Genomic DNA, 72089 nt, shown 5'->3' on the forward strand with positions numbered 1-72089 from the left:
GTGTGACTGCCTCAATTTACTCTAAAATAAGGATTGGAATAGGACCTACTACTACTGTAAGGTACTTTTGTTATGAAGATTAAATGAATTGATATGTATAAAACCTTCAGAATAACAACTGGACATAAAGAAAGTGTTCAAGAAATGTTAGCTAATTGCTTTCTTCTCTGACAACCGGTTTTGACAGTTGGTTCCCACGAAGTTGTGGACTTTTTCAGACCAGGACCAGATATCTTGTCTTTTGATTTTCATCCACTCCCACACCGTGCTAGGGCTTTGTCCAGCATCTGGCATGAATGGTAGCACAAAATGAAAGTTAAAAATATGCTGTTGAATTAAATGATTTCTTCCCTTATGGATAAAGATAAGAATCTCAAGATCTTAGCCCGAAGACTACTGTCCATCTCTCTGCCCTCACTTGTCCCCGCCTTAAAAAAAAGCAGGCCATAGTCTCCAGTTTACACCCTCACTCACAGTTCCATTCACTTTCCCACTTTCCCCTTTCCTAATCAGAGGGATTGGGGTGGGGCTTCAAGGAACCTCTAGGAGTTTGAAGGGGAGGGAGCTTGGAACCATAGACTAGCTGTGACAAGTCATGGGTGGGATTTGGTAGTTCAGAAAAGGTGGTACCAGACCAGGAATGGGGGATGGGAGTGATGGTGAAGTGGAGTAGGCTAGTTCAGGATGGACCACAAATGAGAAGTTGATGAAAGCCAGAAAAGACCAGTTGGCGGAGTGGCGGGGGATGGTGGGTGGCGAATGGAATCATGCGGAGGGTCGCTTGTGAGGGCACGGAAGCAAAGGCAGGTGATTGGACGAGAAAGAGAGTCCTAGTTGCCACGGCAGCAACTAGAGGAGAAGGTCTTCAGTTGAGGAGCAGGTCTCCACTAGAGAAGGACGGGGAGCTCCAGCTCCCTGCATTCCCCAGTAGAGCCAGTGCATCGACCCCCATATATCCCTGCTGACGTGTCAACCGGGAAAGGCTGAGGCCTTCCCGGGTGCCGCCCCTCCGCGCCTTGCTACCCACCCTGCCCCCTGAGCCCCGATGCCCGCCGAAGCCTACTCCACCGCGTCACCGGCTCCCCGAGGTGACCACAACATGGCTGCGGCGCCGGGGCTGCTCTTCTGGCTGTTCGTGCTCTGTCCGACCTGGCGAGTACTGGGCCAACCGGACCCGAGCACTGGCCAGCGCTTCTGGAAGCACAAACTCTGTGCAGAGGACGATTGCAGCAGTGAGTGCGCAGGCGGGTGGGCGGCCCGGGGTCTCCAAGGTGGCTCTTCAGGGCTGCATGGGGCTCTGATCTCCCAGTCCCCAGCCCCGCGGGCTGGGCTAGGGGGTCAAAGGACGACGGGTGGGGTGCAGGAGTGACAAGAGCCTCGGGACCCTGCGTGTGCCCACTCCGGCTCTGCCTGCGCCCCCGCCAGCCCGCTCGGGTTGCGGGGGTTTGGACTCCCACTTGTTGCCAGCGTTTTATTTTTCTCTACTGACTGAGGCGGGGGTTGGGAAACACGATTCCCCAGGGACAGCTCTCAGTTTATTCCCTTCCAGGATTTGCCTAGGATCTCAATGGGTGATGGGGTTGCGCGCCACGCGCCCGGGGCTCCCCACACTGTAGCAGAGCGCTTTTCTGCCCCCGCCACAGGGACCTGGGCCGGTGCGGTATCAGGGCAGATGCTCTCCAGGGCTAGGTGGCCTTAATCCCAGTGGCAGGTTGATGGTGGGGCTCCTTGGGAAAGGCTCACTGGCCCCTTCGTTTTTTTTGCTGCACTGGGGATTGGGCTGGTTTTGCCTTTTAACAGGGACTAGAGTTTAGGCTTGGGAAGAGCACCAAGTCCAGGCACGCAATGTGTTCCGAGGTCTCGGCCCCGTCTCTGCTTCAACCTGTCATTTCTGTGCATAGAAGCCTCCCTTCATATTTGAGGTAGGGTAGCAGGTGGGCCAGTAATCTTTTGCTTTTGAAAGAGGCCAAGGATCTGCACTGGCCACCTGGGAACTGCAGCCTCTTCTGTGTGCAGGAAGCGGACAGAATTGCTTCCCAGTCCTGGATTGGAGGTGGGCGGTGGGGAGGATGTAGCCATTCAGATTCAGATGAAGAGGTTTGTTGCAATAACAATAATAAATACTCCAAGATTTTTATAAGCCAATTCAGTTTTAGACTCAGTTGCTAGTGTTGTTGGAACCTCTTTCCTCTATATATTTACTGGCCCAGAATTCTTCTTTTGGCCTCCTGCTTGGTTTCTAGTAACCTTGTAACTTGATGACCATGTTGTCCATAAATTGTAAGCAGTACATATTTTAAAATATTCATGCTAAAAGGCCAAGAAGTTTACCATTGAGCTCTTTATGCCTAAATTGGTGTTACCAAAAACAAATTTTATAATTTGAATTGTTTGTTCCACTCCCATAAAGAAAAAAGATGTTTCCAATATATGTTAAGCTGTTCCTAGAGGTAACCCTAAGGCTGGAGTAAATAAACACTCAGAAAAGCAAAGCAGCTGCCATGATATTTCCTTTCAGTTTTGGGTGAACAAAATCAGGCTTCCAGCATGGTAGAATGTTTGCTATTCTTTGCTGTCAAGCGCTATCCTATGTGGGCTACCTGGACAATCTCATCACTGATGCTTCCTCAGTACTAAGACATGGTGTTGGTAAGGTTCAGTGGGGTAACATAGCTTGAGAAATGGCCTGTGTCCAAACAGATGTGACCAAACACAACAGGTGGGTCTGTGTTGTGTTGTAGGAAGTAGTGAGGTGTGTATGTCAGGTGTCCTTGTGTGCCTTCCAAATAAGTGCTCCAAAAAAAAAATAACTAAATAGGTGCTCCATAGTATGCATTATGTTGTCACCTAATATATTACTGATTTGTAAATCCTCTATGACCTAAGGGGGAACAAGAGAAACATTGCCATTTCCACTTGTGATGAGAATTCCCCACCTTAAAGTGTCTCTCACCTTCAACTTGGCCTCTTAATTATCTATGAATTAGGATGCTGACAGTTTTGAAAATAGTCCTATTTTAGCTTCAAAATAACAAGTTACCCTCTCCAAATCTGTGTTTGTTCCTCAGACATATATTTTTATAAAACACACATTCTTGTGTATTTTACTGCTAATTGGCCTTTAGAAAAAGTGTTATTTCCATTTCTTCTTTGTGCTTTTTACATACATCTATTGTCCATTTCATCTTAAATCAGAAACTGTGTATTTGGTCAACCAAAAGAAAAATGTTGCTTCTACCAGTTTCTAGATCAATTGTGATTCTAGTCCTGCATTTTAAGCATGAAGGTATTGCCTGACCTTTTCTCATGGTTAAACTTGTTCCTTGTCAGATAGGATACCCACTTTTGATTTTTGATATTAATGAGGATGTTTTGAAACAATCTTAATGTTGGATATAGTCAACAATATTTGCTCAGAGAAAATACATTTCCTGGTAATTTACCCAGATCCTGAACACAGAGACAGCAACTCTTCTGCAAATGAAATTGACAGTGTTTATGGCTGCATGGTAGCACTTGCAGCCACTTAAAGGTAATGTCTTTTAGCGGTTAGTTCAAGTTAATTAACCCCTTGGAGGTTCCTGGATATTCTTCCCTCTTCCCTCCCTATTACCTCTGCATGAAGCCATACTTAAGCCTGTCCGTGTCTACACTTGGATTTACATATTTGCAAAATGAAGCTTTTTATGATTATGAAACAGAAAAAAATTGAGGCCTGCAAGAACCAAGAGTTTCACTGAAACCAGCCATGATTGGTGGTAGCCACATTGCTTTTTATTTCTCAGCACAGAGAAAAATAGAGAAGCTTCCTTTTCCCTTGTCTAATTGCAGGGAATATTGTATTTTATAGCAATAAAATCTCGAAGAATTTTAGATACTTTGAGCAGGTGAATTAAAAGTGATTCCAGAGAGTACTGGAAAAACTTGATTTTTGTTCATAGTGGGATTCATATTTCCTGATGGGTCAATGTGGATCGTGAAAAATCAAATTCTAATGTTTGTTTTTCTTTTTTCAATGTTCATATACAGTGTTAATGTACCGAGGTGAAGCTCTTGAAGATTTCAGAGGCCCAGATTGTCATTTTGTGAATTTTAAAAAAGGTGACCCTGTATATGTCTACTATAAACTGGCAGAGGTATCACCAGAACTTTGGGCCAGAAGTGTAAGTAAAAGTTTGACAGGTGTTATATTCTTACTTTTGATGGATTTTTCAGCAGTGTAGATTTAAATGACTGATTTCTTGGGGTCTTTGTAGAGTTAACCTAACCTCTCTGCCAGGCCCTGTGCTCCTAACATGCCTTAGGCCTGGCACAGCATAGAAAGTCAGTAGACTTTCTGAAACAGAACTGAACTGGTTGTGGTTGCTACCCCTCACATCAAGTTCCAGAAGGCTCTACACATCATAAAGGTTGTCATGGTGAAAACCTGACAATTCTTAGCTTTGCTGCTTCAAAAGGGAAGGATTCAAGGACATTAGAGTTAATCCTGTAAATTAAGTCTGAGATAGTAACTCAGGCATGCATATTTAAAGTTGATTTTTTGTGTATTTTACCTAATCATTTGTGCTGTTTTTACTCTAAAAAAGCAGAATATTATGTTCATTATGTGTTTTTTTTTTCTTTTTTGCAACTTCTGGGTCATCCATTTCCTGCTTTTCCTATAATCTATGCCTGAAGGTTCCCCCAGGGGTTCTACTTCTAGCCAGTTGTATGGATCTTCTGATGAAAGACATGACATTGTTTATATCATGCTTTGATATTTTAAATGGGGAGATTCACAAGGAGTGACCTCATTGAGAGACTTATGAGTATTGTCCTTTTCATTTAAATGTGATATGTGGATTATTTACTTAAAATAGTAGCAAGGGTCTTTGATGACTGTAGGAATGTTCCAGTTTAGAGACATTCCGGGTTGCATCCCTGAAAGTTCTCACCCTAAATAAAATACCACACAGCAGAAAATAAGAGTAATCCCTATGGGAAAACTAGTTTCATTTTGTTGCCATTTCTGATTCTTAGGGAATGATCTTGAAACTTGGTGCCTTTAGGTACAAACTTTATATTTAGACAGAGTCCCAGTTGCAGTACTCCATATAAAGAACCATCTATTGTTTCTTTCAAGTATACCAAATAGGATTCGTAATCTTTAAACTTGGAACTGTTTTTCCATGTACCCAAGTGGCATTTTTCATACAGTAGTCGTCTTTCTCCCCTTCTTTGAACTTTTGGATAAATGGGCTTGATTTACATTTTCTCCTGTCACATTGTAGCCTGTTAACTATGTTCATCCCTAGGACTCTTGCCATTCTGGGTGGCAGCACTCATCCTGTCTTCCTGAGGAGCCCTGCTTTCAGCACCTGACCAGAAAGGATCTTTGCCGACTGATGAGTGTTTGGGTGGCACTTTGTTTGCATTGCTCCTGTGGCATTCATTTGTCTTCTTTGCCTTCAGTCAGGTTGTGTTTTATCTTAGCTCCCTATAAAGTGAAAAACTCAGTTAGGAAAGGACCCCTGTCTAATCCATCTTCCTTTTGAATATTTCCATTCAGGGCAGTGGCACTTAAGTACATTTGTTCTGATAGTAGCTTATGCAGAATTTGTTCTCTTCTGGCAGTTCTTTGCTCCCCACCCACAAATCAAATCAGCAGCACCTCAGCAGGGATGATGTATGGAAGCAAAATTAGGTATAAAAATTATTTCCAGTCATGAGCCTCCGTGATTCTGCATCATTTTTTTTCATATCACAAGAAATGGGATACCACCCAGTGTGTAATTATGGAGCTTTATATAATCTATGGTCTCAATTGACACAGATTAATAAGAGATAAATGTGTTTCCTTTCTCCATACATCTCTGGTTTTTTTTCCTTTTCCAAATTTAACCTTAATAGAATTTTCATCAGAAGGGAAAAGTGTATTTCCCCTCAGACTCGCCTCTCATGTCATGAATGTTATACTTAGGAAATTAAAAACTCTTTAGTTTTCAAAATGATTCTCCTTTTGAGTTTTTAGTTTTCATTCTGCAATGTTGTTGATTTTCTAGAGTCTCAGACTTTATCTGCCAGTGATGAAGCTTTTAATTGCTCCGTCTTATCTAATCTTCATGGCAGTATTCTACCACTAATACTGGCTCTCAGATGGTTTCTAGATATAACAAGAACATTCATGAATGGGGATATTTTAGAGTTAGTGATAAGATGCCTTTTTAAATTTTCTTTTTTGGGCGTTTGATTTGCCTATCAGTTTCCTTTAATTATTGGCAAGAATCTTCTGTTCCTTTTAGTCAGTAGTTAGTAATAAGAGTGTCTTTCTCAAGGGGAACTTTATATACCTTTTGTACACTTTATGTAACTTCATATAATTTAGCTGTTGGTGCTGAAAATAAATGGGGTTCTTTTCTGCAGAGGATTTATTTTGGGTGAAACTGAAGCTTGATATGTGGTTTAGTATGCATTATATTGTAATTTTATTTTTTCCCCAAGTACTTGTAAAAGTAGATTTGGAAAAAGCTAGGAAAGCATATACTATCAATACATTTGCTATAGTGGTAATACATTTTAGAGATTTTGTATTGTTTTTACTTATTAATTTTCATGACTGTTATGTATTGGTTAAGAAAGACATAAATATTGGTTTATGAGCAATGCTACAAAATGTACAGGTAAATTCTTGCTAGAGGTTATTTGGAATTGCATTTATAACCAGCTTTGATTTATATAGTTTTAACCATATAATATACAATAATCTCCTATGCAAATCTTTTATTTACTTCAGAAGTCTTAACTTTATATGCTCTGTGTTGAGAATTAAGCTAAATGTAAAAAAGAAAACTTCAGTGGTTGGAAATGTTGTTTTAACAGTTCTGTATTTGGAATAATAATCTCAGTGTAATTGTTATAGCAACTTTCTTTCTTGGTTATACCATATACCTATCTATTATGTGTATATTTCCTGCCACTTCTGAGAATCTCTTATTTATATTTCTTGTACAGAATTTATTTTATATTTGTCTCCTTTGCACTATAGGTTGGCCATATTTTTGGTTATTTTCCGAAAGATTTCATCAAAGTAGTTCGTGAATATACTAAAGAAGAGCTACAAATTTCAACAGATGTAAGTTATGGATTTCTTTTTTGTTCTCAATTGTAAACTGGCTTATAAATCCACCCATTATATTCAGTTAACTGCTTCTGAAAGTTTTATAATGTGTTTATAACATTTGTGTATCAGATTTTCATTTGAAATCAGACTACCTATAAAAAAAAGTTTGAAAGGCATTCAAGGCTGATTATATTATAATCTGAGAGTTTTCTAATATATTGAAACAGATATTCTTATAGAAGGCTGTTTACTCAACTATAGGGCTTTTCTCTTCTGTTTTATATGTGAAAAATAAATAATGTAATATATTTGTACTTGGCTATTAAATTTAAGAGGTAAATAATTTCATTTTACAGGCAAAAGGAGGTATTCCAACTTGAAAACTACTCATTGGATAGTTATTAGACATTTTAAGTATATTTAGGCTAAATTAATAAACTCTAACTTTTATACTAGGCTAGAAATACGTACTTACAAAGGTTTTCTTATTCTTAGTCATATATGGGATCGTAGTCATGTTATAGATTTGGAAAAGGGGACCTGAGCGTTTCAGGTGATGTTCAGTCTCAGATCTTTTAAGGCCCCAACTGCTTCCTTTATACAGCATTCCTGTATTGTGCTCTGACTTAAATTGATTTTGTGACTGAAAGGATTTCGTGTTCTAGAATTCTCACTTCAGCTGATTATTTTCTAGAGTTTTAAATTGTGTAGTAATTGATGCCCACCAACATTGAAACATCTTTGGGCAGCTCTTTGTAGTGGCTGTAGAATATGCAAGCTGCTAGGCTAGGATAGTTCTTAGATTAGATGGGGTGAATGGATAAAGTCATCCTGTTTGTTGTTGCTGTTCCTAAAATTTCTTCATAATCTCAGGGGCCATAAAATCACTTCTGTTGCTTGTTGGACTTCATTGTTGGTAAAGAGAGTTAGTTCTTGGGATTTAAGCTGTGACAGCAGTTCACTGATTACAGAGAACTCATTTGTTTTGAACTCTGCCTTCTCATTATGTTTCCCATTACATGCATCCCTCATGGCTTAGAAATGCATGTGATGGGGAGAGGAAATCACTCATCCCTACTACATTGAACTGCCTCCCCCACCCCCAGAACCCCCACAGAATATTATGAAGATTTAATTAGGAGATGGAAATTTTTAAAAAAATTTCCATTCATACTATGGCTCCTTTTATATGTCAATTTGCTTACTAGTGGCAAGAAGGAAGACTAAATAAATATATAGATAGTCCTGAGAGAGGTCTTAGTGACTGTGAAACCCTGATGAAGAGGAAGGTGTATAACTTGTTGAATCTTGTTTTCAGTTTGTTCTTGTGGTAATAATAATGTGAGGAGCCTCCTTAATATCATTCTTTATTCCATCAAATGTACTTGTATCTCAGTAAGATACTTTAAAACTGATTCATCTTTCTCAATGCTGCAGGATCTTCCAGCTTCTCCTGAGCAAATGATTAAGAATTAAATTCCTGAAACATAGGTGTAGATTTTAGAGCTTGAGGATCCTACAAGTGATACCTTGCCTTTCCCTACTTATGCTCAGAGCAAATTGAGAGAGACCCAAGAGTCAGGCTGTTGGAGACCAAATTGTCACCATTTTTACTCATTATGCTTTTTAAAGAATATGACCCATGTTAAAAAAAAAAAGAAAGAAAGAATAGACTTTCTAACACTGTAGTCTAGAAAAAGACAGATTTACTCAGCCATAGAAGGAGTTAGCCAATGGGGGTTGGAGGAGGGTAATCTGGTTGACCCCAAAGATTCTTTAGAACCAATCCTGAATTTGGGAGCATGGATGAGTTTGCTTTTGTGACACTTTGTTATTGACACACTAATGTTTTCCTTTTCCTTATAGGAGACAGATTTTGTCTGTTTTGATGGTGGAAGAGATGATTTTGATAATTATAGTGTAGAAGAACTTCTAGGATTTTTGGAATTGTATGATTCTGCAAATGAAGATTCTGAGAAAGCTATAGAAAAAGTGGAACAATTTCCTGAAGTCTCCCAGGATGTTGAACCTGAACCTAAACCAGTAGTAGCAAACTCAGAGCAAATTGAAAGTGCATTCTCAGAAAACATTATGGATCTTGAGGAACAATTTCTGGCTCAGAAGAACCATCCTCATGCAGATAGTCAAACAGATAATGCTCAAGGTGAACAAACTTCATTTGAACTCTTTGAAGAAATACTACAAGATGAATTGAAAGTGCCAGAAAGTGAAAACAACAAAACCAGCAACAGTTCTCAGGTCTCAAATGAACAGAAGACTAATGCTTATACACTTTTGAAAAAAGAAATGACATTAGACTTGAAAACCAAATTTGGTTATACTGCTGATGCACTTGTGTCTGATTATGAGACGACCAGACTGGTGACTTCATTAGACGAAGATTTTGATGATGAGGAATTGGATGCTGATTATTATGCATTTGATAAGGAAGAAGAGGAGAATGAGGAAAGCTTTGGGGAGCTCCCATTACTAACCTTTATAAGTGAAGAAGGCATGAAATTCCCAGTAGAGTTTGGAGTGGAGAAATATTCAATAGGTGAAGAGCAGAATTCAAATGAAGAAGATAAGGTTGAGGTAACTCTGCCCCCAGGCATCAAGGATGATGACAAAAATATACTGACAACCTTGGAGGATACTTTATTTATTGGCACAGGTGGTGACGAGAAAACAGATATGATGGATTTGGGGAATTCTTATTCAGAAGAAGAAAAAGAAGATGAGGAAGCTTTAGTTCCAGATAGAAAACAGAAGAAACCACAAGCAGCAACAGATTATATTTATCCTGAAAGTGCAGAATATGGTCTTTTTGTGGAAACCTCTAAGACAGATAATGATGAAGAGCCAAAAGTGGACATCGAACTTCATATTAAAGGAAAAGAGACAGATGTTCAGGAGCCTAAGAAGCACCTGATGCAAGATGTTTCAGAATTAGAGGATGAGAAGATAGAAGGGATGATTGCATATACTTCTCCCCAAAGCAATAAGCTCAGCTCATTGCCAGCTGTTGAAAAGGGCAAGGACACATTAAAATCAGCCTTTGAAAACAAAGAGAATGCCCTAAAAGAAGCAGTTATCCATATCTCAAAAGACTCAAAAGAAGTGAATGAAGAACTCTCTTCACCTGGAGAGAAGATTTTGGAAGATAGCTTAGAGAATAAATCTCTACATAAAGCTGTAGGGAGTCTGATGACCCAAGAACAGAGTAAACCACCAGAATCCTTGGGCATTGCAACATTCCTGGGAGATAATCAAAATGATACATCCAAAGATGGAATGGAGGAGCCAGGTTCAGTAAATACACCAACCCTGCACATAGACTCAGTGGAGCATCAACCTCAGGAAATTAAAGAGGGACTAGTTCTGAAAACTGAAAATCAATCTGGATTCTCCTCTCCAGATGGAATTGGTTTGTTAAGAGAACCAGAAGAAGAGGTCCACAGTCCCAGAAAAAATTTTTCTTGGCAACAAGAAAGAGATGTGATTGTTACAGTTAGTCATGTAAATGAGAAGATAGGGCTTTCCAAGCACAAGGGTAAAGAGCAGTCCTTGGCTGAAGAATTGATTCAGCATAAGGCAACACAGGGGACACAGGAAATTAAAAAAACAGAGCAAACTGACGAGGTAGAAGTACCGGGTCTCCATACCGAAAGGCCAGCATCAGTAGAGGAGGATTATTATCCCCCTGAAGAGCTACTGGAGGATGAAAATGCTGTAAGTGCAAAACAGTCAAAAGAAAAACATTCTGGGATTCAGAATGTTAACCAGCACGTTCTTGAGAAAGCAATTTTAGAGACTATCAATCCTGATCTAGAAACCAAAGAAAACAAACAAGAAATGAGTATAATTTGGGAGATTTTTAAGAAAAGTGAAACCACAGCCAAAAGGGTAGACATGATGGACAAGGAACGAGGTGATATGGAAATGGGAAAGGAGGAAAGTCCTCTGGCAGATGAGGAAGCCCAGGGACTCTTTGACGGAAGTGATGAGGAAAACACTCAGACTTCAGGGATAAGTGAAGTATTTCAGGATAAAAATTCTGATGATCTTGAAAAAGACAACCCTAAGGAACATCTGAACACTTCAGGGTCTACAGAAAAGGCTACTGGAAAAGAAATCTCAAAAGAGGACCTTGAGGACATAGGGCATATCACGGATGCAGAAAGCCAGGGTCCTGCTTATGCAGATCTTGAAGATGATATACTCCCACAGAGTCCACATATAGCCCTAAAGCCAGAGCTTAGCGATCAGGAGGAAGACTTGCCCATAATCCGCAGCTTCTTTACAGAACAAAAGTCCTTGCAACGCTTCCTGAAGTACTTTGATGTCCAAGAACTGGAAGCCATGTTGCAGGAAATGTCATTAAAGCTGAAGTCGGCACAGCAGGAGAGCCTGCCCTATAACGTGGAAAAAGTTCTAGATAAGGTCTTCCGTGCCTCTGAGTCACACATTTTGAGCGTAGCAGAGCAAATGCTTGATAATCGTGTGAATGATATTAGAGACATAGGAATAAAGGAAAGTAACATATTTGAAGAGGCTGCAGTGCTTGATGATATCCAATACTTGATCTATTTTGTGAGGTACAAGCACTCCACAGTGGAGGAGACTGCTCCATTGATAACAGTGCCTCCTCTACAGGAAATCTGGACTAAAGCTGAAGGTAAATACCTGCTTGCGGCTTGAGCTGGAGAAAAGGAGTTGTTCCATCCAGGTGTTTTTGTGTATTATTGTAAAGTTCTGTTCAGTTTCCATGTGCCTAAAGGAGAAAGAAGGCTGACTCAGGAGCCCCATATATTCCTTTATTCATTCTTTTGGGCTAGAGCATGAAAGGACATTGCTTATTCTTTTTTCCTTTAGGACAGTTGGGATTGGTTAGCATGTTCAAAGAGAAATTTTATAAAAAGTTAAAGAGAAAGATATAAATGAGAAACTAATGCACAAAAGTAGACCTGTTAACAGTACAGATTTTATGTTAAAATTATAAAAGGGCTTTATTAAACATAATTTCTTAATCATAAAATATCTGTACTAGATCATGTGGGTGTGGAGTTACTAGCATAACTTTTTTTATTTTAGAATTTAATCTCTTTTTATGTGGTGCTGAGGATCGAACCCAGTGCCTCACCTGCACTAGGCAAGTGCTCTGTCACTCAAGCCTAGCCCTGGAATAACTTTTAATGGATAGCTTGCCTGAATTCCCCTCCCCAGCATTTATATTTGTGGATACCATGCTATTTCCAGTCTCTTGGGGGAGAGGTCACTTATTCTGGTTTTACTCCTCTGGGTTCTAAGGTCCTTGCATTCATATTAATCAAGGATGGAACCAGGATGACAAGCCTTATAATGTAGTGCTTGACACATAGAAGCCTTTCAATTAAATATTCCTCAAACTGACAATGAGCCCCAATATCCTGATAAAAGCTTTCTGTTTCCTGGTTTCATATTTGATCATCTCTATCCATTGTTTTTCAAAATGAAATATTTCAACTGAGAGTATATGATAAGAATTCCAGAAGGACATAAAGCCATTGGAAAATTTACATCCCAAGAATGCTAATTTTACCTGATAATTTGGGGAAGAAAACAGTTGTACATTTAATCAAAGCAGATATATTTTGGATAAGAATGCAAAGTACAAGTGAATGTTCAGGGTAGAATATGAAGCTGTGAAGAGATAATCTTTGCTCTGGATCCTATTGATCTATTTCCTGAGCTCAGGAAGGAGATAGGTTCACCATTTGGCTCCTAGGTTACTTGGAACATATTTGAAAGTCACATTAGCAAGCTAGACTTACGGAATTCCCTTCTCTATACTGGCTTGGTGAGACCAGCACACTTGTAGATGAAAGAGTTCCTGTTATTTCTGAGCAGAATAGACATTTCACATTTTGGTTCTGGACCAGAATTCTCTTCTGCACATTTATTCATGTGGGTGTATGTTGGTTTGCCAAGGGAAGTTAAGTTATTGAAGCCTCTATCATAAATGTATTTGTTTATGAAATACTTTGGATTAAAGGCTTCTTTATAAATTTGACTGTATAGTTCAGTCATCCTTTAAATGGGATGAAAACAATGAACCCTCCCGTATCCTTGCCCAGTTGTTCTCATGGGCGCATGCCAGGACAAGGAGGGCAGTGTTGAGGTATCTGGAGCTGTGTGCTGAGGGGGAGTGCTGATCATTGGGCTTAAGTGGGGGTAGATAGTGTCATCCAGCTGGCTCAATGCATTCTTCTCCCCTGTAGAGATGCAGCCACCCCATGAAGATGATTTTCCTAAAGAGAACACAAATCATCTTAATAGAAATCTTCATGAAGAGCCTCGCCTCCTGAGTCATCATTTAAATATGAACCATCCTGAAGAGCCCAGCCTCTTGAGTCAACCTGTGACTGAGGACATGGGTGTCTTAGAAGTGTCTCAGATCCCAAATACTGAGAAAGTAGACCCAGGTAAAGCTTGCCAATTTTTCTCTACAAAGTAGAGGCATTATCATAATGAAGGCTTTCAAGGATATTTGTTGCCAAAGGTACAAAATAGAGCAGAGAGTAATATAAGTACATGTGAGTTCAAAAAACAAAATCTCTTAAGTGAGAGAAAATCAAGAATAAAGATGACTAGAAATCAAAAATAGGCCAGAGACTGTAACTCACCTAAAAGCAAATGTTTAGCTATGACTAGCTTGTGTAAACCATTTACAACTAAAATATTATTCTTCAAAGGCCTTATGCTCTAAAACTGTAATTTTCAACCAGAACAACAGCATCAGAAACTCTGGGGGTGGGACCCACAATCTGTGTTTAGCAGGCCTTCCAGGAAAGTCTGGCCTGGTACAAGTTAGCTTGAGAATCACTGTTCATAGTCTCTTAAATTCTGTGTTTTTTCCCTTTTCTTCTAAATGGAATGTAATATACCTCAAGTCCTGTTTTGACTTGCTTCCTGGACATGGTAATTAAAACTTTTTCAAATGCAGTCAATCGTCCAGATCTTTATACTTACAGGAAGCAGTACAGAACTGCAATCCATTTTAGACTGACACTTATGAATACTTCATCATAGTGCACAGTATCCAGTGGGAGATGAGAAACAATTTTTCAAAAAAAATCCCCAATAATGGCATCAATAGCATTCTACTTTTGTGTTGCTCACTCTCATTTTATCAGTAAATTACATTATGACTAATTGTTTTATTTTATCCATCCAGTATGGTGCTATGAAGCCATAATTACTGTATTTTGTGTTTTTAAAGGTTCTGGTCTGTAAGCATAGCTATAGCATTATCCTGCACCAGTGCAGGGCTTAGCAGCACTGATCCTGACCCCGCCCCCATCTGCACACACAGAGTGTAGGAGAACTCATGGCAGGGGGGATTCAGTTAATTTGAGAAGGAATAACATATCAGTTCTTCCATTTTCCAGAAGACATTTCATTCATATATGAACACTACTGACTTCTGAACTGTCTTTAACTCCATAAGGTTCTGAAAATGAATCATGCACCATTAAGATTTGTTATTTTCATGCTCCAAAACTTTCAAGATTAGGGAAAACTTGGCTTACAAAATTAAGCATGAATTATTTCCCTGGCCTTTTAGGTTCCACCACAAAATGATGTCAATCACCTTTATATGTAAAATCTTCCCAAATGTCATTTAATGTGTCTCAAGTGCTGAGATGCTGAGCCAATGGGCAGACTTCACCAGCAGTCAAATTCATAGACCAATAGTGATTGGAGGGCCTGGGGTTGTAGCTCAGTGGTAGAGTGCTTGTCTAACATGTGAGGCACTGGGTTTGATTCTCAGCACTGCATACAAATAAATAAAATAAAGGTCCATCAAAAACTAAAAAAAAAAATTTAAAAATTAGGCAAAAGCTTAAAAAAATAGTAGTGAATGGAATCTCAGGGTTGAGAAAGACCTTAGAGTCAACTGGTCCAACTTCCTTTTTTTTAGAGAGAGGGAGAGAGAGAGAGAGAGAGAGAGAGAGAGAGAGAGATAGTTTTAATATTTATTTTTTAGTTATCTGCGGACACAACATCTTTTTTTTTTTTTTTATGTGGTGCTGAAGATCGAACCCTGGCCGCACGGCCAGACGAGCGCACTACCGCTTGAGCCACATCCCCAGCCCAACTGGTCCAACTTCTTAATAACTGCACGTTGGACTCCTAGCTGTTTAATCAAACGTACCCCAGGCTCATGTAACTCATACTGAAATTCCACCCCTACAAGCTCTCAGGTCTAATTGGAATTCTACCTCATTCACAGAGCCTCAATGCAGGTCTGTACCCAATATCCTTTAGTCTCCCTTGATATTACTGTGTTCTTTTTAAATAGCTGTCATCTGTCCACTCAATAAATAGTTGTTGAGTATCTCTGCCAGGTGCCAGATGCTGTGTTAAGCCTTGGCTCATTCCACCTGTAAATCTGCAAACCAAGACTCCCTCTCTTTCAGCTTTCCTAAAATTTTTAACACAAAGTTTCACCAGCACTAAATCCATGTTTGTTGAATGTCACCCTGTCTATATATCTCTGGTTTTAAAAATTTTCCTTTAGTAAATATTGTTCTGATAGCAGTTGTATGGCCATGGAAGTAGTGGAGAGTAGACTGGAGATTGTTCATTTTATAATTGAAGGGTCTGACAGCTCTAATTAGGATTTTGAAGTTTTCTTCTCTGTGTTAATTGTCTTTAGGAGAGCCACATATTCCAGGCACTGTGATTCATATATTTAGTGAAACACTGATGAATATTGAAACTGAAGAGAGACAATTCTTATTCTATAGCATAAAATAAAATAGCCATTTCCCCTTTCAATTTTAGAGCTACTTATAACAGAAGGTACTCCTGTTGATGATGCTGATACAGAAAAACAACTAAAGGACATAAAGGTGGAAGAGCCAGCAGATGCCACCCTTTTGGACAACGTGCTTTCCTTGTTATATTCATACTTGCTTTATTTCACTAAGATGGTAAGTTTGACATAGTTTCTTCAATTAGAATGTTGATTATTTATTAGTTTTTAAGTGGCTTCTGGTCATGAAGTGAAGAACTTAAAATGTCTTTATGAAAATGACTCCTGACCCTTTGAGTAGATAGCTCCTAAAACAAAAGCCATAGGGGTGTGGCTTAATGGCTACTTAGTTTAGCATATGAGGAAGATTTGCTGTCTACCAAGGCTGGACATTTGTACACCTGTAAAAACTTGGTTCTTCCCCTCAGAACCTTTCATTCTGGCAGGGAGATAATAGCATTCACTTGAAACACAGTAAGATAATGGCAGAAAGAGAGGTATTTATTTGATGGTAGAACATTATTGTCCATAAATGCATTTATTATGGTTGGAAGGGTGATCAATAAGGTCAGAAAGTAGTTGAGATGTGTTTGAAGCACAGGCAAAGGTCAAACAGGAGTGTGACATGTGGTTTGTTGTTGATTAGACAGGCTGGGGTGGAGGATGGTGGGGGAAGCTGGCAGTCAGAAGAAATGTGTTCAGAGAAATGGAAACATGAAGAAAAGGATATTTGGGGAGGCCAGGAGAATGTAAATAGTTGGTGTTGTATAACGTGTGAAGTTGGAGGGGGATGGTCTGTTGGAGAGGCCAGCAAATCTTAAAGGAAGTTTTGGGCCAAAGTAGCATTAGACCATTAATAGTGGGGATCCTTAGAAAGTTTTAAGAATGAAAGGAATTAGGTTAGATCTGTTTCTTAGAAAGAGTCACTTAAGGCTGACCTTTCTAAAGAAAATCATGATCCAAACAAGACATTTAATCTGTCTAGAAGCTTATCTAAGCATTTTAGGACTTACCTCCCCGTCATGGTATTTGTTGATGTTGGACTTTTAGAGTTTAATTATAGGAATGAGAAAGCTTTTAGAGGTTGGAGGATAAGATGGTCCTAGGGCCATTGTGACAGTAATCCTTCTCAACTGAAGTTGTTTCCTGTAAGTTGTGTTATTTCAAGACTTGTTTAAGAAAAGTGATGTTGTTGTTTTCCTTGTAAAATGTATAGATTTTGAAGCCAGGTAGATCTGGTTTCAAATCCCAAGGTTATCATTTAGAAGTTTGGGCAAATAACTAAACTTTTGAATATCAGATTCCCCATCTGAAAAATGTAGATAATGCTTACTCCAATCATAAGAATTAAATGATTTGACAAGGTAAAGTGTCTGGTGAGATGTCTGGCATTTTGTAGGGTTTTACCCCCACGCACCCCCTAATTCTCATGTAGGCAGTCAGAGGTGGTATAAAGACAATGAATACCTGGGGAGGAGAGACAACCAGGGTGGAAAAGATGTGATGGGGAGAAATGAATCAGTTTTCAGTTGGCTCCATGTTTGTTCATGGTGGTGGCAGCCACCTGGGTAAGTAGTATGTACAAGCCAGGCAGTTAGAATAATGATATTTCCAGTGATTAAAGCCCAGTCTTCCACAGTCATAATTTGATTATCAGAATGAATCAACATCACTTGGAAAGTTTACAGCCTCATGATATGGGAAGGATTTCTTTATTCGTATTTTTAGGTATGCACAGAGCCCTCCTCTAGGTCTAGGTCGGGGTACACGAATGTGGTGCAGGTATGGTCAGTGATTTTGCGGTGATAGGTAAGACATTGACGTGAGTGGCAAAGAAGAGGCACAATGTTACGAGACTGATTTGAAAGGAGCCTTCAAAAAGGCATTTTGATGGCCCAGTATGTACAGGACATTGTGCGAGGACTAAAAGAGTCTAACAGGTGTAAGGCATGATTGTGATTTTTGAAAGCCTTAAGAAAAGGACTTAACAAATATATGCAAAAATTATGAACAAGTCAATGTAAAATCTTAAACAAGTAGTATGATATCTGATAGGACTGGAGAGTAATAGGCTCTGATGTGTTTGGGAGATGTGCACCAATCAGATTCATTGATCAATGGAATCTTAGTAGAATCTTAGTGTTAGAAGAAACCTTGGAATGCTGTTAGTCTAGTTTCTCACTCATTGCTGTAATTTTCTTTACTGTGGCCCTGACGAGTAGTTATGAGGCCTGTACAACCGGTAATTCCTAGCAGGAGTCACTCTCTTACAAGGCTATATGTTCTTCTGTTGTCTAGTTCATCCTTGTATTGACTCCAAATTTTCCTCCACATGATTTCCTCTATAAAATTGAATTCTTTTCTACATAGGAATCCTTTAAATATTTGAAGTTATATCTTAATTTAAAAATTATTTTTAGTATTTTTATCATGGAAACTTTCAAATAAGAGCAGAGAGAATAGTAGGGGACTATAGGTAATCATAACATACTGTACATTTCAGAATACTAGAAGAAAAGATTGTGAAAGTTTTACCATAAATGATGTTTGAGGAGGTAGATATATTTACCCTGATTTAAACGTTACATAGTGTATACATGCATCAAAATGTCATGTTACCTACTTCAATAATTATAATGTTTATTTCTATGTACTAATTAAAAAATAAATTTAATTAGAAAAGCTTTAAAGAAAAGCATAGAGAATAGTATAATGAACCCATGGGCCATCACCCAACTTAACAGTAATTCCTTGATAGCCAATATCAGTGAGTTTTTTTTTTTAATTTGTTCTAATTGGTTATACATGATAGCAGAATGCATTTTGATTCATTGTACATAAATGGAACAAAACTTTTCCTAGTTGTACACAACACATGTAGTAGTCCTACATGTACCTCGGGTAATGAGGTTCATCTCATTCCACCATCTTTCCTATCCCTATGCCCTCTCGCCTGTCCTACCTCCCCTTTGCCCAATCACAGTTCCTCCATTCTTTCCATGCCCCTTGCCACCCACCTCACCCCCATTATGGGTCAGCATCCACTTTCAGAGAGAACATACAGCTTTTGGTTTTTGGGATTGGCTTACTTCCCTTAGCCTGATATTCCCATTCACCCGCAGATGCCATAATTTTTTTCTCTTTTAATGCTATAAGTAACATTTCATTTTGTATATGTACCACAGTTTCTTTATCCATTCATCTGTTGAAGGGTTGTTTCCACAAAACTAAGGAATGCTTCACAAATGTGGGTGTCATCCTTGCTCAGGGACCATGCTAATTTTTTCTGTATTGTCCCAATTTTAGTATATGTGCTGCCAAAGCAATCACACTCTGAGTTTTAACAAATGTAGATACCCATGTAAAAACTACCAGAATCAAGATATAGAACAGTTTTTTTCACTAGAAAAGGGGTTTCCTTGGGATCCTTCCCAGTGAGTTCCTTCACCACCTGTTCCAGGCAACCACTGATAACTTTTTTTTTAAAACTATAGATTCATTTTTCCTACAGTACTATTTCATATATATGCCCCTATAAGTGGACTCATATCTAGGAGTGCAATTGCCTCCTATGTTTAATGTATGTTTTTATCTTATGTGATACTGTCAAGCCATGCTAATAAATGACCACAATCATTTTATACTTCCACCAGCAATTTAGGAGACTTCCACTTGACTTCATCTTCACTAGCACTTGGGCCATTCTAGTGGGTATGTCTTTGTGAGTTTATTTCCTGATAACTAATGATATTGAGTGAACTTTTTTTTTTGAGATAGGGTCTTACTAACTTGCTTAGGCTCAAACTAACTTGCCAGCCTCAAACTTGGTATCCTCCTACCTCAACCTTCTGAGCTGCTGGGATTACAGACATGTGCTATCATGCCTGGATCAAATACTTCTTCATGAGCTTGTTGACCATACTGGTTTTGTATGTCAACTCTCTCTGGTTAGCTGGAATCCAGACTTCTCCCAGCTCAGTGCCAACTGTGGGATTGGTTAGCTTATAGTTGTTCTTGGCCCTCGCAGGTACTGCTTAGAATGTAGCCCCAAACTGAAGACCACCTCCATGCAGATTTCTGGAACTCTTTTTCTTTGTGGCTCCCATCTTTCTGGTAGTTTTCTCTACATGTTTTTGGCTGCTTAATCTCCTGGAACTCTGGTCTCTTTCTCCTCAGTGAGACTGTTAGGCCCCATTTGGGTTCCCCTTCCCAAACTGAGGTCTAGAGGGTGCCTCAAGGTAGAATGCTCACCTATTTGTTCTCCTTCTCTTAGGGGTGACAGTTGCATGTCCCTTGTGGCTTTCTATCTGAAAAATAGCTCTTTAAAAATATATTTTGACTGTGCATGGTGGCACATGCCTTAATATCCTAGTGGCTCGGGAAGCTGAGAGAGAATCATGAGTTCAAAGCCAGCCTTAGCAAAAGTGAGGTTCTAAGTAACTCAGTGAGACCCTGTCTCTAAATAAAATACAAAATGGGGCTGAGACTGGGGATGGGGCTCAGTGATCAAGTGCTCCTGAGTTCAATCCCTGGTACCAAAAATATATATATTCCAACTTTCTGGTTGCTTTCAGTGGGAGAACAAGTCTCATATAAGTTAATTGATTTCTCCTTTTGTTGTAACTTTTTGCAATAATTGAAAAAAATACGTTTGTGGGACTTCTAGGATATATTGTAGTTTTGGTGAATAAATGACATCCCCCTGGTACAACAATTTAACCTGTTTTCTCTATTGCCTTTTTTTTTTTTTTTTTTTTTTGGTGGTGCTGGAATTGAACCTCGGGCTCCATGCATTCTAGGCAAGTGCTGAGCTAACAACCTCAGCTTCTCTCTGTTGCTTTATATTTCTTGGAAATTCATAGTCAGGTTTAGGTTCAATTCTTTTTCTTATGAAAACTTAATAGGAAATATTGCATTGACATATGCATATCCTCTCCTTTGATGTTGACTACTAGTCAACAGTGACGTTGGTGAGATTTGCTAATATATTATAGGTTGCAAAATAGCAATGGTCTGAGTTGCTGGATTTTTCTTTCTTCATTTAAAGGATGGGATGCCTACACAAATAAAAATTTGATTATTCTTTTTTTTGGGGGGGGGTATTGGGAATTAAACTCAGGGGCATTTGGCTAGTGAGCCATATCCCCAGCCCTATTTTGTATTTTATTTATATACAGTGTTTCACTGAGTTGCTTAGCAATTCCCTTTTGCTGAGGCTGACTTTGAACTTGCTATCCTCCCTCCTCAGCCTCCCTAGCTACTGGGATTACAAGTGTGTGCCACGGCGCCTGGCTATGATTGATTATTCTTTACACAGATATTTGGTTTGTATAGTTAAGGCAGGAGATAAATATTTGATTCCTTTTCTTTATTTAAACACTTTTCAGAATAGTAAGGTATTCTTCTAGCTTATCAAATGATACCCAAAGGGGCTTGAAATCTTTTTATTGTTTCATTGTTTTTATTTGTTGCCATAAAATTAATTAGTTCTTTCATATATTTAAGTTTTTGTCTTAAATGAATTTTTTAAATTATAAAAACCAGGTTATCTAAGAGAAAAGAATGATCCAGAGGGATTCTAGCCAGGTGTTAGACAATGTGATGATATAGGGCCTGTTACAAACTGGAAAATTTAAAGTATGCTCAATTTAAAGTATTTAGATTCAGGCTGGAGTTGTGGTTCAGTGGTAGAGCGCTTGCCTAGCATGCATGAGGCACAGGGTTAGGGTTAGGGTTAGGGTTAGGGTTAGATGGTTAGATGGTTAGGGGTTCGATCCTTAGCACCATATAAAAACAAAATAATGTGTCCACCTGAAACTAAAGATACATAAATAAATTTTTTAAAAAAGTATTTAGATTCATTATACTTGAAAACACTGCAAGTGAACAAAAAATATGAGACTGTCAGTATCCTTTCTCTTGAAGAAACTATTGGAAAATATTGAGGAGGTGGATTTCTGACGAGGAGGTTGGTTTAGAATTGCCATGATTCTTTGTGACTGTTTTGTTATAAATTTAAGGTTTCCCATTTCTTCTAATTTGTCTGTTTCAGCTGTTTACTACATTGCCTGATGAGTATCAACCTGGGCCTGATTTTTATGGACTACCATGGGAGCCTGTAGTTTTCACTGTTTTCTTTGGATTGGTATCCTTTGTCATTTTCTTTTGGAGAACTGTTCTTGTTGTGAGTAAATTAACTTACTTATACCTTAGCACATAAGCACAAGGATTATTTTATATAGTCACTGCCCCCCCACTTTTTTTCCTTTTCAGTTGCTAAAACACAAATTAGTGGTTTAAGTCAAACTAACCTTATAAAATAATTTAGTGTGGGTGCAGTTGGTAGAACTGGTAATTCTTACAGCCATTCTGACCAGTAGTTTCATACGTATCAGAAGTCTTAAAAGTGGGATAAAAGATGGGATAGGTTAGATAAATATCCTTTTATGTAGCATATATGTCTAGTAATCTATATTAAAGAAATAACTATGCTTTGAAGATTTTGGTAATGTTTTTCAGTGGAACAGTGTATTAGATTGAAGACTTAGCACAACATAATTCATTTAGGGGATATTGTATGTTCGCTTAATGGAATAGTAGGCAGATTTATCTATTTCAAAGCTTTGAGGTACAGAAAATGCTCACAATTAAATGTGAAGTGGAAAAAAAAGCAGAAACTAAGATTTAAATGTTGATGAACTGTATGTTAATATAAACACATATAAACAAGGGGAAATGCTACAAAGAAATACAGTAATATGAGAAAAAGGAGATAAGATAATTTTTCCAGTCTTTTATATATATTATTCCCAGATTTTATGATTTGATCATATGTTCAGAAAATACCTTTTTATTTGGAAGTATAGATTATGTGTTGTCCAAAAATCCATTAAATGTTTTGTTCATTAAGTCTTTTTTTTTCTGAGCAGAATTAGTCTATCTCTGTGTATGTGTGTACATATATGTATAAGCGTATATATATATATAAGCTTATACATACATATGTTTGTACTGTAGGTCATTCTGTTTCATAGTTATTTAACATAATTGGAAGAAAATTATTTTAGGTAAATGGACTTTGCATATGAAAAGCCTAACAGTTAAAGAGGCCAAAAGCATTGGATACAAATCTTTTCAAATCTGAGTGTACTTTTTCTGATTTCTTAATTATATCAGACATATCATTGTTAAGGTAAGTTTCCTCTCCTTGTACAATTGAGTGTAAAATCTCTTAAAAAGCATTCCCTTCTTAAATAGAAGAATCATTTGCCTGGATTCCTGTGAGGAATTTTCACAGTTCAATCTCATTGAACTTTTTCTCAGCTAAAAGGAAAAAGGAAATAGAAGGATAAAGAGAAGGGAAAAACATGAAAACACTTTATATTTCTCTCTTGTTTCTTTCATTTCAAGAAAGAAACAATACCTGTTTCTCTTTTCACTAGGTTATGTGGGATCTGGTTCCTAGCTGTTGCTCCTCAGTTTCAGCATTTGACTTTGGAGCTTTAGTCTCTTCCTTAGATGACTGCTTTTATGCTACTTCCCATTTTCTTCTGTTGTCATTTTGAGTAAAAGGTTAGCAAGGCTATGTCATTAAAGAAATGCCATTTCTTTCTGTGTTGGAGTTTTCTGAATGCAATTTCCTATTACGAATATCCCATGGATGATCCATGGACACATCTGAGTATTCCATCACCATTTATAACATTTGAAAGGACAAGTATATGCTAAGTTACAAAGAAATTTAGTGATGTTTTTAAAAAAATTCTGCTTAGGTTTTATTATCAGGCAGTTTATTGCTGTCTTTAGGAAATGATTGTTTTTGTCCTTTCCAGAATATGTTAATTGTCATTTCTCTTGTTGCTTGTGCATTTTCTTCTAGCAGTCTTCCCTTTCAGATTTCTTGCTATATATTTAGTGGTTTGTAGAAATAAGATGATGTAGCCTATTAGTTTCTAAATTCAGCCAATAGGCAAATTTAAATTGGAGTTCTAAGATGTTTTCTGGTGAGTGAAAGTGGCATATCTTAGTACAAAGATTATGCTATGCCTTAATATCATTTCCTCAGATTCCTTTTGATTGTTTCTAGACTTTATCCTGGTTATTTAGAATTCTCAAGTAAATGATTTTGAGTACACACACACACACACACATACACACACACATCTTTACTGTGAAATAAGGTACATATCTTAGTGTGTTTATGTCAGAGCCTATTTATGAAATATAACTACCAATTAAATTTAAAATTCTTGTTAACCTTTACTTATTTTTAATCCTATAAATTTATTATTCTGAACCAGAATGTTATTAAATTCTCACTTGGTTATGATTCTGACTGTTGTTTTAGGAATGCTGTTTCTATTGAGCAGATGTTTGACATCAAATTTAATCTTTTTTCTCTCTTCTAGGTAAAAGATAGAGTATATCAAGGTAAATTTTTAGGTTTCTTAAACTTGTATTGTATTGGTGTTTGATGTGTGTTTTATGTATGTTAGAAGTAGATACAGTGACTTTTAATGTCTATTACTTTTTTTTACCTCCTGAAAATTTTACTATTCCTAGGTTGCTAGCATGGATAACTGAGTAGATGATGCTGGTTCCAACTCTGAGATAGGAGATAAAGAGGAGGAACAAATTGTGGATAGGGAGATGATAAGTTTTAATTTGGGGCAGATTAACTTTGAATATTGATGTAATGCAGATGTATTACATTTGAAGAGTATTTCTATGCTAATGATTTAATCATGCATTAAGTAATTGAGTAGATAATTTAAAGAATGGTAATGTGAATCAGTATGCTTTCATTTCTGTTTTTCTTTGCAAAGAATTAAATGATTCCATTTTCTGAAAAGAAAGTGTTTTGAGAAGGGAGGAATATCAAGCTACAACACTTTACTGTATTTCCCATCTGTGAAATAAGCTTAAATTGAAATATCATTTTGGATGGGAAGGGTACCTGGAATTGAACTCTGGGGCACTCTACTGAGCCACATCCCAAACCCCCTATATTTAGAGACCAAGTCTCACTTAGTTGCTTAGTGTCTCGCTCTTGCTGAGGCTGGCTTTGAACTTGGGATCCTTCTAGCTCAGCCTCCTGAGCCACTGGGATTACAGGTGTGCACCACCACACCCAGCAAAATATCATTGTTCTTATATTTTTCTTAAATTTTAATAATTTTATACTCTTATTGCTAATAAGCATAGATTGCTTTTTAAAAGCATACTAGTTATGCTAAGAAGTATTTCCTCATAGTACCATATAACATGTCTTTACTTTTAGTAGATTGAGTAATTGGATTTCATTTAGTGATTGTAATAATCTTGTGTATTTCCCCCTTTTAGTCACTGAACAGCAAATTGCCCAAAAGATAATCAATTTCATGAAAGTAGATGAAGAACTGATACAGAAATTTTCAAAGTATGAACAGAAGGTATAATTATTTTTTTGTTTCTTTCTCCCTTGGTTCTAGCTTGAATCATTTCTACCTGTTTTAATTTAAAAATCATATTTTAAAGTTTTTATTTCATTATTTCCTACAAATCATCCAAATTCTAAGCAGTCATATGTATTAAGTACTGCTTTCTTCTGGAAAGGGTCACTTGTCTGGAAGTAACTTGTATAGTAGCACTATAATTTGTGTATCTTAATTCTGAATGCTTTATTTACATAGATAAAGGAATCAGAGAAACAGATCCAAGAAACCATGAAACAAAATATGATTCTTTCTGATGAAGCAACTAAATATAAGGTAAAAATCCCTTCTTTGGGGGGAATTACATTCTAAATCAAAAGTAAATGTAATGAGTGAGTAATCTTGACACCTTTTTTCCCAGGATAAAATAAAGCTTCTTGAAAAAGCTAAAGAATTTCTGGATGAGAGAGCTAAAAGTCTTCATGTTATGTTAGAATCTGAAAGAGAACAGAATGCTAAGAATCACGACTTGGTAAGAGTTTTGCTGCTAAGTGTTGCTTTAATTTGGCTTTTGAAATATTTTGTAAAATTGGTTAAGTTGAACTTAGTCCAGCTGTTAACTAAAGTAAGATTAGGAGTCAAGGAAGTTGAACCCACATCTGTGCCCATTTTGTGGAACTTTTAAGTACTGATACAACAAATTATTTTTATGGGCCTAGGAAATATTTTTATTCTCAACCTTGGATAATTTTCATATTGCTTTGCTCTGCCCTTGGAAACATGCAGATCAACTAAAAAACTATTGTCCAATTGAACAGTATTTGTTTACTTTTTACTTGAAAGAGTAATGAATTAATCAATTTTCTGTACTTAAAAAAATTTTACTTACATATTTCATTTTCAATTTCTATAAGTTTCTGTAATTACATAAAAGTTGCAAAAGATAGTAGAGAGTGTGTTCTGAAATATCCTACCCCCAAGTAAGCTTGATCACCTAGCTGAGGTAGTATTTATCAGATTTCTTCACTGTAAAAATTCTTTCCAATCCTTTTCATATTATATTCTTTGGAAGTTACCATGCACAGCCCACAGTTAAAGTATGAAGAGTTACGAGCTCAGGATGCAGCTCATGGTAGAGCACTTGCCTAGCATGCATGAGGCCCAGGATTCAATCCCAGGCATTGCAAACAAAGATTGGGGAGTTATGTCCACTTCATTAAGGAGCGAATATCTTTATAAATTTTTGGGAATTCTTCTGTATGTGAGATTAGTCTATTCTCCCTTAAATTTTATTATTTTTTACTTCAGATAAGAAAATTTTAAAAATGATCTTGGGAAATTTTTTTTCTCTATCACTAGAAAAAAAAATTACTAATTTGAACTGATTTATTTAAAACAGTAATTAATTAATTTTCTATGCTTTAAAACATTTTATTATTGCATTATGATTTTCTATACTTTGACCTCTTTTTCTGATTATCTCATAAACAGTAAGGTTGTGGATGCCATGAAATATTTATGACTTCATTTTCCCTCATCTCTTTCAGTTCTTGATTTTTTGCTTAGTCCAAAGCTGGATCCCCTGCATTACTGAAATGTAATGGAATGGCTTGACAAATATTTTGTTGTGTTTATCTTTTTTAGTATATATATGTGTGTACACACACGCACACACGCACACACACACACACACACACATATCACTATTTCTACTGAAATCCTAATGCATATTTTGTGTTCTGTTTTCACCTGGCAGATAATTGAAAATAAGAAATCTATAGAGAAGCTTGAAGATGTCATTTCAGTGAATGCTTCTGAATTTTCAGAGGTAAAGCTGCCAACTCTTGCTAATGGGATAGTTGGCATAATGGGATATTAATACTATATCTTAGTTTTGTTGCGGACCAAAAATTTGAAGTGTGCTAAAATGTGCAAAAAATGAGAACTATATGATGTCTGGTTTGGGAAAGTATAACTTTGTTTTTTCTTTGAAATTAATTCACTAACTCTAGTGTTTTGCATTAGCTTCAAATTGTCTTTAATGAAGCTAAGCTTCGTGAAGAGAAGGTGAAGTTGGAATGCTGTCAGCTTCAGAAAGAAAATACCATACTTAAGACGACGAAAGAGCAGGTAAAGAAAATTTGATGTCATACATAATGTAAACTAGAGAAGTGAATATCATTATCTTGTATCTTTCTTGGATCTGTTTCTGAGGTAAGGAATATTTATGTAGGACCTTTTCTAGATATGCAAAGTTTAAACATGCTCCCTAAATTGAGTGCATGTATATGTTCTCCATCTGTTTTGGATTTTTGGATTATTGCTTTTCTTATCAAATGTCAATCAGTTATTAACTTGCATAGCCTCAAAGAAACTTTTTAAACCAGAAAATTAAGTATTTTATGATCCTCTTTTGAGTAGTTACTGATTCACTGGCCAAGGGAAGATTACATGATAAGGAGTCTAAATTTAGGAGACAGTCATATGTGCCCAGCCATTCCTGCTGGAGGTAAATTATTTGAATTGGCAGCAATTTTCTGGGGAATGCAATAAACAGGGTCAACTTCCTGAGAACTCTGATGTTCTTACTGCAGCTGTGAGAGTTGGGGCCACTCTGCCCTCTTCCTTAACCAAGGTCTCAACCCCCTCCATTGAGGCAGGCCACCGAGGAGTATGGTTCTCTATTTCTTTGTCTAAGTCTTGTAGTCCTGATGTATCCAGTGCAGAAACCCCTCCCTAACCCACAGGAATTCATGTGTTTTGACTTTTCAGTTGCAGCAGGAAGTCAAAGACTGGTGTACATCACACGCTGAGCTCAGTGAACACATCAAATCATTTGAGAAGTCCCAGAAAGATTTACTTGTATTTCTTAATCACAAAGATGATACTATTAATGTAAGTTTATACTCCAAATACATGTTTCATCTCATGATTTCTCCTGAAATCTTCTGAATTAAAATCGAGAGTCTTCCAACCTTTTGCTTCTTTTCTAGACTTTGACTAATTATATCACACAGTTGAATCGGTTACAATGTGAATCTGAATCTGAGGATCAAAATAGAGAAGATGAGTCAGATGAATTAACCAACGGAGAGGTAGCAGGTAAGATCAGTCTCAGGGAGGTTGAATCCTTTTTTTGCTTTCCTGTCTTTAATTAAGTATTTATACAGATGCCACTTTTCAGCTAGCTGATTTTCTTCTTAAGCTTCAGGGTTGTAGACACATATCACTGGATCTATAGATATGTCTGTTGCATTGGCAGAGGTGGGTTGCTGGGGTATAATGTAGCAATAGGCATGTGAAGAACACTGACCTTTCTATCCCATTGAAAACTAGTAAGTACACTGCAGCTACAATAGTCACATCCTGTACAATACTTAGAGTATTGAACATTGTACAGTAAGAGAAATTTATTTCTTATGCAGATGATAGTTGATTTTGATACTCATCATCTCTATGGCTCTGTGGTTTTAAGGTCCACAGTCAGTCTTAAGAGTCCAGAGGTAGTTGGAACCATAAACTAAGGCTGTGAGAACAGAGTCTAGAGACTATCAGAAAGCTAGAGTGAGGGAGTGTAACAGTGTTTACTGATGAGGAAAATATTTCCAGATGTTTTCTCCCAAGTTGGATATTGCTTACATAGCAAGTATTTCAAACCACACCTGGTAGTAGATTCAGGGAGAAAATAGAGGATTGAATCTTTCTAAATAAGACACTTACTTGCCCAGGTGAAGATAGATCTGAGAGAGAAGAAAAGCTTTTATCTTACAAGAATAGCATAGATAACATTTTAGTTGTGCAAACTAGAAATTCACCTTTTTTTGTTTTGTTTTTAAGACAGACAGTACTTTTATTTATTTTTATGCTGAGGATCAAACTCAGTGCCTCACACATGCTAGGTGAGCACTCTACCACTGAGCCACAACCCCAGCCTGAAATTCACCTCTCTCTCTCTTTTTTTTAAATCTAAGCTTGCAATTCTCTTAAAAGTCATTAGTCTAATCAGTTTAGTTATTTAATTGATTTTTTTTTCTTCTGGTGTTTGAACACAATCATTATTTAGTTTGGGGAAGTTAGGAGAATATAGAGTTAAAAGTAAGGAAAGAAAAAGCAAAAGTCTTTTGTTTTTTAGGTGATCGGAACGAGAAGATCAAAGATCAAATTAAGCAGATGATGGATGTCTCTCGGGTATAGTTCTTTGTAAGAGTCCCATAGTGCCTGTGAATTCTTCCTGTGCCTCACTTTTAAGAATACCTCTCTTTTCTGCAATTTTTAGACACAAACTACAATATCAGTAGTTGAAGAGGATCTAAAACTTTTACAACTTATGCTAAGAGCCTCGATGCCCACAAAATGTAATCTAAAAGGTGGGTTCTTTTTGAGAAGAAATTGCCATGTTGGAAAGACTTAAAATTTTATTGGAAAGATAAAGAATGGCTTCTTGCTTTCATGCTTCTTACTTTTCTTGGCACTACTCCCTCAAACAAGTTCTTAAGTCCTTGTACACATATAGAGATAAGCTGTTTTATCCTTTACAGACCAAATAAAGAAATTAGAAGGTGACTGCAATTCACTACAGTCTTCTAAAGTTGGACTAGAAGAGGAATGCAAAACTCTAAGGCAGAAAATGGAGATTTTAAATGAACTCTACCAGAAAAATGAGATGGCACTACAAAAGTAAGATTTTCATTGTTTGTTATTGTTATCACTGTGTGAACTAATAGATAATTTTATGTTTTCTTAAGATTATTTACAATTTCTTCTAGTTGTAATAAGTAGAGATTTGTCTTTTTTCCTTTGTGTTTTGTTTCCTATAAGTTGCATTTTTCTTTCCATTGTCAGTCTTAAGAGTCCTGAGGTAGTTGGAACCATAAACTAAGGCTGTGAGGACATCGTAATCAATTGTCAAATTCATATGAAGGCAGGAAGTGGTAAAATGGTATTAACAGTCACTGATGTGGAAATACCTCTCAAAGTTCTAGACCCTTTCTATGATCTCCCTATTTATTTTAATTACCTTTCATTGTGATCAGTTATGTAATTCTAATGTTTTGAACTTGTATCTCTAACTCTGGACCTTTAAAAATACTGAGTGATTTGGAATGACATGTTTTAGTAGAATAAAAACTTCAAAAAGGGATAATATTTACTTATTGATGGTACAAGTTTTGGACTTGAATATCTCAGATGTTCACACAAAATTGAACTGTGGCAAGGACCTTAGGAGTTATGATTACAGAAGTACTTGTTTGTAGAATATATTTATATATTAATCTTCTTAGTGTGGAGCTAGTTATTTTTTGAAAGTTCATTTGAAGTTTTTAATCCACAAAAATACTTGGATTTTCTAAAAATAGGTTGTGTCAGATTTTATTTGTTTGCACCTGATTTTACTCTTCGATATATATATATATATATATATATATATATATATATATATATATATATATATATATATATATATCTTGTAAAGCAAAGACAGACCTTCTTACAGATCTAACTATTTTTAGGTATTTTGACTTCTGTTGCCTAATTAATGCATTAAATATTGAAACCTTTCCATTAACTTTTCTAAAATTCTGTGATCTCCAATCGACCTTTTTAGAATCTCAAATTTTTGTTCAGGCCAGTTCTAAATTCCTGGCCTGTTTCAAAGAAACATTTCTCATTTTATCACTTTTTTTTTTTAAAAGAACACTTGTTTTCTCTGTCCCTACTAGTAATCTGAATGACCTAAATGGCAATTAATTTTTTTGTAATGCAGTTAAATTGTAGCACTATTTTTCTCAACTCCTCCAAAATTCATTCAGTCATCATCTGTGGTTTTTACTCTTTTTACTGATCCCCAGGTACTATGTTAGTTCATGCCTGTGTCATCTTTTCTGTTTCTAACCTAGATCATCTGTCTTCATTCTACATTTTTTATATTTGTATATAACTTATTTCAAATTCTTAGTAGTTTTCTCTATAGCCGCTTGAGTGGACTTTCTAAAATATAAGTCTGTCCATGTCAATATATGCGTGTAGTTTATGAAGAATTTGCTTTCTATTTGATGACCTGTTCTTTTTTTCTTCCTTGTATCTTTTTAATAGTTTAAATATTTTTAATTATTTTCCTCATCCCCTGTATAAGCTTGATGTAATCATAAATTATAATGGAATTATAATTATATAATTATAATTTTATTCATCTTCTCATAATTTAAAGGCCATGGTATATATTCTGGATTTAATAAAAACCTGACATAGATTAATAGGTTTATTATTTTTTTTTATGGGTTTTAAGTAGCTCCTGAATCAGATAACTGTTGTGGCATTGTATGTTAGTACTTCATATACTGTGAACTCCACAAGACATTCATTCAATTTATACACATATTTAAAGTTTCTGTAGTTCTGCATTCTACACTGTTGGTTTCTTATTTGAAATTATTTTCATTCTATTTGAACATTGTCCTTTAATGATAGATTTGATTAGTGTATCAAAGGTAATACAAGGATAAACAGAGAATAGTATTTTATTCACTAAATATTGCTACCTTTATAATCTGTATTAGGTTGACATGAACTTCATGATTAGTGTTAAAACCAGTTTCCATTTTTAAAGGATCTTTCTTTTGGCTACTGAATTTTGACTGTTACTTAGTTTTAGCAATTTAAAAATATCCAATTAATTACCATCTGTTTTAAATTTTTTCTTTAAGGAGTCCATTATCATTGTTGTTTGGTCTTATCCCTCTTCTAGTTTCTGTAGTCCTTTCTCTTTTTTTAACAGTTGTATTGGGAAGTGCCTAGGTGTAGTTTTTCCCACCCCACCCACTGTTCCTCTTGCAGTTATGTTGCTTGGGATCATTAAACACTTCTTGAATTTTCGAGTCTTTTTCTAAATGTTGATTTTACCTCATTCTCTCTTCTGATTATAATAATGCATATTAGAATTTGATTTCCCCTGCCTCCTACATTCTGGATTTACTTCTTCTGGATATTTTCTTCTGACCTATGTTAAAAGCTCTAGGATTTATTTCACTTCCCAAATCTGCTGTTAAAATCATTCATTGAGTTTAGGATTTTAAAAAATTCAGGGTTTAAAATATTATTTTAGTTGTAGATGGACACAATATTTTATTGTTTATAGGATTTTTTTAAGAGAGAGAGAAAGAATTTTAATATTTATTTTTTAGTTTTTGGCAGACACAACATCTTTGTTTGCATGGGGTGCTGAGGATTGAACCCGGGGCCGCACGCATGCCAGGCAAGCACGCTACCGCTTGAGCCACATCCCCAGCCCGACACAATATTTTATTTATTTTATGTGGTGTTAAGGACTGATCCCAGTGCCCCACACATGTGGGGCCTGTGCTTCACCACTGAGCCACAACCCCAGTCCTATTTCAGTACTACAGCTCAAACCCAGGACCTTGAGCCATGTGCTCTACTATTGAGCTACCTCCCCAGACTCCTTGCTCTTTCTCATAAGGGACTAGGGTCTTACTGCTTTCCAAGCTATCTTTAATCTCATAATTCTGCCTCTGCCTCCTGAGTATCTTCGACTGTAGGTAGGTCACCACACCCAACTATTTCTTTGTTTTATAGTTTCTAATCCTTTGACAAAATTCATAATCTTTTTTTTCCTCTTTTGTGGTGCTGGGGTTTGAACCCCAGAGCCTTGTGCATGCAAGGCAGCACTCTACCAACTAAACTATATTCCCAGCCCTGAAATTCATAATCTTGACTTTACTTTTTTGACTATATAAAGCACAGTGATTTTAAAACATGCGCGGATAACCCCATTAGCTGGTTTCCTTTTCTGTGGGATTTTTTCTCACAGAATTTTGTCTTATGGAGTGCCTGGTCAGTTTTGATTGGCCAACATTGTTGTGATAATTATAGATGAAATTTGAGGACTAAGACGAAGTTATCTTCTTATAGAAAAGTGTTGAGGTTACTTGAGTAAGATTGTCACTTTAAACTTAGTCAGCAATTAAGATAATTAAAAAATGACTTGTCTTTTCAATGTTTTTCAGTATTGTTCCTTTTGGATTTTTTTGCCTGTTCATCACTTAAGTGTGCAGTACTTTCTAATCTAAACTCAAAGGCTAGGGCTTTTATTAAGGGTCCCTTTATTGGTAGCCTCATTTTTCCTCTAAGCCCAGGAATTTAATGAAGGCTTGGTTCAGACTCATATCTTTGTGTTATCTTCAATAGGAGAAAAGTATCTTAAAGTGCCAGCCTTACTTGTAATTCTGAGATTCCTTTTTCTAATGGATCTTGGCCACATACATATATCTTCACTGACTTTTTAGCTTGGATCCCTTCAAACACAATTTTATATTCTTATAAAGATGTTTTGATTGTTCTTAGTGCTCTCAGACTAACTCTTTGATAATTGGAAACAAAATTCTCTCTGTCCTTCAAGATTCAGTTTTCTCCATATTCTTTCTTAAGCCAGTGGGGAAAATTATTATATTCCTTTAGGCATCATTTATACCTGAAACAGTGAGCTCTTTTATTCTTTAGCATCTTACAAGGTAACTAGTATATTATAGCCACTCATAAAATACTTGCTGAAGAATTAAATGAGAAGCTATATAAGAATATATTATCCCCTTTTTCTATTTGGTACCAGTAATCCTTTTTTACTGTAGTTCTTCTGATTTATGGAAAATTAAGTTTCAAGTTAATTATCTTTTGAATTGGAAATATGGCTAAAGTAGTACAAAGATAGCAGAAAATAGTATTTTTTAAATCATTAAATGTGGCTACCTTTGTGTCAGTAGATGAACATCTTGAGTTTCATGATCAGAGTTAAAACTTGTCAGTAGATAATACTCTGATAGTGGGTCACTTTGGCTTCTTTTTCTGGTTGATAGACATTATCAAAACTCAGATTTGTCTTTTTGCTTAATTTACAATTCTTTTGAAATAAATATCTAAAGTGTGAAAAATGTTCTGTGGTTAATTGCATAGCTAAAAGATATATTCTAGAAGATTTTTTCTTTGACTGACTATATGGTACCAGTCTTGGATTGAGAAAAGAGTTCCTCCATGACAAAGATATACTTAGTGTCCTACCCATGGCAGAAACAAGAAAAGAATTATCCCCTGCTTTATCCTAATATGTTTAATTATGTTAGGTTGATCAGTCCTGATCTTCCACATTGAAGTAAAGTGAGTTTTTATTATCTTACACACAGGAGACTTGCCCTTGGGGCACATGTTGTTTTCACATTTATTTTATTTACTGGTAAGTAGAGAATTAAGAGGATAAGTTAGAAAATGTAAGTGATTTGCCAGAGTTTGATTTATGAAATTGCAGGTTTGAATTCCTATTTTATGTGCCTAAGCATTTTATAGAATTGTGGGAAGTGATATTCACAAAGAGAAACTTTTGATTTGATAACTGGTTTTCTTTTAGGAAACAGAGTCAAGAAGAATGTGAGAGACTAGAAAAAGAGCAGCAGCTGTCAGCTGCAGATGAAAAGGTGGTTTCCGCTGTACAGGAAGTTAAAAATTACAAGTGAGTTCAGTTTCTAAAGGAGGGTGTCAATGTCTCATGAATTAGTGTTAGCTTTCTTTTTAATTTTTTTTTTTTACATTATGTAGATAGAAGAAAATAGCATGGAAGTATAAATAACGAGAGGATATGAACACATTCAATTCACACAGGAGAAAAAATAAATTTCAACTTAACAAATGAAAAATGTTAACAAAAATTTACTTGTACCCAATGGGCAAGAACATAGGGAACTTGGTCAATGCAAACAGTTCTGGGGGTTTTGTATGTTGTAGTAATTCTTTAAGAAATCAGTTTGCTGTGTGTTATATCAAGACCCACAAAAGTGTGGCATTTGATAGACCTTGGAAATCTTCTATGGATATAATTTGAAAAAAAGAAAAAGTTTTAAGGAGGAAGATATTTCTAGCAGAATTACTTGAGAACACACTGATGAACAGTTAAGGAAATTATAATTTATCAATTCAGAATCTCTAGCAATTAAATGATAAAGAAGTTATTAGTATTAGGTTTTTATTTTATTTATTTATTTATTTATTTATTTATTTATTTTTGGTGCTTTACTACTAAGCTACATCCTTAGACCTTTTTTTCACTTTGAGACAGCGTCTCAGTTGCATAGGTTCCCACTTAATTGCTGAGACTGACCTCGAACTTGTGATCCTCCAGCCTCAGCTTCCCAATCATTGGGATTACTGGCATGTGGCATTGCACCTGGTCTGTAGTATTAGTTTTGAACACACTGGATTCATATAACTTTAGAAATGTTTTTCTTATGTATGATAAAAGTCTTTAAAAGTATAGCTGATGGAATAAAGAGAAAATGGTCAGAATGTTTCAAATTTTATTCAATTGTTGTAATTCTTAGGCGGAGAATTGAAGAGATGGAAGAAGAATTACAGAAAACCGAGCGCTCATTTAAAAACCAGGTAGTAATTAATACTGTCCTGTAGTTGCAGAATTCTTTGATATCTAATACAGACAATTATAGGCTATAATAATGAATCCCTAAAAACATTTTTTTAATGTGTTGCCTTTTTCAGATTGCTATGCTTGAGAAGAAAGCTCATGATAATTGGGTAAGATTTTTTTCCCCTTTTCTTTATTTTTTGCATAGCCTACCGCAACTGAATTTGAATATTTTCTCTTTAATAGCTCAAAGCTCGTTCTGCAGAAAGAGCTATAGCTGAAGAGAAAAGGGAAGCTGCTAATTTGAGACAGAAGTATGTGATTTTTGGTATCTTACTGTATGTTTTATAGTGTTTTAAGGTTATGCTAGATATTATCTATGATTGCTGTTTCATAATTCAGCCCATTCTTTCTCAATATTCAAGACTACTGGAAATGACCCAAAAGATGGCAATGCGGCAAGATGAACCTGTGATTGTAAAACCAATGCCGGAGAGACCAAATTTACAAAATCCTCCTCGGAGAGGTAGGGGGCACTTTGTAAAAGGAGCTATTTTATTTCTTGGTGCAGAATGTATGTAAATTACTTTTTATTTCTGTGTGTAATGGTTATGAAATAATCTGAATGATTTGCTAAAGCGGGAGGTGTGGGGGTTGGTGTCAGGGAGAAGGCTGCCTTAAAGTAGTAACACGGCATTGTTGTCTTTAGGTCCACTGAGCCATAATGGCTCTTTTGGTCCATCCCCCGTGAGTGGTGGAGACTGTTCCCCTTCACTGACAGCAGAGCCAGCTGGGAGACCTCCTTCTGCTACTCTTAATCAAAGAGATATGCCTAGAAATGGATTTGGTGAGCATTCACATGTTGCTTTATAGTAAACTGCTTCAAGGTTTTGGTTTTTTTCCCTTTTGAATATTCTAATGAAAACATAGAATTTGGGCCTGTACAATATATAGAAGATAATTTCTTACTTTATCTTAGTGAATGTTTTCTGTAAAATCTGTTCTAGAATAGAAAACATTTTTTTTTCCCCTGGAGGTCCCTGTATTGTTTTTTCTTTTAAATTTTACACTGTGAAGTGTAAACCTTTATCTTTAAATTAAATCTCTATGGTGTTCCTTTTCCACATATTATAAAAGTAGCCTTAAACTTTATGTAGCATACATATTTCCAATATGAAATACTTAGTCTTATTTCCAATTCTAAATAGGACTGTAGTCTTGGTAAGATTGGAAGTCAGGTTATACAGACTAAAGAAAAGCCAACTTACACATACTTCAAGTCTGTAGCTTAAAGTTTAGGACCAGTACGTATTAATTTGCTGTTCTATCAACCCAAGGCAGTTCTTTATTTTACTTAAGTCTCTTCATAAATTGTGATTTATGTATTGGGCAACCCATTTTTTTTTAATATTTTTAATTGTAGATGGTGTGGTGCTGAGAATCAAACCCAGTGCCTCACACATGCTAGGCAAACACTCTGCAACTGAGCTACAACCCCAGCCCCTGAGCAACCCATTTTAATGTTGCTTTCTAGTTATTGTTGAACCCTGACCTGTCCACCAGTGGTTTATTTCTTCTGAAAAATACATACAAGGGCTCTGATCTTTTTTCCCAAGGGTCAATGGATGGACCTTTACCTCATACTCAATGGTCTTCTGAGGCATCTGGGAAACCCGTTGCCTCTGGTAAAGAGACCAAGTAATTTCAAAGAATCTGTAATTGTGGATGCGGGATTTTTATTCTCTTCATGTTAGAATAAGTCTGAATCCATTCTTTGATCTCTAACAGACCCAGGATGTGGTCCAGCTCACATGAACAGCAGCTCCAAAAGTTCTTCTCCAGCTAAGGTGACGGATGAGGGCAAGGTAAGTTCTGTAGTTACTGTGAATCACGTGGTGGTGCAGGAACATGTTGCTTTCCTACAGTACTTGCTCTTTGCTTTATCCTTCTTTGTGTTCTATTTGTACCATCCCATTTGTTTTTTAAAAAGCAAACTGTTCCCCAAGAACCTGAGACCCCCTCAGTTTCTACCATTACTTCTTTAACTGAGCATCCAGTTGGAGTAAGTACTTAGAGGTTGAGAACTGAATTGGGTTTTATTCTGTGCATTTCTGGGAAGGATATTCAGAGCATGACACTGATCTTGTTTGCTTTAAACTGCATGCAATATTGAGCTTACTTTTCTCCTTGGAAATGTGGCTTAAGTGTGTACAACTATAATGAACTACAGAATGTGAAAAGTTATCACTCTAACTTTATATGGTGTTTTGTGTTGAATGTTCTAAGGCAAAGTAAATTCATTATAAATTATATAATTCATCATTTTTATTTTTGTTTGGAAGAATGCTATTTAAGAATTCCTCCATTTGTGCAAACCCTATTTTGAGTGATTTGAATTAGATTGGTATCAGATTTTCTGAAAGTGAAATACTGTTTCAGTGCAACAATGATAATCTGAAATGACCTCTTGAGCCAGTCCCAAGCAATGGTCTCATTTGTTCACATAAGTGCATTTTCTTGTAACTGTGTTGCTATTATATCTGGTAGGTCTTCTGCAGCTCTATAATAAAATAAATTTTTAATTGTTTAGTTTCAAACCTAGTACTCATAGGAAATGATAAATCAATATCTCAAATGGTGTACAGTAAATGAAAGTAAATATTAAAGACTTGTCTTCCTAATTTGTGTATATAGCATTGTGATGGAAAATACTTCTCAAGTTCCAGTGTATACATATTCCAGGAATATACATCTCTGGAGCAGTCTAAGGGCAGCTTAGATAAGACCCCCAAACCCCTTTGTAGTAGAAGATTTAAAAGAGAGCAAAGACCCGTTGTTATAGAGGAGTAGAGGTGGGAAAAGCATGGCTTGCAGGCAAACCTAGGATTGAGACCCTTTAATATGCAGTGTGGCCTTCAACAAATTATCATAATCCATTTGCTTTTGTTCCCTCTTATTTAAAACAAGACAGTCTACTTAAAGATCTCAGAGGTTGAATAATTATGAAAGACTTACTGAAGATACTCTGAATAGTAGCTATTATTACATGGGTAAAGAATGTATTTTTCATTTTATTCTGTTCATTCTTAATATGGAAGTAATGAGCTATTGTGATGAAAGGGAAGTGATGGGGAGGAGGGGGACTCCCTTTGAAATAGGTTGTAGTGAATACAGCATGACATACTGGTCAGAAATCACCTCTGTTAATAACCTCTGCCAGTCCTCTTGCCTTTCCCTTTCCTGAGCAGATATAATCACTAACAAACTGCTCCCTCTTGTGGAATTCTTCTAACTTCTGTAAGCTGTCAGTGGGAATACACAGGAGGGGTGGGTAGAGTTTTGTTGCACTGATGGTGTTCTCTGGACAGGTGCCTGTTTTGGTTTTAGCTTTTATCGGTGTTGGTACTTTGTCTTAATACATAGGAATTTTAAAACTTTTAAATGCTTTCAAATCTTAAATTGCAGGTTAATATGGCTATGAAAGGGCCCCCTCCTTTCTCAGGGGTACCCTTCATGGGCCCCCCTATGGAACCCCCGATGCGACGGCCTCCACCACCTCCCTTTTGGTATGGACCGCCATTTCAGCTCGGTGGGCCTTTTGGGCCTCGGCCAATTCCTCCACCATTTGGTATGATGATCTGAACAGTAGTGATTGACTTATAAATCACATTCATCTTTCATTTCTATTGCTTGCTAAAACAGTTGGTTGCTATCTCAGGTCTTAACAATGAAAGGATACAGCTGAGTACATTTTAACTTTTCCTCCAGTTTTTTGGGACATATGGGACACTACATAATCTTATACTGAGATAGGCAATAGCTATCTCATAGACAAGGATAAGGGGCTATATAGAGAAAAGCCAGAAATATTACTTCTGCAGATGTTTGTTGAAAATATGTTGATATGCACTGCAATAGATGAAAAGGTGGATGAGACACATGCCATAACTTAAAATTTTGTCACAGATATGAAAATCCTATAACATAAAGTTTGTAATCACCCATAATGGAATCATAGGCAGTAGGTTATAGAATATAGAAAAGGAAAAGTCAAACCCTCCTTACCTTGAGAAAAGTCAGAGGGAAGTGTTAAAGAGGAGGATTTAACAGTGACCTAATAAATGTTGCTGATTTAATTAGGTGGCTGTGGAAGGCCTTTTCCAGGAGGGCATGCACCTTGATTCTGATGGCATGTGTAAAGTCCATGCTGAAATACTTCATGAATTTTTAATGGATACAGTAATAAATAGTGGGATTTCCTTTTATCAAAATTTCTTTGATGTAGTAAAGTTCTTATTTCATAATCTATCATCTTGTCATGGTAATATAGTACTTCCAAATATAAATGGAGCTCTTGTGAGATAGAAATAATTCTGCAATTATATAGTAGGGAAAGATAAAAGATAAGCCTGGAGCTAGGTAGAGCCATGTTTAAATCCTTAATATGTTGCTTCATGGCTGGTTGGCCAGGTTATAACCTAAACTTGTTCCATTTCAGTTTGCCTCATCTGGCAAGTCAGGATGTTCACCAGTTGATGTTCTAGGCTTGGGAGAAATTAAAGACTATATTAACATACTTGAAATCACCCAAGTTCAGAAATTTCTGGGTATTTACATAACTTCCTTTTTATTTTCCAGGTCCTAGTATCCGTCCACCAATAGGCTTCAGAGAATATGCACCAGGTGTTCCACCTGGACAATGGGATTTGCCTTTTGACCCTCGTGATTTTTTTCCAGGACCTGCACCATTTAGACCTTTAGGCTCATTTGGCCCAAGAGAGTACTTCATTCCTGGTGCCCCATTACCACCTCCAACTCATGGTCCCCAAGACTATGGGCCACCACCTGCTGCAAAAGACTTAATGTCTTCAGGCTTTAAAGATGAACCTCCACCTACACCCGATTCTCAGAGTAGTGAGGGCTGTTCACAGGCCTTAAAACAGGGCCCATAAAATTAACCTCTGACACTTAGTCAGAAAGTGGACTATGAACTATTCATTGTGTTGAAGGATTATTGGCTTCAAAATATAAAAGTTTATTTTAAATGGTTTATGTTTTTAGAATGAAGCTGCCTTGGTGCAGTATACATTTGGAGCCAAAATATTTTCCCCCTAAATATCCCCCACTTAAACTAGAGTATCCTTCCAACTTTAAAATATGCAATAAGGAATACCTTTGTTTTAGTTAATGTAGCATATACAATTGCTAAATGGTTTAGAATGTCATAATTATGGACATTTCCTGTGGAAATGCTTTAAGAACATGTATTTCCAGTATCCTATTTTTAGTGTATTCCAGTTGATAACAGAGAAATGGTGTTTTATAAGCTTGATTTTTCTCTTTAAATATCTGGTCGCAGAGACTGTTACGCTAAAAATGTTTACTCAAAGATCATAAACTTCATTTTCCTTCTTGCTGAAGTTCTTTGTTGTAATAGTTCATAAAAAATTGTTTATTAATATTTCCCAAGTGTCTGTTGATTCATTGGATCGTCATGAGACTTTGTGCCATTGGGGAAGCATGTAAACTCACTCTCAGAACTGAAGATGGTGACTTGGCAGCATATTTCCTGTTGCTCACTGTTAAGGAGGCTGGACCTTGGTCAACTGTGGACTTATACAGAGGAATTTCTTTTACTTGTGAGAAGTCTTGTGGCTCTATTTTTGTAGCACATTCATGTACTTTTTTCTAACCACTGTCCATGTGAGAATGGTTTTCTGAGAATGAGTTTACATTAGTAGCAAGAGTTGTTTGACCTGAAGTTCTACTGCTTTTGCCAGTATTGCATTAAAACAGTAAAATATAGGGTGGTATGTTGTGTCTATAAAAAATAAGGAAATTTCTTTTAAAAAAAAATGTGCACACACACTCTTCTCTTTCCCATACCTTGCCACTGATTTTCAAGGAATATGATAAAAAAATTAGAAAAGTATAATCCTCTAAGAATGAATGAAACCCTAAGGCTTATAATGTCCTTAATCAGCAACTATGGGCTGAATTAAATTCTTTTTCTTTTTAGATACTCAAATATATTTTATTTAAAAATCAATTAAAGCAAGTCCTGAATCTGTAACTACTGTCTTTAAAACAATGTTCCTAAGAACTAGCTCTCCAGAGCTGTAATTTTAATTACAGCAATTTTAACAGTACATTTTAAGAGGTTTAAGATTTAAATAAAATTATAAAAGCCTGGTACTTTTGTTTACTGCTAGACCATATTCTTCCATTCTTTAAAGTTCTAGAAAGTAATAGGATTGTTGGAACCTAGAACATATCATTGTTCTTTTTATGTCCCCTAAGTATTCTCAAAATAGGGGCAAAAGCTTCAGTGTGAAACAAAATCTCTGTGAAACAAAATCTCTAAACTACTGAAGATGACTCAGAATCAAAAAGAATTTGAGTCCGTTAGGAAGAATTCAATCTACATAGCTTCCATTTAATATCAGAAGCAGCAGCTGTGTGTAAGAGAAAAACCATATAATACCTTATGCCATTTTTAGCCATGTAAAATAAAATTTAAGTCACAAACACCAATTTTGAATGTATCTTTCAACCTCTACAGGACACAAGGCAATGCTGAAGTTACTATAACTTCTAATTTTAAAATAGCATTTAAATAAAGGTGATGTCAGCTAGGAAGATAGATTTTCAAGGAAAGGCAGATTTATTTTTTTATTCAAAGCAACAGTAGTTTTCCCTCTAAAGCCTTTTTTGTATTTATTCTATTAGTAAGCTATAATGCGTTCTACGTAGTTTATCTGAGCAGTTCTGAGCCCACCCATAATTTCCTCTCCTTATATCCATCTGATTGTACCACTTCTGTAGCAAAGCCCAAGGTAGCTGCCCATATACCGGTTGTGAGAGAATACTGTCCCTTGATTCAATTATACTTTTGTATCTCAAAAGTTTTAGAAGTCCTCTCCAGCAAATTGTGTTTGAGTTTAGTTACTAAAATCATTTCATTTGTGAAGCAGTAGTGTTTCAACCTGAAAGTATTACTGCTATAGTTGTAATTATTGTCCAGTGACTCATCCCCTCCCACACTAGAAAGTAAATTTAAACAACTAATTTGTGAGATACAGATTGTTTTGTGTTAATTGCTTCAAGATAAAACCACCTTTTTTGGCAGGGGAGGTTTGGTCATTCAGGTCTGAATTAAAGCTAAGCTAATGACAATGTTCAATTTAAGTTTGTTTAATGCTGATGAAAGACATTCATACAAAGCATCCTCTTTTTTTTCATATAACCCCATTCTTTGGTGGCAGCTGGGGTTGTGGCTCAGTGGTAGAGTACTTGCCTAGCACAGGCAAGGCCCTGGGTTTAATCCTCAGCATCACATAAATAAATAGAGGTTAAAAAAAAAGCATTCTTATGTGAAGGATGCTAAATGTTTCTTTATATAAATTATCACTTTGAGGGGCTGGGGTTGCGTGTGAGGCACTGGGTTTGATCCTCAGCACCACATATAAATATAAAGGTACTGTGTCCATCTACAACCCCCAAAAAAAGGTTTGTTTTTTTTTAAATTATCACTTTGATATACATGTTTTATAGTCTATGAAAAAGCAGAAAGAACAATGTATCAGTTTTGCTACATTTTAATAGTAGATTTTAAGGGAGCAACTTCAACATCAGTAACATCAAACAAAAAGGTACTGAGTACTCCACAGGGTACAGAGTGCTGCCAAGCACCTTGGAAAGTTTACATGACATGGAGAAGATGAGGCCCTTCTCTTGAGAAGTTTACAGTCTGGAAATTTTGACTACTCAGAGTTTCAGTTGAGTGAACATTTTATTAAGGCAAATTCTTCATTTCCTAGAACTACTGTAGACTGAACTATTTTTGCACTTGTGAAATTAACCCAATCCAGATGAAAGAAAAGACTAAATTTGGTTGAGAATTCTTTCAGGCTCATATCGTTTTATTAACATTCATCTAGTAAACAAAATTGACCTAACAGACAACTGAAAAATTAAAGACTAAATCTCTTGAAGTGCAAGGGCTAAAATTACTGTTATTCATTTTAAAAAGCAAACAGATGGTATGATTAGGGTTTACACTAGTTTAAAAATAGGCCAAGTATTGCATTCCCTTCATGCATTGTTCATTTAAAATAGTGAATATTAAAATACATGGGTTCTACATGTAACCCACAAAAAAGCTCCTCACAAATCTTTATGTTCTGTGTATCAAATATCCACCTTGTGTACTATGAAAGTTTTATTTATGTCTCATCATTAAGTTAAAAGTAATGTAAATGGTGAAATTATAATAGGCTAATGACCTGCATATTTTCATATGAATGTCAATATATCTAAATAGGAAATAAATGGCAGTTGTATCTACCTATATTAAAAAATAGAATATCTTTCCAGATTTTGCATACTCATCACTTTATAAAGACAAGGTATGCAGGTTTTAAGGTTTCACAGTCAGTTGTCAGAAAAACAGCAGTTGTTCCTGCAGTATCTCATTAGCATCTGACTCAATTATTTTTAGATGACATGATTTAAACCCACCCAAAAATTTGTAATTATTCTGAGAGAGATGGTTTTAATGTTAACCCTAGAATCATTAATGTTAACCCTAGAATCAATAGCAATGTGATGTAGAACAACTAATCAACATGACTAAAAATATGCTCACTTTCAGAAAAACAATCTGGTCATCTGGAAAAAAATCACAGCTACAATCTGGGGGGCACTCCCATATAAGATATTGATCTGGTCAAGGCACACTATTTCTAAGTAGAACTATCAGATGAGGGTGAATTTAGGCCAGCTCTAAGGAACAGCCTATAAGACAGACCATAAGTGATCCAATTTCCTTTCAAAGCAATCTGGTACTATCCTACCCACTTCAATTCAAAAGTTTGAAGTTAATTCAAATCAAAAGACCATATTGGAGCAAAAGTGAGCAAATGTGTAAACTCTAGCACATTCTTATTGCTGTATTTTAAAGTTTGAAGATGAGCATACGTACCACAGCAGTATTATTCCAGGAAGCAGGGTAGGAACAGTGGTAAATTAGGAAAAAGACTATTAATTGCACAATTAATAGAAAAGTAAAAACATGTTTCAAAATCTACAATAAACCTTGTATCCAAAGGAGTCATAACAATGAGGTGCTGGACTTTAGTTCTGTGGTACAGCTTTGCAAAGGACTCACTGGCCTATAGGTACGGCTCACTTCCTGCCTCCTGAAGGATGAATATGCTACCCAGAGCTATGATGGTTTGTACTGAGTGGTAAAATTCACAGAAATTCCACATTACTCATGTCAGAATCATTCCTTGTGCAAAGTTTGATGTAGATGAAGATAAAGTGGTTTCTTGGTCAATAACTGCAATTTCTTTCTTTTAAAGTCAGTGGGTTTCTTGTATCTGTAACCACAATAGAAAGATGATTGTTTAAAATACTTTGATGATTGATTTACTCCAATGTTACATTCTAGATAAGAGGGACTAAGAAGAAACATGAACTAGTAACCATTAGTACAGTATGAATCCTATATGTATATCACTTACAGTTCTATTACAATTGGCCCAGGTTTAATCTCATCCATCTCCATGAAAGCAAAACACTTGGTGCTGGTAAAACTTTTTTTAGGCTTGTAGTGTTTGAATTCAAAGAAGATAGCTGCACCTAAGGAATTAAAACAAACCACATAAGCCAGAGACCACACATTTCTTATGTGTCACCAGAAGCCTATGATTTTACAAAGTAACATGTGTCAAACAGTCTGATGACACAACTGTTGATAACTCACTGTGGCTGTCACTCCAAGCTCATCTACCATGTCTGAGTGACATTTCTCCATATCATTTAATTCTACAAAGTACAACAAAATTGTATAGCAAGAATGTAAGTTATGTACACAGGTAGAATCATAAACTACCAAAGAATATAAAATATTAAATACCACAAGAAAAACAGAAGTTACTTAAGTATCAGCAGTACCTATAAAAATGGTTTCAATAAGCACCTATATTAGAATAGAAATTTAAAAGAGTTCCTTTGATATTTTATTTCTCTCCCTCCTGAAACCACCACGCCCAGATTGTCCTTTCCATATTCTTACAAACTAACTGCCAGTTATAGTATCTTTTTACCCAAAGCATCTTATTGAAAGAAAAAAAATAATTCCTTAACTGTTAGAAAGTAATCATTAGGTTCCTAAAAGGACTTAAGGTAATTATTAGAGAACCTGCTTCCTTAACTCTGTATTATGAGAAATACTTCCCTGTCAAATAATATTTAACCACATTATTACACAACTAGATAATGCAACTGCTAATTCTCATAATTAAAAAAATGTTGATTTGACTTTCTTTAAGTCAATATTCATAACTATGTGACATAAGATCTTGTTTTAAGTACACTATCAACACAAACCCAGATAAGTACTGTCCTTAAGAAGTCCTTAAGAAGTCAGTAACTGATAATTACAAACCTTTGGTTAATTTTTCAATATGCTTCTGGAGCTCAATGTCCACATTAAAATGAACATATGTATCTTCTTTTCTTGAAGCCACAGGAGTATCTTGCACAGGAGTTAAATCTATGCCATTCAGATCTGGAGAAACAAATAAGTTTCTGCTTATGAGCATTCACATATACAGACGGAAAATCTAGAAACTGCAAAGGTTACAGTTCCTAAAGAGGCATGGAAAGAGCTGAGAGGAGATTCTCAGGCTAAGAGATTCCTATTTGGTGTGAGCAAGTATGTGAGAGTTGTTGAAGTTCATGGGGTATGTGGAGAGAAATGAATATAGACTGGATAGGAGACCTCATGAAGGGGACAAGGAAGCCTTTACATGGCCAAGTGGACAAAACTTGATCTTCATAGTGAAGTGGTAAAAAGAACAAACATGTTTTCTTTAGGGAATAGTCCACTATATTTTTCTATGCAAAAAAAAAAAAAAATCTGGAGTATATAATTTGCCACAATGGAGCTCTGCCACCAATTTCTAACTTTGATCAAGTATATGGCTTATTTAGAAAAGCCTTTAAACCTAACCTTATCATAATTTCCCTGTTAAGAACCAAAAATGGATGAGAACAGCCAACAAAAACCCTTTGGTTAATGAATAATTTTTCATATATATTATCTAAATTCTGGTTATACTGTTTACAACATACCCTGAATTTACAACAACCAGATGGTACATTATATATAGTTTTAATTTTCTGGGTTTTAAAATCTCAGTTTAATCAAATTCAACATGGACTCATTTAATAACTCCTCAGTGTTTATGTGTTATTCATTTATGTGTCTCAAAAAGCTCAAAAACAATTTAGTACATTTAATAATTAAAAAATATTTACATAAAAATATTTCAGTTTAACATATGCAAAGGTAACTTAACATTTACAACATCATTAAATATTTTTGTGTTTTAAGTATACTTTCTGAATGAGTATGCAGTTTTACAAATGGTCTATCAAACAATGTAAATATTTTCCAGTATACTATATATTTGATAACTAGTAACATCGGAATTTAAAAGTGTACCAGTATTAGTGCTGTGGATTAGGTTCTTTAAATAAATCTTTTTCTTTGTGGTCATATTTTTCTTTTAATTAGCACTAATGAACCCATGGATCTGACTTTATTTCTGCAATTGATAAAAGTTCCTCCATTTAATTTCAGCACCGATCTGTTCCTTTGGTGCAAAACTACAGATTAAAATAAGCCATTTGTACTAACTATAGTTATTTCTGTAAAATGGTATCATTTATTCCTTAATCACATCTTCATCCCACGGGATTGCTCTCAGGGCATGGATGTTATGGACGCACCCTACTTCCCTGTCCCCTGATTTTCATCTGCCTCTGTAGGACTCACCTATGTAGATACCTCAGTAGCACAGGAAGAAGAGGGGCTGAAGCAGGAGAGATGGGAAAACAGGACATGGGGCTTTGTGTAGAAAACTACACACCCATGGAAGGTGAGGAGTGCTATTGTTAATCTACATCCTGAAGGCTGTAGCTGCTGTTAAGGACAATGTGTATGTTTAGTCCGCACGTTAGCTGGAATCTGAAGAGCAAAAATCTATACAAACTCAAAAGCAAGTAGGAAATATATTTTGTAAGTCTTTCAGAACTATGTTCTGTTATGATCTCTTCTAGGATTTTGCCTCATTATAGAATGCATTAAAGTAAGTTGTCACATATACAAGACCATCCCCTGTCAAAAACTTTGTCCCATATGAGAAAAAACATAATGCAATTTGCCAGTTATTTACCCTTTACACTAACTGTAATATAGGGATCAATGCACTGTCCAGGGTCTTTCAGACCAATTTTCTCAATCCTGATAGTGAGTAATGTCATTCCTGGTCCTGATGGCAACCTTGGTAATAAAGTACCTGGCAACAGAGAAACCTCAATAAAAGATAGCTCCACCAATATTTCAGAGTAAATACTTTGACAAACAGAAGATATAGCCTACCTCTTAAGAACTAGCTAGGCATTATGTATTTTTATGTCCAAAATTCATGAACATCTGATTTATACTTTTTTAGAAAAATATTTAATTTTACACATAATATATCTGCATTTCCCAACCATACAATCACCTTTAAGCAGAAATAATAATTTCTATAATAATAGTGTATAGTATGTACAATAAAAGTTTGTTAAAAACATCACTTGAGGAAGCCCAATTATACATAATAGTATAATATGCTCACATAATATTTATATTCCATATGTACTTCTATATTATACTCAGCATCTTAATATGAAGTGGTAGAACAAAGACAAGAAAAGCTTTTAAAATACTTGTTATTCTGTTCTAAAGTCTGAGACATTTAATATCAGAGTTGATCAATACATTCTTTCCTTTAGTTACTCCTAATAAAGAATAATTTACAATTATTCACCCACCAAGAACATATGAAGGAAGAAATCAACTGTTCAGTATGTTCCCTTTTTTGAAACTACCAGTAGAGAACAGATGCAAATAAGCTGATTTTAATCAAGTATGTATACAGAACCTCAAAATACATTTAACAAAAGATTTTGGTTGATGTTTTTCAAGTTTCTATTCATCAATGTGTTATGCTATTTTTAATGATGAGTTATTTGAAATACATGAAGCAATCAACACACTATATTTGAAAATACACATTTGATTGATGGCAAATGTGGCTTGAGGAAATTTTGGGAGGTGATGGGAATGTTCTGAACTTGTATAGTGGTGACAGATGCAAAACTCTATAGAGGTGTCAAAAATCAATGAATTTTATTCTTACAGAAGGGAAATGTTATGATATACAAATTATACCTCAACAATGCTGTTAAAAATGTATTACTTTCTAATTTAAACAAATATGAAAACAATACAGACAAATGCAAGAATGGGAAGGCCTGGAGGCTGCATTCCACTGTTGCATTAACAAACCTAAATGGGCTCAGGCTGATATCATTAAATATATACATAATACCTTTTTATGCATCTTCTTTGATTGACAAATGAGGGTACTTTTAGAAGAGGGGGCTTGTACCTGGACATCTGGGATGAACTTCAGAGAGCTAAGAAACACCTCTGAAATTTTATGAAAAATGTGAATATGTATACATTGATATTTATATACATACATATTCACATGTATGTATATCATATATGAATTTTTCTGCAGAAAAGTTCATTCTATTATGTAGTACATGGCTGTATAAATATGCTACAGTTTATGTACAAATTCTTGTGTTGATAGATATTTGAATTACTCCAAGTGTTTGGATATAGTTAACAAGGCTATTATAAATACTCTTCTGAACATCTTCTGGTGCCCATAAGCACCCATTTCTGAAACAGCGGAATCACTAAGTCACCTGGCATGTTACCTCTGCTGGGAGCCATCAGCCAAGTAGGTATGACAATTTCCTTGCCAGCTACTCCCATGCTGTCTAGTGGAAGGACTCCTGAAAGGTGACCTTGCTCAAGGACCAGGGTGGATCCGTGTTTAGGGTGTCCCCGGTTTAGCATAATAGGAGATTAGAGTGTTCCCCCTTTAGAATAGGGCATATCCTGCTGCCTGAGTTCCTCTTGAGTTCTTAGGGTCAGACAGTATATTTGGGAGACAGAAGCCCAGTAGAGTGGTGGATTTGGGCAGAGAACCTGGATTCCCCCAGAACGTGTTTGTAGACGGCCGGTGTGAGTTCGGGAATAAAGAATTGCTGTTTGAATCTACAAGCTGTGTGGTGGCTCGTGATTTTGTGCCCAGCCAGAGACTGCAGCAACCTCCATACCTACTATGTAATGACAATCCATTTCCCAAGGTGGTTGTGCCAATTTTTATTCCTAGCCCAAGTGCAGTAGTGTTCTCATTGCTCCACTTCCTCATTAGGTACTGTTTTCTCAGATTCTTCATGTTAGCCAATTTTGGTATAAAGAGATCAATCATTTTAATTTGCATTCCTCTGAAGATTAATAAGGTTGAGCACCTTTTCAAATAAATCAAATAAATGATTTCCTCTTTCTGAAGTGTGTTCAAATATTTTGCTCGATTTTTTATTGAGATGTCTATCTTATTGAGCTGTAGGAGGTCTCTATTATTTTGCTGGACAAATGTTTTACAAATAGCTTCTTAGTTTTCTTTTATAAAGACTTTTTGTTGAAGTAGAGCATATACATTTTAAAATGTACAAATTGTTAGCACAGTTTGCTGAACTTTCACAAAGTGAATACACCTGTATAACTAGCATCAGATCTAGGAAAGATATGATCAGCCTCCTGGGAGTGTCCTTCCCCACACCCTATCCAATGCACTCTTCCAAAAGATAGCAACCATTGCTAACTTCTAACACCAAGTATTAGTTTTGAATATTAAGAATGACTTTTGTCTGCCATGGTGTCTTCTGATTATGATAAATACTTACTGCTAGTAATATCAAATTTCTTAATATCTTCCTTTACAATCAGTGCTTTTTATGTTATATTTAAGAAAACTTACCCCACTCCAAAATCATAAAGGTATTATCTTGAAAGCATTTTATTGTTTTGCCATTCACACTTAATTCTTTTTTTTTTTAAGAAAGAGTGAGAGAGAGTGAGAGATTGGGAGAGAGAGAGAGAGTTTTAATATTTATTTTTTAGTATTTGGCGGACACAACATCTTTGTCTGTATGTGGCGCTGAGGATCGAACCCGGGCCACACGCATGCCAGGCGAGCATGCTAATGCTTGAGCCACATTCCCAGCCCCACACACTTAATTCTATATGTCACACAGAATTATTGTCTATGGTGTATAGTAGGAGCTTTAATTTCATTCAATTTCACATAAATACTCAATTGTCTCAGCACTACTTATTAAAAAGACTGACATTTTCCACCACTGATCTGCAGTCCCACCTCAATCATAAATCATGTGGCAATGACTTTCTGAGTTTTCTGTCTTACCAAACTGTTTATCCTCTTATCACTAATACAGTATCTTAATTCTATAGCTGTATAAAAGGTCCAGGAACTGCAATAAAAATTCAGATGAGTTTCAGAAAGAGTCTATCTATATAAATTGCTTCTTCTAATTTATGAACTAGTATATATCTTTACATTTTAAAAATCATAACATTTATTTAATAGAACTTTATTTGACCTAAAAGCCTTCAGAAATAAAGACCTACAGATCCAGGGAAAACTCCTGTTTTTATGTTTATGTTCCATGAAGAATGGACGGCCATGTAGAAATGACTGGAAAGGGGGTGTGAGCTAATGGTAAAAGGCTGCCAGGATCCTAGCAAGCCCTGTCTGGTCAGATTCTTCTTGGCCTCTCTGTATAGCCTTCTTTCCTTCTGGACCTAAGGCAGGTCCTGTCTGAAATGAGGGTTTTTAAGGGAGGGGGTAAGGGAGGGTAAGGGGACAGGAAGGGAATAGCAGAGAGGGTAGAGGAGAGTGAGAGAGAGAGAGGGAGAGAGAGAGAGAGAGAGAGAGAGAGAGAGAGAGAGAGAGCTTTCTAGGTTTTATGAGAGAAGGCTTTGGGAGAGAAGGGTGAAGGACAGGAGGGCAAGAGAAGGGCAGAGGCTTTGCTGCCTAGGTTGCTTTCGGGATTCCAATCTCCTTCAGTTAGAAGTTCTCAGCAGGCCAAAACCCCACCCTTTGGGCTATCATATTCTGATCTGACCCTGCCCACCTTTCCCCTCTCCCTCCCTCTTCCTCCCTTTCTCCTTTTAAGAGAGGAATGTGTAGATCTTTCCATATTCTAAGATCTTCTTTGATTTCTCTGTTTAGGGTTCTGTAGTTTTCATTGTATAGATCTTTGACTTCTTTCGTTGATTCTCAAGTATCTTATTTTTTTTTTTTGAGGTTACTGTAAATGGGGCAGTTTTCCTCATTTCCTTCTCAGAGGCTTTGTCACTGATATACAGAAATGCCTTTGATTTATGGGTGTTGATTTATATCCTGCTTCTTTGCTGAATTCATTTACTATTTCTGGAAAGATCTACCTCGCTCTTGGGATAGGCAGAATTAATATTATCAAAATGATCATACTACCAAAAGCACTATATAGATTTAATGCAATTCCAAACAAAATCTCAATGGCATTCCTCATAAAAATAGAAAAAGCAATCATGAAATTCATCTGGAAAAATAAGAGATCAAGAATAGCTAAAGAAATCCTTAGCAAGAAGAGTGAAGCAGGGAGTATCGCTATATGAGACCTTAAACTATACTACAGAGCAATAGTAACAAAAACAGCATGGTATTGGCACTAAAACAGACTGGTAGACCAATGGTACAGAATAGAGGACACAGAGACTAACCCACAAAATTACAATCAGCTTATTTTAGAAAAAGGTGCCAAAAACATGCACTGGAGAAAAGGTAGCATTTTCAACAAATGGTGCTGGGAAAACTGGAAATCCATATGCAACAAAATGAAATTAAACTCATAACTCTCACCATGCACAAAACTTAACTTAAAATGGATCAAGGACCTAGGAATTAAGCCAGAGACTCTGTGTCTAACAGAAGAAAAAGGTAGGCCCTAATCTTCATCATATGGGTTAGGCCCCAACTTCCTTAATAAGACTCCTATGGCACAAGAATTAAAACCAGGAATCAATAAATGGGATGGATTCAAACTAAAAAGATTTTTCCCAGCAAAAGAAACAATCTGTGAGGTGAACAGAGAGCCTACATCCTGGGACAAAATCTTTACCCCTCACACATCAGATAGAGCACTAATCTCTAGGGTATATAAAGAACTCAAAAAGCTAAGCACTGAAAAAACAAGTAACCCAATCAAAAAATGGGCCAAGGACTTGAACAAACACTTCTCAGAAGAGGATATACAATCAATCAACAAATATATGAAAAAATTTTCAACATCTCTAGCAATCAGAGAAATGCAAATCAAAACTAAGATACAACTCTAATCGGAATGGCAGCTATTATGAAGACAAACAACAATAAGTGTTGGCAATAATGTGGGGAAAAAGGTACACTCATACATTGCTGGTGGGACTGCAAATTGGTGTAGCCAATCTGGAAAGCAGTATGGAGATTCTTTGGAAATCTGGGAATGGAACCACCATTTGACCGAGCTATTGCTCTCCTTGGACTATACTCAAAGGACTTAAAAACAACATACTACAGGGACACAGCCACATCAATGTTTATAGCAGCACTATTCACAATAGCTAAACTGTGGAGCCAACCTACATGCCCTTCAGTGGATGAATGGATTTTTTAAAATGTGGCATATATACACAATGAACTTTTTAAAAAGAGAATAAAATCATGGCATTTGCAGGTAAATGGATGGCATTGGAGAAGATAATGCTAAGTGAAGTTAGCCAATCCCCAAAAAACAAATGCCAAATGTTTTCTCTGATATAAGGAGGCTGACTCATAATAGGGTAGGGAGGAGGAACATGGGATGAATAGATGGATTCTAGATAGGGAAGAGGGGAGTGAGGGAAAGGGAGGAGGCAGGGGATTAGCCTCCTAATGAATGTGGAATGAATGTGATGGACATCATTATCCAAAGTCCATGTCTGAAGACACAAATTGGCTGTCAACCTACTTTATATACAAACAGTGATATGAAAAATTGTGGTATATATGTGTAATAAAAATTGTAATGCAAAAAAAAAAAAACAAGTACATGTATAACGTGAATTGGCGTGAATATGCTTTATACAAAGATATAAAAAATTGTGCTCTATATGTGTAATAAGAATTGTAATAGACTCCATTGTCCTGTATTTAAAAAAAATAAAATCAATAAAAGAAAAAGAAGGGAATGGGGAGTGGGTAGGGAAAAACTGTGGAATGAACCCAAACTAACTTTCCAATGCACATATGTGAATATACTATAATGAAACTCATCACTTTGAATATCTATAAGATACTAATTTTAAAAAATGTAAATAAATAGATCAGTAAAGTGGATCAAAGGGAACAGTGGGAGGGAGGATGGGGAGGGTGAAGGGACTGAATTGGAGCAAATTATATTCCATGCATTTATAATTAGTCCAAATGAATCTAATGTCAAGAATAACTATTATGAACAAATGAAAAAAAGAATAATGACTTCACTGTTTTTATAAAATGCATTCTCATAAACAATTCAATCAAGAGAAATGAAAAAAGTAAAAGAGAACGTACAATTCAACATCTCACCAACCATAACAATTATTAAGTCACTCTTCCATCTTTTTCCCTAATTTCAAGATTACTCCAGTTTCCTTTTCCTTTTGATATTCTTTTCTTTCTTTCAACAAAGGTTTATTTTCTACATAAAATTCTTATATTTCTTTTGTTGAATTTATAATAAGGTCCTTGATATTATTTAATACTACTATATATATTATAATAGTTCATTTTCTAACAACTAGTACTTGTTTGAGATAGAATTGATTTGTCTGTACAGATTTTATATCCAGAAACCGCATTATCTTATTAATGAGTTATGAATAGGTTTTTTTGCATATTCTCCATATATTCATAAATATGCAAATAAAGAACATCCCCCCTTTTATATTTCATTTTTCTTATCCTAGTGCAGTAGCTAGGGCTTCCAAAACAATTCTGATGAAAAGAAGTAATAGACACTCTTGTTTTGTTCAAATTCATCATTAAATGATTTTGGGTTGTAAATGTCATGTAGCCATGTTTTATCAAGTTAAGGATGTTTTTCTGTTCTTTGCCAAGAATTGTTTAAAATCAAGGCTGTATTTCAAACTTAACTGAGAACTTTTTCTGCATTGTTGACAACATTATGAAATCTTTCCCCTTAATCTGCTAATGTGAACTACCTTGATAAATTCTGCTAATAATATATTTTTAAAAATCACTCATTAGTTCATGGAGATTTTCTGAATTATTTTCTACACCATCCTATGTATCATAGTTTATTCAGTCAATCTTCATATGGCTACATTATTTCTAACTTTTTATCATTATAAAAAACACCTCAACAGAGAATCTGGTATATATGCAAGTGTTTCCCCCTCTTTTTCCTGCATTTTGCGGGTGCACCTTCAGAGTAAATTCTCAGGAATGGGATTGCTAAGGCAAAAATATGTACTTATATGTTGTTAGAGAATGCTCAATTTCCCTCCAAAGGAACTCTACCATTTTTCTATTCCCACCAGTGATTAATAAGTACCTATTTCCCCTAAGACTCACCAACAGTAGCTTTAATTTAGGTTTTTTATTAAAAATAAAGTTGAGTATCTTTTTATATGTTTAACGGGTATTTTTAAATGTGTGTGTGTGTGTGTATGTGTGTGTGTGTGTGTGTGTGTGTGTGTGTGTTCGCACGTGCGCACACTCGCTCATGTTGTCTGTTCCTCTCATGTATTCTGCTTTGGTTATTACAATTAAAATTTTTCTTTATATATTATGAATGTTGGGTTGGGATGTAGCTCAGTGGCAAAGTGTCTGCCTTGCATTTGCAAAATCCTGGATTCGATGCCTAGTTCCAAAAAAGACAAAAAAAAGAACCCACCCTACCCCACCCCCCAAAACACCCAAGAATGTTACCTCTTTTATGTCATACCTCTTTACTACCCTTTTTTTGACAGTCAAAAGATGATTGCTTTACAACTTTCAAAGTCTTTTTGATGTTAAGTTTATTTTTTTCCAAGTTGATATTAAACTTGTTGTTACTTTGGGGTGAGTCAATTTTATAACCTGTCATCATCTAGATCTTTCAGTTGAAATGGTAGGGCTGATGCTACATTCCTTACCAACAATCTTTTTGCCTGAGATTACACAGTAAGTTTAATGGTAATCATTATGCTTCAAATAATTTAATATGGAGGCAGTGATTGCAAGTCTGAATTTCTTGTTTAATTCAAGGTAGAATGTCAAACATTGTGCTCCATGATGAAGGAAGCTGACTGTAATTAAGATCATAGATTACATAGAAAGGTGCCTATTTAAGGTGTTTCAGAATGGTCTATGATGTGCTCTCTCTCTGCATGGTCAACTCCTACATACTCAGTGAGTCCTAAATCTGGCTAGATTTATTGAACTCCCTCAGCCCTTCTTTTTGCCAACCTATGACATTGGTGCACATCTCTAATTATAATCATGTGCTTTTGGCTCTGTCTTGCTGACTACACAATAAGCATCCTGAAAGGTGTGGGAACTGTTCCTTTTGTAGTATGCACAAGGAATAAACAGATCTTTATTGAAGAAATATTTTATTGAATGAATGACTGAATTTCCAGTTCTAGAGGTTATCATGCTTTAGTAAACAAATGGCTAGAGAATCTATATCAATGAGTGAAGAAATAATAAACATAAAAGTAGATCAAATACTAAAATAATACCATACCATCTATAGCTCCCAGGTAAGATGAAAAAGGTTGCATGTTTTTGCATCAAAGATAAAACCATGATAGTTGTAAATTGAGCCAATGCATTAAAAGGAAGATTTATAAGTTAAGAATTAACATATCCAATTTCATAGTGTAATATGAGAACAAGTCAAGTACATTCATAAAATCTGAAGACTAACAAAGATAAGAAAGAAATCACTACACACAATCCAGTGTAAACTGTGCTATTCCAGCTAAATCATCTGCTCTCAGATCTAGAACAGAGATCAGAAGAAATGTTCTTCCACATGGAATTGCTATGTAAATAAGAAATAGCTAACACTTGTGAGTATTTGTGATGTGACACGTACTGTCCTAATCCTCTCATCTAATCCTCACAACAATAGTTTAGTTCTATTTTTCAGAGGTGAAAAGTGAGGCATAGAAAAACAAATTATCCATAATCACACAGTAGTTTGGCTACAGAGTCCATGCTTTTAACCATCATGTCCCATTTTAACATCTTTATTTTAATTGTCCCTAAAGCCTTAAAAGGAACTGCAGGAGAACCTCCCCATCTCAAGCTTCTGCAAAGTTCCTTTTGCCATGTAACATAACAGTCACAGGTTCCCAGGATTAGAATATAGACATTTTTGTGAGGCCACTATTTATGCCTTATACTTTTAAATATGGAAAACTCTAAATGGCTACAGCTGTCCAAACCAAGTTTTCAATAACATCCCAGGAATGTTATTGAGCTGTCACTAAGAACTCCAAGTAAGGGAGTGATTAAAAAAGAGTAACATTTGAACTTTGTACACTGGGCAATGCACATTCACAGGAATGGACAGAGACTGAGTAGCCCAGATAGCAATATGATAGGTCTTTAACACTCAAATAGCAGTGAGCAGCAGGACTGTGTTCATTTGGTTAATTCCACTTTCAGTTTTTACTGCAAGACAAAGGAAGCCATTGGTAGCTGGTGAGCCCCAAGTTGTACTGAACACAGAAAGCACGTCTTTTTCTGACTTATCTGCCCCAACCACCTCTTATGCACCAACCAGAGCAAGCATGCTCTCACTGGTGTCAAAAAGAGTTGTAAGGAATTACTCAATTCAGTGGGAGTTTCTGTGAGAGGAAGATTCTAAGCCTAAACCTAAAGACAACTCTGATAAAGTAATGACAATGAATTAGAAGGTTTGGAACCATTTCACCACATTACTGTAATAGGGGACACCAAAAAGTTCATTTTGTTGATGGAAACTATTTATTAACAGGTAGTACTTGGGTAAAAACTCAAGTTGCTCTATTTCATTGTGCTTCATCTGTGGAAAACAATTTATGAAGGTAGCTATGGATCCCCCAAATGGCTGTTTGTTAAACACAGACGAGTTCGCTCAAGAATGTTTTAAAAACTGTGTAAAAGCGTCTGACCTAGCCAAGAATGTTACAGCCACTTCCACTGTGGAGAGGAAAGGGAATTGTGCAAGTAAGGCCTCTGCCTCTGCTGGGCACCCCACAGCACTGACACAGACCAAACAATGAAGCACCACTCTACCTGCAACAGGTACAGAAAAACAATGGGAGAGCATCTGAAGCCCCCCACCCCCCCGACCGCAACTTCTTTGTTCCAAGAGAATGCTGAGAAAAATGAAGGTCTGAGTATCAAGTAGGATGGCCTCACATTCAATAGTCTCTCTGTAGCCATAGAGATCATGGAGAATCAGACAATGAAAGGACCACCAGCCTGAAGATGAATCTGGAGTGACATGGATATGAAGGTCAGTGGGATTCTTAAGACCCTGTCCTCACATGCAGAAGGGGAAGTCATTTTTTTCTTTCAACTTTTTATTTTTGCTTTTTAAAAATTGCTATTGTTTATATCTCATATCATACCATAAGGACAATTTCTAGTCCAAAATTGAAAATGGCATGACAGTCTTTGTCCAAAATAGTACATTATTGTCTAGGTCAGAACATTAAAAGAGGAAAATTACCAAAGATTATATTTTTTTAAAACACTGATTTGAGTTTGCTTATTGAGTAATTTCATTTGCTTGGCTTTTTACATAATATTGTACAAATGTTTGTCACAGGCATTTACTTCAATAAGAGGTGAGTCAGTGTTCATTTTGCCTTGGTGCTTGGTGAATTAAATGTCATGAATAAGAAGTACAAAATTTTTATCCATACTTTTAGGACAGAGATGTACCTGATATCTAAAATGTAAACTAAGCATTATCATATGTATATGATTATATATGTCTTCTTTGTTTTAGATTTATCATACTTGTAATTAAATTCAGATGTCTGATACTACCAATTCAGAGTCTGTCACACACTTTTTTTAAGTGCACATTTCTTTGTAATTTTAAAATGCAATAAAAAGGATATATATAAAATAATATTTTCTAATATTTTGGGATAATTTTAACATAATTTAAAATAATGGTATTGTCAAATCATTATTTGGTCATAACATTTTGTAGATGGCACAAAACATGAAATGGGTCTTAAAAATCTAACAAGAGAAAAATTTTGCAATTTGTACTGCACATCTGCAATTTGTACACACATAAAAATTGTGTGAAAATATAAAAACACATGCACAATTTCTTTTGGGTGGTAACTGATTAGTAGTTGAGAAACTGCTCCAACCTTTCAAAATAAAGAGTAAAATCATAAGAAGTTTGTTCACTTTGAAATTACATTAAAAGTTTGATAAAAATCTTAGGGGTCATTAGTTCAAATAATAATATTTCTAAGTCTGTCAAAAATTATACCTGATTAAAGTTGTTTGTATATAGGTTATATGAGTATGTTCTTGTTTTTATTTTCTTTATTGACTGGTACTAGAAATATGTATTTTTCTGTGTTCAGAAATATGTGATTTGGATAATGGCTGAATTCTTAAGTGTCACCATCATATCTGGAAAAAAATAATAAATACTCTCACAAAACCTACGATTAATCAGTGGGTATATGTTTCATACACAGATGCTATTTAGCATGCAAGGAAGAGTTACTACAGGTGCTGGGTTAAAAATTTGAGTGGCCAGAGCACTTTCAAGAAATAGCAGGCCAGATGTTGCTTAGAGCCTTGATGAAGAGCCTACTCAATAGACATTTCCTATGAACCAATTTCTGCAAAGCTCTGGAGAAAACCTTTTTTGAATTCAAGTGACAAGATTCATGGATTAAAAAAAAAACTGAGCCAGACATAGTGGTGCATGCCTGTAATCCCAGCAACTTGGCAAGTTAAGGCAGGAGAGGCCAGCTGGGCAACTTAGCAAAATCCTGGTTTCAAACTAAAAAAATAAATCAAAGAGCTGGGGATGTAGCTAGGTGGTAGAGTACCCCCAACTTCAATCACCAGTACTACAAACAAACAAGAAACAAATTATAAAAAAGAAATCTTAAAATGTTTCCAAAACTGCTTGAGAGTAATAGAATATTAACAATCCTTAAAACTATTGAAAAACAGCTAGGAGAACTACCAGATAACATTGAATGGTATTTTCCTTTCCTTTCAACATAAGTACATGACTGGATGAGGGACTCTGGTTCTGACTGTTTGGCTCAGTCTGAGAATTTGAGACTTTGAGAGGAAGGAAGTCCTCAGAGAGCCAGAGTCTAACTGCATACTTTGGTGGTATTTACTGATTAACCCTAGATATATTCTGAAATTCTGTGAAATAAGGATGCCTTAATATTCATGGAACAGCAATGAATATTTTGTTGCAGTGTTCAACTTCCTATATGCATGGGTAAGAAAAAAACTGCACTTTAGCTGAAAATGAAATCCATATTTGCTTAACTCTCAAGTTCAACTCAGAATTGAATATTTATGCAGGAAAGAAACAAGTACAGGTTTGATATTAAAGAAGTAAGATTCACTCTTCATTTTGAGTTTCAAAAAAACATTTTTTGTACATATCTAAGACTATATAAAAGATGAATAACAAATACAAATCTAGAATAATGTTGAAATTGCTAGGCTTATGTTTAGATCACTCAGAAATGTTTTTTAAAATTTTGTCTAAAATTGTGTCATGGCTATTTGTGCATGTGGTACTAGGAAACGAATGTAGGGCTTCACACAAGTGAGGCAAGCACCCTACCACTGAGCTACATCCATAGTTCTTTCTATTTTGAGACAAATTCTCTCTAAGTTGTCCCCACTGGTCTCAAACTTGCAATCCTCCTGCCTCAATTTCTCAAGTAGCTAGGATTATAAGCATGTAATCCTGGCCAGCTATTTTTTTTTAATTTCTATTACTTTGGTTTATCATTTAGAAGCTTTAATATTCAACATGATAAATAAATTTTCAGGTAATAAATGATAAGTTATAAATTTATATCCTCTATTTAAATGAAATCTACTGAGATTACCTTAAGAAAATTAAACTACTATTTGGACTTAAGCCAGTTAGTGTTTAAAGCAGTACACAAAAGTTACTGTTTGTCTTATGAGAATTGAAGGCTTTGAAAATGATATTAATGTCAAAGAAAGGTTTAACAATTTTTATTCTTTTCAAGAAACGTTGGATAAAAATCCATTTTTAATTTTAAAAGGGAATAAACTACTTTTGGTTATACCATATTTATATATTATACTTCATCTCATTAGCTTAACAGTAGTAGTGTTTAGCATGTGTGTTTGTCAAAACTCATAAAGCTGCACACTAAAAAAGATGCCTTTTATATATGTAAGGGACACCTTAATAAATATTTTTTTAAAAAGAGCACAATAAGCTAGATGCTATGGCACAAGCCTGGAATCCAGGTGACTTGGGAGGCTGAGGCAGGAGGATCCCAATTTTAAGACTAATCTCAGCAACTCAGTGAGGCCCTCAGCAACTAAGTGAAATCCTATCTCAAAATAAAAAATAAAAAGGGCTGAGGATGTGGTTCACTGGTAAAGTAACCCTGTGTTAAATCCTCAGTACCAAAAAAAAAGTACAACAAACTTACAATTATATAAATTACATAAAATAAACGTAATAAAAATGTTATAATTCTTAGAAGCACCCTGCCATGATAATGTAGACACAACAGCCTTATCACGTCTGAAATCTTGGATGTCCACAGTATAACAATTTTTTCCCATTCTACAATTAAGTTAAAGGTTAAATTGTCCTTCAATGACATTTTCAATTTTATAATGACACAGGCCCTTGAAAATATCATCGCAAATCAAATATAGCCAATTGAACTATATGTACTCTTTCTTACTTTGAGGAAAATAATTCAGGGAATAGAAGGGTTTAGTGAGCTTTCTGTATCTCTGAAATAAAATACCAAAATGCTATATCAGAATACAAAAATCTGATTACTTTGGGCTTAATCTTTCATAGCAAATAGACTTAATTTACAGAGTTTCTTTTCAACTCAGCAACTTGAACCCCATAAAGACCTTAATCTGTTCATTTCATGACTTATATCATCTGCTTCAAGGATCTTGTTTCCTACAGAAGTATAGCTAGTGAACAAATAACCAAACCAGAAATTTATAGAACTGGAATCTATTTCAATTATAGCATGTGGTTTGAAAAGGAAATAAAAAATACAGAAAAATTTTAGCAAATTTATTTACCTCATCATCTCAGCAATCTTGAGCAGGATTCAAACCTTTTGGAAGCAGAGCCAGGAAAAGAGCACAGAATTTTGCCTTGAATTCCAATGCTGGCCCTCTTTAGTGAAAACCAGCACCATTTAAATCTAAAATATATTTTTCCCCAGGTCAGTGTTTGCAGAAGAAAAATTTCATCTTGTGTGCACTCATGTAGAGACTTGAGCTCTGGGGAGATAAACTCGTGTTTTGACCTATATTTTAAGCAGCTATGAATAGGTCTATTTTAAACACTAATGAAACTGTGAGAGTCATGCGTGACCCAGCTGAGTCTGGGTGGTCAAGAGTCTGCAATCAAGATACTTCTCCTATACTATGAAAAATAACTATGCTTTAAGACTCCAACCAACTTGAAAGTAGGACAGGAAATAGAGCATAGGGATATGTTTTGGAACTCAGTTTGTGGCTCGTAAAGCCTAACATAGGGAAAATCCTAGTCTCCTAATCATCCCCATCAGAAGACCAGTGCCTACAGTTGGAGCATCTGGACCCACTCTGGTGCTCAATAGAGACCCACAACCCCAGTAAGAAACGTAAATATATATATATATATATATATATATATATATATATATATATATATATATATATATATATATTTATGGAATACACACACACACACACACACACACACACACACACACATCCTAGAATCCACTATTTCTAGTTGCAGGGGATCTAAGTTAGTAGAGCCATAACAAAAAGCAGTATAGAGGTTCCTCAAGAAACTAAAACTTGATCTACTACATGGTCAAGCAATTCCATTCTGTCTTTATATCTAAAGAAATTGAATTCAATATATATGATGGATCTTTACTCTTACAGCATTGTCAAAATAGCGAAGATATGAAATCAACATTTGTGCCCACCATTGAATGAATGGCTAAAGAAAATATAGTGTATTAATATGCAATGAAAATTAAGAAGGAAATTCTGTCACAAGTGATAATGTGGATGAGTCTGGAGAAAATATTTCTAATGAAATAAGCCAGGCATAGAAAGACAATACTACATGGTCTGACTTAGATGAAGACTTCTTCACTTACATGTATGGGAAAAAAAAACATGAAGACTAGAATGGTAATTACCAAAGACTGGGTTTAAATATGGAGAGACATGAGAAGATGTTGATCAAAAAGTATCAAGATTCAATTAGACAGGAGGAACAACTTTTTTGAGATTTATTGCATATCATGATAAAAATAGTTAATAAAAATAATATAAAATATATTTCAAAATTGGAGAGACAGTAGATTTTAAATATGCACACCACATTATGACAAATATGTGAGTGATGATTATGTAAAGTAGATTGCTTTAATGTAAGCATATATCAAACATTACATTATATGCCATAAATATGTACAATTATTATTTGTCAATGGAAAATAAGTAAAACTTCTTACATATGTGGAGAAAAAATCAATAGGAACAGAATTATTTTAACAAACAATGATGAAATAACTAATATTCTCATGGAAAATAATGAAGTGGAATCATTTTTAATAATAGTTTCATAAATTAATTCAAAATGGATTATAGGCCTTATTAATAAGAAATAAAGCTTTACAACTCTTCAAATAAGACAGGATTATGTATTTAATGTACCTTTGGGATGCATTTTGCAGTATGATGTGAAGATTATATTCCATTTAATCTTTTCAGAACAGCTAACTACATACTTCAGAATTGTTTTTGAAAAGATCATCCTTCTCCAAACATCTTAATCATTTTATTCTGAGTTATACTTTCTCATATATGTAGGTCCACTGATCTATCTACCTATTATTTTCCTATAATAATACTACTTTAATTATTAAGTTTTTATAGTAACTAAAATCTTTAATAAAACTTAACCTCCAGTTGTAGACTTTAACAATTTGGGAAAAAAGGTCTTTTTTCTTTTAGGATTACATGCATATTTTCTGGAAACACTGGGAATCTTTATAGAGAGTTGAAGCAGAAAGCTGACAAAGGCATTGAAAAAATGTACCCAAGAACTATAAAGTCAAAAATTAATATAGAAGAAAAATGGACACTGTTTAATGGAAAAACATCTACCAAGAATAAAATTATAAGCTTTTTTGAGAAGCACTACTCTTATTTGTTTTTTTAATAACATAAGTTAATTGATAGATGGCTGTAAAAAATTCTATGATCAAAATTAATATGAGGCAAACATTTTGTAAAAAATTTATTTTTCTTATTAAAGTAAATATATATTCATTCAAATACACAAAAATAACATTAAAGTATTTGCTCAAAACAAATATAAATATTTGTCTACAAAAAAGGACTCACACATTGAAATTCATAGCAGCTTTATTGATCTAAAACACAAAACAATCAGGTATCAATCATTAGGATATCATGTACACAAACTATGATATACATGTAATGAACAACTACCTAGTAATATAAATCATTAGGAAAAATAAATTCTAAAAGATATAATGATAATAGTTAATGGTTGACTCTAGTGTTTGAACCAGAAAACTGTATGACATGGGACATGAGAGAAATTTCTGTATTTATTGTAATATTTAATAATAAGAGAAGCTAGTATTTTATGCAAATGTCAAGTTAACAAAAGTACACAAAATTTCTGCATTTCATTGATTCCAAATATCAGTTAAAAATACATGTATAAATATTAAATATAGGTAATGGTGGACATGCTGAAATATTGAAGGGGTTGCATATGAATATACTTATATCTACAATTTGTTTGAAGAGGCATCAAAAATTACATGGATTAATAAGTCTTCAGAGACAGAAAAATAATAAAGGTAATAAAGCTTTTTCAATGATAGTACATTATAGGAAGTCAAAACTACACTTCTGTCTCTTCCTTATTTTCCTTTCCCAATTCGTTTAATTCCTCTGGCTTCATATTTCATATGCAAGATGTGAGTAAGGATGACACATTATATAATTTTCTATTATAATTTTACTAATCAAAAACTATAATTATAACAAGTGTGCCAAATATCTGTATTACATTATTTTAGAGCACAGATTAATTTTCTAAAATTGAAACTTAAGGTTGACTTCTATTGAAAATTTTTGACATCTGAGGAAAAGATACCTTGTTGCATGTGAGGTCACTGGTAAAGTTTAAAAAATTGGAATAATTACAGTCTTTCTTGTAAGTCACAATTGAAACATTTATATCTCTAAGATGTTATAAATATTCAAAATTATTGCATCTTTACTTTTGATATCATTAAATGGATTTTACAAAAAAATTTAACCAGTTCTACACATAGACTCCACTAAACTACTCTTTCTCTATATATATCCAGAACAATTGGCAGTCTCTATTTCTGCTCAAATTTATTATTTTCTCATCCATCTCCATATCATATACTCCATCAATTGTTTTAATTTCTACTTTTCATCCAATAACCAACTTCATTATACTTTATTCTGAAATCATACCTTACTTGGTCACACACATGAGGAATTTGTTCCTGTTCAAAATTGGCCACTCTGTAAATTTAAGAATAAAATTCTTTACTTATTAACGTAAGTAGAAAACAGAAAAATTACAGAAAAACTCCTTTCACGATTGTTTGAAGACAGCATTTTACCATGATGCCCAAATTAATTATTCTATTCTATAATTTTTCCTAAAATACTTGTACAGAAAATTACTGAATAATAATTGAATAATAATTGATAGGGTTCACTATAATCAGAGACAGAAAGTACAGTGCCAATAAAGCTAAGATACAGAGTTCAATTCTATAAATAAAAGGTGAAACTGATTATTATTTCTTCATTCAGGGGAACTGTTAAGGCCAATTTGTCATTAAAATGTATTGATAGACATGAATATAAGAAATTTAATATTCCAACAATATCCACATATATAATCTGGAAGTCATTTTAGAAAAGACAAAATTTATTGTGCCCATTTGTGACATTGAAGTTGAGGTGACCTCCAAGTGTCAGTATTTCTCTGATGTCTTATGGAAGTAAGAAGTAAACAGTATATTTCCACATGTACCTGTATAAATTGCACATTTAAGAGACTCTGCTTTCCTTTGTGTTAAATATACATAATGCCAACTGATATTAGGGTTGAAAACAAATAAGTGCCACCATGTAATTCTTCAATTTTTCTTCTCCTCTTCCTTGAAAATTAAAATATTTACAAGAATGTTTGTTCTTTTTTTTTGAACTCAATAATTAAATAAAATTTAAAACTTCAGATCAATTAAAAATAGTTTTAATGACATAGTTTATTAGTGTTTCGAAAGAAGAGAACCTCCATCTCCCTTAGATTTATGGCTGGTAGGAAATGAGTTTGAATGAAGATAGAAAAAATGCAATTAAAAAAAAATTCTTTGTAAATTGTATACAATTTTAATATTTCTATTAATTGAAAACTATGCTAAGACCAATGTAGAAGTTACAATAGTTAATATATACATTAATATATACATTTCCACTAATACAGTCAAATTTCCTCAAAGCCACGTTAACACAAGACTCAAGACTGGTTTCCCAATATATTCTACCATACTTTAAAGTATATCATGTAGATTTCTGTAAAAAGTGCATTAGAATATAGTCATTTTTATTTCACTGAAATACTTTGGAAGAGGTTATTGGCCTCAATGCCAGTGTTTTACATCAGATAGAAGATATTTTGCTTTATAGTAATTGGAATTTTTTTTCATTCTTCTTATTCTACCCAAATGTACCTTTTTTGATTCTTTGTAACATTAATTGATGTAAAAATAAAAAAAACATTTTACCCATGCTTACTTATTTAATAAAATATTCCTAAAATTGTTTAAATTTTAGTTTTTCTATAATCTTAATTAACATAATTAATTTATACCTTACACTATTTAATGTTCTCAATTACCTAGCAGAAAGTATTTTAGTTCACCTAACAAGAATATTTTACAGGGTCTGAAGATATTGCTCGGTCGGTAGATACATGCCTCACATGAACAAGGCCCAAGGTTAAATCCCCAGCACCACAAAAATTAAAAAAAAAAAGGATATTTTACAAAGTATTGTTTTTTCCTCCTGCAACCTACAACCTTTTCCTCATGAAATTCTAAGATTACCTTAATTTTGTTTTTTTTCCCTTGTGTTTTCTCAAAGACTTCATATAAAATTTAACATGACATAGAAACACATTTTTTAAAAACAAATAACCCTATTCAATCTGCAAAAAAAAAACCTGAAAAGCAAATGGCATTTCAATTTTGACATCAAACATGGATGTGTAGATGTGTAGTTAAAAAAAAATATTCAAACAACGTACACCATGATGAAATAAATCGAACCAGAAAAATATAGAAGATTAAGGGCTTTCTTTTCTTCTTCTGTCTTATTTAGTGAGTATTAATGTATACCTCAATATATGTCAATATGTATCTTATGTAGCTTTATAATTGTAATTTAAAATTATATTTAGATTATAGAAACCCGTGATGCAACCACATTTTGCCAATTATCCCCTGAGTAATTAGGGTTATTGACTTATTTAACACATTATCTTAAAAAATTTCTATCCTCTGAGTGGCACAGAAGGAATGATTTATTTGACAGAATTTTGGATCCATAAAAATTGAGGGGAAATAAGTGTGTGTTTTAAAAATTTTTGTAATCTTTTACATAGAAAGAGGTAACTAACACAAATCCCCAAATTTATCAAAAGAAGAAACATTGTAACAATTTTATATGAAAATGCAGAATTCTAAACATTATTTCTGTATACTGCAATAGAATAAAAAGTAAAAAGAAAATAGTAAACTAGAAAGCTTGGATATTCTACTTTTTTTCCATACAGGCAAATATTTTTATTTGTTTTATTTTTAGTTGTATTATTTATTGGTTCTTTTTAGTTACACATGACTGTAGAGTCCATTTTGATATAATTAAACAAGCATGGAATATATCTCATTCTAGTTAGGATCCAATTCTTCTGGATGTACGCGATAATGGGATTCACTGTGGTGTATTCACATTTGTACACACGAAGGTTAAGTCAAATCCTTTCTGCTGTCTTTCCTTTTCCTATCTCTCCTTCCCTCCATTCCACTTTGTCTAATCTACCAAATTTGTATCCCACTGCTTATTGTGAGTTAACTTGTACATTTCAGTTAAAACATTAAACCTCTGGCTTTTGGAGACTGACTTATTTTACTTAGCATAATTGTCTCCAGATCCATCCATTTACTGGCAAATGTCATAAACTCATTCTTTTTAATGACTGATTAATAGTCTATTGTGTATATATAACACAATTTCTCTATTCATTTGTCTGTTAATGGGCATCCAGTTTGGTTCCATAGCTTAGCTATTGTGAATTTTGAACACTGATATGGTTGCATCACTGTAGTATGCTGATTATAACTCCTTTGGGTATAAATTGAAAAGAGAAATAAATAGGTCAAATGATGGTTCCATTCCAATTTTTTTTGAGGAATCTCCATACTTCTTTCCAGAGTTGTTGCACTAAATTTTCAACCAGCAAGGTTTGAGTGTAAATTTTTTTTCCCACATTTTGCCAACATTTATTGTTACTTGTATTCTCGATAATTTCCATTCTGACTGAAGTAAGATAAAATATCAGTGTAGTTTTAATTTGTATTTCTCTAATCAATAAAGATGTTGAACCTTTATATATATATAATATATAAATATATGTTATATATTTTATATATATAATATATAAATATATATATAAAATATATATTTGTTGAAAAGTTGTATTTCTTTTTTTTTTAAGAGAGAGATAATTTTAATATTTATTTTTTAGTTTTCGGTGGACACAACATTTTTTTTGTATGTGGTGCTGAGGATCAAACCTGGGCCGCATGCATACCAGGCGAGTTTGCTACCGCTTGAGCCACATCCCCAGCCCTGTATTTCTTCTTTTGAAAAGTGTCTTTTTAATTTCGTTGCCCATGTATTGATTAAATTTTCTTTTGTTTTTTTTGTTTTGTTTTGCTGTTAAGTTTTTTTGAGTTCTTTTTTATATCCTGGAAATTAATGCCCTGAGGAACTTGTGACAAATATTTTCTCCCATTCTGTAGGCTGTCCCTTCATGCTCTTAATGGCTTCAAGAAGGAAAGGGAAACAAGAAAAAGGAAAGCTTGGATTTTTATCTTAATTTATAAGCTTGAAAATTACCTAATCCCTAAACATCAATTTTCTCATTTTTCAAATGTTGTTCTAAATTCATGTTTTATCAGGTATTCCATATTGTTGTAAATAGCAAAGTTATTATAGTAAATACTGTAGTATAATGCATATGATTGAGAGAAATTTCCAACAGTTTTACATACAGAACTTCAGAAGTTAGTACCATTACAACATTGTGTTTATACAGGGTTAAGACTTTGGTTCATACATTTCTAAAAAATTAAATGGTTTTACTGGTAAATTATACATAAGAGCTGGCTTCATTTTGACATAATCATAAATGCATGGAATTTAATTTGCTGCATTTCAGGCCCCAGGGCTTCCTCTTTCCCTTTCCTTTCTCCCACTATTCCCCTTCCTCTGCTCATCTTGCGTTTACTTTGTATTTATTTTAATTGGTACTTTATAAATATACATAAAGGTGGATTTTGTTGTAGTATATTTATATGTTCACCTAGCATAATTTTGTCAAATTCATCCTAAATTCCCTCCCATTTTCTGTCTCTAGTCTCATACCTTCAATCTCTTTTTTTTTACTCCAGTTATCTTTCTTCTATTCTTATATACAACCTCTCCTACATTTTTTTAAATTTTTTTTCTAGCCAAAATTAGATCCCAGATTTTCTGAGTCTAGTTTATTTTACTTAGCACGATGTTCTCCAGTTCTACCCATTTATCAATAAAACCATAAATTTCATTCTTTATGTCTGAGTAGAATGCCCTTCTTTACAAAAAATATATTTTCTTAAATAAGTCAGGTATTAATGGGAACCTGGCCTGCTACCACAACCTGGCTATTATGAGTGGCACTGTTATAAACATTGAGCTGGCTGTTTTACCAGAGTATGCAGATTTTAACAATTTTAAAAAATATATAAACGCTGAGGAGTAAGATAGCTTGGTTTTATTGTGGTTCAGTTTTGTTGTTGTTGTTGTTGTTGTTTGTTTGTTTAGGAATCTTTATTTGCTTTTTAGACTGTTTGTACTAAATTGTGCTCTCACCAACAGTACATGAAGATATCTTTTTCCCCTAATCCTTGCCAGCATTTGTTATTATTGTATTCTTGATAATTGCCTTTCTGACTAAAGTGAGATGAAATCTCATTGTAGTTTTGATTTTCATTTCCTTGATTGCTAGGGATGTTGAACATTTTTTCATGTACATGTTGGCAATTTGTATTTCTTCTTTTGAGATATGACTGTTTAGTTCTTTTGCCCTTTTATTGATTAGTCTATTTATTATTTTGTTGTAAAAGTTTTGAATTCATATATACTTTTTGCTCAAGATTGCTTTGTCTATTCTGAGTGTCCTACTATTCAGATGAATATGAGGCTATTTTTTATATTTCTGGGAAGATTGTCATTGGAATTTTAGTAAGGATTGCATTGACTCTGTATATTGCTTTTGGCAGTATGGTCATTTTGACAATATTAAATCTGCCTATCCAAGAACATGGAAGGTCTTCCCATCTTCTAAGGTCCTTTTTAATTTCTTTCCTCAGTGTGCAAGAGTTTACATTTTAAAGGGACTTTACCTCCTTTATTCGATTAATTCCCAAGTATAGTTTGTTTTTGTTTTAGATAGTGTGAATGGAATAGTTTTTTCTATTTTTTTAAGCAGATTTACCACTGGAGTATAGGAAGGCAAGTGACTTATATATGCTGCTACCTATTACATTACTGAACTTTTTTTTTAAATCCACTTTTAAAAGTCTTCTGATGAAATCTATAGGATCATCTAAATATAAGATCTTGGCATTAGCAAATAAAGATAATTTGACTTCTTATTTTCCTATTGCATCACTTTAAATTCCTTCTTTTTCCTGATTGCTCTGGCTAGTATTTGACTATCTTAAAGAGAAATAAAAATATGTAGGCATTCTTGTCTTGTTCCTGTTTTTAGAGAAAATTATTTCAATTTTCTTCACTCAATATTATGTTGGTCTGGAGTTTGTCATATATAACATTTACAATAGTGAATTAAGTTTCTTCTATTCCTAATTTCTCTAGTGCTTAAATCAAATGCTTTTTCTGCATATATTGAGATGATCATGTGATTCTTATTCTTAAATCTAATCATGTGGTGAATTGCAATTTTTAATTTGTGTATATTGAACCAACCATGCATCCCAGAGATGACCCCCACCCTGATCATGGTTCCTTATCTTCTCAAAGTGTTTTTAAATGTGGTTTGCTAACAGTTTATCATAAATTTTTACATTTAAATTTATTAAGGTTATTGACCTGAAGTTTTCTTTCCCTGATGTGTCTTTTTTGATTTTTGGTATCAGCGTTACACTGGATTTATTGAATAAATTAGTCAGTGTTCCCTCTTCTACTAGATCATAGAATAAATGAAGAACAATTGGTGTTGGTTCTTTATAAAAAGTCCAGTGTAACATGGATGAACCTCTGTCTGGTTCTGGATTTTTCTTCATTGGAATGCTTTTGATAGTGGTTCAATTTTGTTACTTCATAATTCTGTTTAAATTTTCTGTATCTTCAGGGTTCAATTTGAGTAGGTCATATTTCTCAAGGAATTCATCAACATAATCATGATTTTCTAATTTATTGTAGTATAAATTTTAAAAATATTTTTTATGATGCTTTGGATTTCAGTAGTTTCTGTTAATATTTTCTTTTTACTTCTAATTGCTAATTTGTGTATTTTGTCTCTTTTGGTTAATTTGGAAGTGTTTATCAATATTGTTTATTTATCAAAGAACCAATTTTTGTTTCATTGATACTTTGCAGTTTTTTTCTTGATTTC

General features: G+C 34.9%; 1 protein-coding gene and 1 non-coding gene across 2 annotated transcripts; one reads left to right on the forward strand and one right to left on the reverse strand.

The window, feature by feature from the left end:
- The first annotated feature begins 1099 nt into the window (after positions 1-1099).
- LOC143641324 (transport and Golgi organization protein 1 homolog) lies at positions 1100-41370 on the forward strand. Its single transcript, XM_077108582.1, has 28 exons — positions 1100-1232; positions 4030-4163; positions 7025-7111; positions 8966-11777; positions 13360-13563; positions 15929-16077; positions 21952-22083; positions 24308-24329; positions 25242-25330; positions 25571-25648; positions 25734-25844; positions 27069-27140; positions 27338-27442; positions 28085-28207; positions 28306-28414; positions 29445-29500; positions 29589-29679; positions 29851-29989; positions 34728-34829; positions 35695-35755; positions 35870-35905; positions 35982-36049; positions 36161-36261; positions 36445-36582; positions 37352-37420; positions 37524-37600; positions 39201-39363; positions 40374-41370. Exons 1-28 carry the CDS (start codon positions 1100-1102, stop codon positions 40685-40687), a joined length of 5775 nt encoding a protein of 1924 aa, XP_076964697.1. The 3' UTR covers positions 40688-41370.
- LOC143641345 (U6 spliceosomal RNA) lies at positions 19123-19229 on the reverse strand. Its single transcript, XR_013155298.1, has one exon. It is a non-coding gene; the product is annotated as a U6 spliceosomal RNA (small nuclear RNA).
- Positions 41371-72089: the final 30719 nt, after the last annotated feature.

Source organism: Callospermophilus lateralis, unplaced genomic scaffold (genome assembly GCF_048772815.1).
Source record: "Callospermophilus lateralis isolate mCalLat2 unplaced genomic scaffold, mCalLat2.hap1 Scaffold_96, whole genome shotgun sequence".
Taxonomy (NCBI): Eukaryota; Metazoa; Chordata; class Mammalia; order Rodentia; family Sciuridae; genus Callospermophilus; species Callospermophilus lateralis.

What these genes read in the sequence shown, in the direction of transcription:
- LOC143641324 (XM_077108582.1), top strand. Translation starts at nt 1,100, where the DNA reads ATGGCTGCGGCGCCGGGGCTGCTCTTCTGGCTGTTCGTGCTCTGTCCG. An exon ending in AGCTACAAATTTCAACAGAT is followed by an intron (nt 7,112 to 8,965) that starts GTAAGTTATGGA and finishes TTTTCCTTATAG; the next exon opens with GAGACAGATTTTGTCTGTTT. An exon ending in TATGCCTAGAAATGGATTTG is followed by an intron (nt 36,583 to 37,351) that starts GTGAGCATTCAC and finishes TTTTTTCCCAAG; the next exon opens with GGTCAATGGATGGACCTTTA.